The 72,089-nt window shown below is 38.2% G+C and overlaps 2 protein-coding genes across 3 annotated transcripts; one reads left to right on the top strand and one right to left on the bottom strand.

Annotated features, from left to right (window-relative positions):
• Nucleotides 1-31,452: 31,452 nt before the first annotated feature.
• LOC104214578 (uncharacterized) lies at nucleotides 31,453-46,971 on the bottom strand. 2 transcript variants are annotated; one of them, XM_070170730.1, is made up of 4 exons: nucleotides 46,712-46,971; nucleotides 44,104-44,862; nucleotides 33,929-34,287; nucleotides 31,453-33,617 (listed from the first exon to the last, which is right to left on the bottom strand). In XM_070170730.1, the coding sequence occupies exons 3-4, from the start codon at nucleotides 34,277-34,279 to the stop codon at nucleotides 31,584-31,586; spliced, it is 2,385 nt and encodes a 794-aa protein (XP_070026831.1). In that variant the 5' UTR covers nucleotides 34,280-34,287; nucleotides 44,104-44,862; nucleotides 46,712-46,971; the 3' UTR covers nucleotides 31,453-31,583. The 2 variants fall into 2 exon arrangements, with proteins under 2 accessions (XP_070026831.1, XP_070026830.1); XM_070170729.1 differs by lacking the exon at nucleotides 44,104-44,862 and having other exon boundaries at nucleotides 46,712-46,964.
• Nucleotides 46,972-55,621: 8,650 nt separating this feature from the next.
• Nucleotides 55,622-56,876, top strand: LOC138887245 (uncharacterized). The gene is made up of 4 exons (XM_070168969.1): nucleotides 55,622-55,810; nucleotides 55,946-56,407; nucleotides 56,567-56,633; nucleotides 56,716-56,876. Exons 1-4 carry the CDS (start codon nucleotides 55,622-55,624, stop codon nucleotides 56,874-56,876), a joined length of 879 nt encoding a protein of 292 aa, XP_070025070.1.
• The last annotated feature ends 15,213 nt before the right edge of the window (nucleotides 56,877-72,089 follow it).

The raw sequence follows: 72,089 nt of genomic DNA, 5'->3' as shown, positions 1-72,089 counted from the left end.
CCCAAATAATAGGTAAATGAATCTTAACTCTTTTTCTTCAATCTATTTCATCTTTTTACATGATTTCATTTCAAAATCTAGGGGTTTCATGGGAAATTGGGTGTTTTGGGTGACCTCAATTTCTGGTCGGATTTCAACACCAATTGCATATTTGGGTGAATGGGTAATCAGGTTTTGGTTCGAACTTCGAGTTTTGACCAAGCGGGCCCGGGATCGATTTTTGACTTTTTGGGGAAAACATTGGGAAATCTATATTCAAGCATTAGAATTGGTTTATTTAGCATTTATTGATACTATTAAGTAAATTATGACTAGATACAAGTGGATTGGAAGTGGAATCGGGAGGTAAAGCGGTAATTGAGGTTTGATTTTGTCCGTGGAATTGAGGTAAGTGTTTGGTCTAACCTTAGCTTGAAGGAATAGGTGTTGTGGCCTTATTTTCTACGTGTTAGTGTTGAGTAAAACGTACAGGTGTGGTGACGAATATATATACGTTGGTGTCGAGCATGCCTGTGAGTCTTATACCATAATTGTTGTGACTCTATTATGTACTGTCATGCTTAATTTGATGATTATCAATGTTGAACAAGACTTATGATAATTTCTTGGTAATTGACCGTTGTTGAGTATTGGCTCAAGTTGAGATTTATTTTGTGAAATAACTATTGAAACGAGATTGGTTATAGCTGATTCCCTTGTGGGATGTTATTGTTTATATTGTTGATTCCCTTGCCAGGATGTATTGTTTCTATTGTTTGGGTGAGGAAGAGTGTAAAGCACGAAGGGTGATGCCGTGCATGATATTATAAGTGTGTTAATGCACGAAGGGTGATATCGTGTCAATATTGTGAGTGTTAATGCACGAAGGTTGATGTCGGCAACTCGAAGGGTGATATCGTGCCATGATTTTGAGCGGTAATGCACGAAGGGTGATGCCATGCCGATTCTGTTGTTTCTTATGGTAAGGACGAGAGTAAAAATACGAAGGGTGATGTCGTGCACATGTCACTGTTATCATTATTTCTGTTGATACAAATATAGTGCTCTTTATGCTTCTCTACTGAATTACTGATAGAACTTGATATTCCCTGCAGCATGTTCCCTTCCCATCTTTATCTGTTATTCTTGGTTACTATCGTTCTGTTTGTATATGATTTAGTTGCATAGGTTTATATGGTTATCGTGTCCTTGCCTCGTCACTACTTCATCGAGGTTAAGCTCGATACTTACCAGTACATAGGGTCGGTTGTGCTGATACTGCACTTTGCACTTTTTGTGCAGATCTCGATGCCGGACCTTGTGAGTAGCTTGAGGTATCTGCCTTCAGTCCAGGGAGACCAAGGTAGATCTGCTGGCGTCCGTAGAGCTTGAAGTCCCTCTTTCCCCGCTTTAGTTATATGTTTTCTCTTTTCATTTCAAGAACAGTTGTACTTTTCTTTCTAAACCAGTATTTGTAGAAATTTTTAGATGTTCGTGAGATTGTGATACCAGATTCTTTGGGGTAGTTATGTACTTGAGTTGTTGCGCTATTATATTACTTCTGCATTTCTTAATTATTTTGCTTAGCTAATATATGATTCTATTTGATTAATAAAAATGGTGGTAACAACTGTAATTGTCGGCTTGCCTAGCTTTCACAAGTAGGCTCCATCACGATTCTCGAGGGTGGAAAATCTGGTTCGTGACAAAAGTACATGTTATAACATTCTCAACTTGTCGACTTTCGACGAAACATTGTTTTCTTCAATTCCTTAGCTTCTGAACCCTCTTTGTACTTATTCTTCATGATCCTCAATATTTTTAACCTCCAAGGTAACATGATTAAATTACTTTATATCCTTTCAAAGATGATCTCATTTGTGAGCTTACATCAATTGACTTACGACGTACTCTCATGTACGAAACTATGGGGTGTAACACCAAGTGAAGGTAAGTAGTCAAATATGGTACATGGATAGTGGCTACTCAAAGCATATGACAGGAAGTAAGAACCAGTTCCTTTCACTTGAGGACCTCAAAAGAGGTAATGTCTCCTTTGTTAATGGTAAGAAAGGTGAGATCATTGGGGTTGGAAAGATAGGTAAGACAGACTCACACTCTTGAGAATGTCTACTAGATAGATGACTTGAAATATAGCCTAATCAGTGTATCACGACTGTGTGACAGAGGTAACTTGGTAGCATTCATCTCTACCAAATGTTTTGTGATAAATCTTACCACTGACAAGATTGTTTTGCAGTGAAAAAGAGTAAACAATATATATATATTGTAGATCTGTCCACTCTTTCAGAAAATGAACTCACTTGTTTAAGTGTGTTGGACAATGATCCCCTCCTTTGGCACAAGAGAATTGGACATGCAAGTCTGAGTCAACAACTAGCGTAGTTCGAGAGAATATGTCTAGTAAATTTTTGTAGTTGCTCGAGAGAGAATTACAACACCTAAAATACTCACGATCAGTAGAGAATACATTGGCAAAATTGTAAGAACATAGCTGGAAGGATTCCGACAATTGGGGAATTTAGTCTCGAACCCTTTGTCTCGTTAGTTGATAATTTTACCACTTTCTAGTATTTGCTAGTTAACTAGTTAGAAATATAAATCTCAATCTTTATAATTTAAAAAAAAATCAAACTTGTCTTTTTAGTGATATTAAACAGATATAGCTAAGCCTTAGTTCTCTTGGGATTCGACTCCGAACTTTTAGACCGGATTATATTTGCAGTGACCACTTATCCTTTTTGGGACTAGAGTTGGGCGTGACCAAATTTTGGCGCCTTTGCCGGGGAACTAACGGTGTAGTCATAGCTGTATATATTGCTAGGGTTCAAGTTTGAACTTTTATTTTGTTTTGTTTTTTGTTTTTTATAACTGTTGATTTGAGAAATATGACATCTTGGAATTATGGAAATTTAGGTGTAGATAATTCTACTATTGATCTCCATACATATGTGCACCAACTCAATCTTATTTGTGGAATGTGTATGATGTGTGTGGTGGTAAAAATGGTCACTTTTATGGTTGTGTTTATATTTCTTATCGTCCCCCATCCCCTTACTATTATAGTTCTACCTTTTCTTATGAAGTTAACAGGAACAAAGAACCTGGGGATGCAGACCTGAAGGAGATCAAGGATATGTTAAAGTACCTTCTGAAACAAAATTATGAAAAATAATTGCAGATAGAAAGGCAAGAGGCAACTATTTGCAAGTTGGAGGCTCAATTGAGTCAAGTGGTTGGAGCTTTTAATGCTCAACAAGCTAATATTGAGGATAATAGCCAAGAAGAGTATGAATTTGAGGTGTTAATTGGGGAGGTCAGAGTAGAACATCAACAACCTAGCCAACTACAATTTGAGTATGTCAATGTTGAAGAAGTGAGACTAGAGCCAGCCAAGGACTTTGAGGATATAAATTTTGTTGACTCTAGTATCATTGATGTTGAGGATGTTGAAAGTCCCGAAGTTCATGTGTTTGAGCGCATTGGTCCACACTCCAAATAGTTTTCCACATTATGTTTGGATGATGATATAGAAATAGAGTCATCCAAACCAATTGAAGATTCAAGGAATGAGGAACAAGGTGCATATATTCTGGAATTCCTCTTGCTAGAAAGTCAGGATTACTTACCTCATACAAAGGCCAAGGAGTGCAGAATACTACATTATTTTCTTGGGCCAGTTAGATTCGTTCCACCGCCCCACGACCATAATTATAAGCTTGAATCAAAACTTGGGGTTCAATTCATAAGCTCGAGGTGGAGACACAAAGTGATTCACGTCGTGCCGCGACGTTAAATCAAGCGCTTGTTGGGAGGCAATCCTGCTTTATTTTCTTATTTATTTTTAATTTAGTTTTTTTATTGTATTATTCTTGTAGTGTCGATTTTTGATTTTTAGGAGCATGGAGCGCAAAGCCATTGGATGGATACAACCGCAAACCAGATGGTTGGAGGTAGCCGCATGAAGGACCAGGCCTGGGAGAAGTCTGAGTACCCCATGAGATGCTAGTGCTTCTGCCTTTGGCCAACCAGGGAGTTCCTTTTACCCTCTTGTATCTATGGATGTGCATTGGGGACAATGCACAATTTAAAGTGTTGGGTGAGGAGATTGTCTAGGTGACTTTCTATGCTATTTTAGTTGTATTAGTTTAATTGAACAATTTTATTTTTTACAAAATTAGAAAAGATTGGACTTTTCCCGACGATGGATCTATTAGACAATTTTCTTGAGGGATTTAAGTCTAAATAAAAAAAATACAAAAAAATTTCTTTTGTTAGGTAGTGTAGCAATTCCCCCTTGATTTTTCTTTGTGCCGCGATTCTTTTCCAAAGGTTTTGTTTGAACCGGGTGTAGTTAGTTTTATTTTTTAGGAGTAGGAGCTAGTGTGGGATGAATTAAATTGCAGCGATATCCCTTAACTTTGTTATGCCTTGAGAATAGTAAGTACTCTAGTTGTGACGCTTAGGCTCAATTTTTGACTCTTGTATAAGTACCTTAAATTGTATGATCTTAACTTTGCTTAACTGCTTTGACTAGAGTGTCTTGATGAAACCAATCCTGAGTGAATTATGTGCCATATGTGTGTGTAGTTTGGGTGTTATTCTGTGCATTGTATTTAATGCCTAGAACTTGCCCTGTGTATTTGCAAAGTAAAATAGTAGTTTTGTTCAGTCTTGGAAGTGATATAGGCATTTCTTTGTTGAGCCAGAAATGTATATTTTACCCACCTAATTGTTATGTATCGTAGTTAACCCCTTTGAGCCTGTAATCATGTTTCTTTGGCGACCACATTACAAGCCTTACCCATTTGTTTGAATTAACTATCTATTCGAACCTTTTAATCTCTCATGAGCACTTGAATTGTTATGAATTGTGTAAAAGTTAAAGTGTGGGGTGGTTGGTTTGGCTTTTGAGTGGAACTAATGAAATAAGGAGAAAGGTGCACTATTTTGAAAAAGTAAGAGCCACTTAAATAAATAAAAAACGAACGAAAAAAATCCTTGATAAGTGGTAACTCTTGATGTAATTGTGCTTGTGCTTAAAGAAGTATGGGATAATATACATTGATGTGAAGGCGGAGTTTGGTTGACATAAGTATGGAGTTTGAATGTTAAAGTATATGTATTAAAGTGCTTAGGGAGGTGTAGTCACTCTTATATCTGAATATATCCTACATGTCCCACAGCCTACATTACAACCAAGTAAAGTTCTACTTGATCCTAAACTGAATGAGCTCGATTAGTACAGTAATACACTACGGGCAAGCCTATGGTGCATCTTTTGTGGCATATGAATGTTATTTCTGAGAGTGAGTGAATTCTTTGTATCTTGAGTTCCTAAGTGTTCTTAAATTTTATTATGTGGAGCTACTCTCTTTTGTTGTGTGAGGGCACTTAATTCATGAAGGAAAGGTAATTTCATTGACCTCTATGATAGAGTAAGTAGGTGAGTTGTGAATAATGCGTGGTACTTATGAGTCAAATCTTGAGGTGAAGATGTTACGCTTTTGTGCTTAGTCTATTTTAAATACTCTTGGTGTGATGAGTTAGGAGAATTGTTTAAAAAGGTCCTGTCTATATAAAGTGTAGTTTGATTGCTCGAGGACGAGCAATGGTTTAAGTGTGGGGTGTTGATGATAGGCTATAATTACGTATTTAGTTGCTTATTATACTCTAATTTACTGCACTTTAATTGATTTTGAGCTTTAATCGCTAGTGTTTTGCACTAATGGTGTGTTTTATGCCTTGAAGGAGTGATTCCGAGCTATATAGATGTTATGGAATAAATTCTAGTGATTTAGAGTTTTGAACTCTGAGTAAAAGCCCAAGGAATTAAGCCAGGATCGTATTCGAGGGTCAAATTTGATAGTTAAGAACAAACGAAGACTCGAGTAGGCATATTGTGCACTGTCTAGTAAAATAGACATAACTCTTTGTTCCTAACTCCATTTTGGCTATACAATATATGGTTAGAAAGCTAACTCAAAGGAAACAACTTTCATGTTTAAGGTTTTCCAAATTCCAAATGGAACATGGTGAAAACTGCGGTCGAAACCGCGGATCTAGACGCGGACTGAGGCAGTGCACTGGGAAAATACCGCGCCCGGACCGCGACCGAGACCGTCCAGACCTGAAAAATTATCCTTTTTCGCGTAGGAGAAGGCATAATTATTTGGGCCCAACCCTACTTGGTATATATACTTGGAAAAATGGTATTTTGAGGAGGTTGTACATACCTTTGACATAGATTCGACCTAAGGAGGCAGAGACACAATAGGAGCAAGGCGATGAATTCTTCTACGAGTTTTTCCTTCCTCTTCCTATTTTTCATTGTTGGTTATTACATTTAGTACTGTAGTTTTATATACTATTATGAATAGCTAATTTGTTATCTAGGGTTTTGATGGAACCTTTTGTAGGATAAATTCTTGTTATGTTTTTATATAATTGAGTCATTGGATTTCTCTACTTATTCAACTACATGTTTATTGTTTTTGATTGAATGACCATCGATTGATTGTGCCTATTTATTATGTGTTGCTTGAGAAAGATAGATATTTAGGTGGTTGTTGTACAACGTCACTCCTAACGTATGTGAGGAATCAATACAGTGGGTTTAAAGGGAGGTTAAGAAATAACAAAGCCTTGACGTTGTAATAATGAGCGGTTAGATAAATCCAACTAGCATAGTTCGAGAGAATATGTCTAGTAAATTCTTGTAGTTGCTCGAGAGAAAATTACGGCACCTAAAATGCTCACAATCAGTAGAGAATATATTTGCGAAATTGTAGGAACATAGCTGGAAGGATTCCGACAATTGGGAAAATCATAACTCTAGACCTCCTTAATTTAGTCTCCAACCCTTTGTCTTGTTAGTTGATAATTTTACCACTTTCTAGTATTTGCTAGTTAATTAGCTAGAAATATAAATCTCAATCTTTATAATTTAGAAAAAAAATTAAACTTATATTTTTAGTGATATTAAACAGATATAGCTAAGCCTTAGTTCTCTGTGGGATTCGACTCCGGACTTTTAGAACGGATTATATTTGTAGTGACCGCTTATCCTTTTTAGGACTAGAGTTGGGCGTGACCAGTACATCAATAGCATCTTGTCGGGACAAGACCTTGCCATACCCAACTATGTATATACATACAACCACCATACCTACCATCTCACTAAACAGCTCCGGAAGAAGGGAGTACGACAACCTTCAGCTGAGTTGAGTCACCTACTGTGAGGTATCGTCGAAATCTCTATCTGTACCTGGGGGCATGAAACGTAATGCCCCAAGCAAGGGGTTGTTAGTACGATAGATGTATTGGATATGTAAGGAAGGTAACACACATAAATAAAATATGGAATGTGAAGGCAGAGTACAAAAGTCAACCTGAAACTCATAAAAAGCCTCTGATGGCATACATTGTCACAATCACGGGAATATATGCATGTTTGTAAAAGTCAAGCCACTCAACGGGGCCATATAATATAGTATCAAGCCACTCTTTGGGTCAAATTGTCAAGACCCAACTCTACTAACCGGTCGTGATGGTGCCTAACTCCCTTGTTAGGCAAGCCAAGCATAACTAAAGAATGAAATATAAAAATTGATAGGACCAAAAATGATACAAGTCTAATGTCTCAACGTAGCATAATATCGTCAATACATGATAAATTTTCCAAAATTGGTAAATACGGAGTCGTAAGCTCAAAAATGGAAATACAAGTCTGCAAGGCTAAATAATAATGTTGTTCGAAAATAAAGACAACACTACAAATGGAAAGAGACGCCAGGACTGTGATCGGAATGCAACTCTACCTCTCCTCTCGTATAGTTCAGCAAGCAAAACTCCACTATTGGTGACTGGGTCTAACACCTGGATCTGCACAATTAAGTGCAGAGTATAGTATGAGTACAATTGATCCCATGCACCTATCAAGTATTATAACTAACCTCGGCGAGGTATTAGAAGTAAGAATTATAAATGATACTCGGTATAACTTGTACAGTTCATAAATTCAACAAGTACAAAATAGTAATATGATCAAATCCTGAAATCATGCATAAAAACACCTTGGTGAACACATTTACTCAACTACACTACTCAGGCAATGATCCAACAAATAAAGAAGATATCAAGTAATTCAAGTAAACAATCATGGAAATTGCAAGTAAAGATGAAATGCAATAACCAAGCAACACTAGCCAGATTTTCCTCAGAATTTCCAATACATTACCAAACCACTGATAAGTGAATATCAACTCTGTGTGTAAACCATCAAGAAGTCACATGAGAGGTTGACCCTAGGGGTGGATCTATATCCACACACTGTACGGACAACTCACGTGATAATAATGTCAACTGCATGGAAAACTCACGTATTGCATCGGCAACTCATGTGCTAATAATGTCACAGGCTACCAGTCTAGATCATATCACACAGAACACAAATATATAGGAATACATGTACATAATTAACGAATATCAAGTTTCATACTCCTAGGCTGGTATAAATAACCAGCTAAGGTTTATGCATGTGCATAGTGCGCTATCGTAGTTCAAATTGGCAATTCCATCACGGAAATAACAATTATCAAGTATAATACGGACATTAATTTCTATGTAACCAACAATATAGATCTAATATCTCATAACGAGGTTACAAATATTGGAAACATCACAAAATAAAACTTAGCAACCAAATCAAGGCATATCATAGTCTAAGAACTACCCTGAGCATGGATAAATAACCCGGTATACGCACATGGGCTCAATCCTCACACATATGTGCTACCCATAGCACGTAACTATCATAAAAAAACTTATGCAACTAGTGTATCAACCAAGTTTATGTAAGATACTTACCTCAAGCATGTCAAATCATTCCTCTAACAAGCCTTTCCCGCATGTATCAACCTCCAAACAGCTCGAATCTAGACAAAATAACTTAATATCATCAATAAAAGCCTTAGTAAACGATTCCAAAAGATAAAGCTAAGATCTTTAACTCAAATAAAAATTTCAACCGAAAAAGTCAACACCAGGCCTGCACCTTGGAACCCAACCAAACTCACAAATTGCAAACACTCATTTCGATACAAGTTCAACCATACCAATTTCATCCAATTATGTTCTCAAATCAACGTATTTATACTTTAGGAAAGTTTTTGCGAAAATCCTCAATTTCTTCACTTAGATTCATCAATTAAATGCTAAAAACAAATATGGAATTGTGAATAATGAACAAATCTGAGTCAAAAACACTTATCCCAATCCAAATCATAAAAAAATCGCCCAAATCAAGCTCCACAACTCAAAATATGTTAAAAGGCCAAATACCTATACGACCCATTAAACTTGGCTCCAATTTCCATTTAGACACTTTAACTATGACCAGTACCTATTGAACACTCCAATTTAATTTCAAGTGTACCTATTAAACACTTCTCGCTTACCTTGTGTACATTATTAAGTGCGTATTGTTCACTTTTGGGTGGCAATAGATCGAATCAAAAAGTGACATGTGGCCATTTTGATTTTTGATTTTCTTTTTTAAGGCTAAAATTGTCATGTCCCGACCTCGAGAAGCATGACTGGCACTCAACCAAGATACCCCCGGTCAAGCAAGCCTACTTGATGCCTTCTACCCAATCTTACCCATGAACAATGATACCACAACATAAGAATCAGTAAAAAAAAGATAGACATGAGAACAGTAAAGTGTTCCACATTCTTTTTCCGTTACTCAAAGAATATTCCTTTATGATTTCCAAAATATTACAAGTTTATGGATAAGAGGAAAAACATGTTTTCCAAATACCAACACTTTTAGATCATTACCTAACATTAAACATATCCCACAACATGCCTACGGAGCCTCTAAGTACAACAGAAGAGAAGTATGGAAGTGCCAGCGACAAGACCCTGACCATACTCAAAACGCAATGTACAATGTCAAGTGACATAAGGCCCAGAATAGAATAGGGCTCAGCAAAACCTACTGAGTAGAGGGTAACTACTAACTAGGATCAAAGATGACCGCTGATGAACCACCTGCATCTATTAAAGATGCAGTACCCCCAACAAAAGGGACGTTAGTACATATGGAATAGTACTAGTATGTATAGTTAAATAACCTCTCGTGAAATATAATGCCAATATAACAAAGGAATAATCATGAAAGCAGCAAGTAACAACTAACCATATCCAAATGCAAAGTTAAAACATAATAGTTTTCAAAATATGAAATTAACATTTTTTTGGTTGGGAGTTCATTAGCCTCCGATCATTGCACCATACACGAGGCATGGAGTCCGATCACAAACTCGATTGGCTGAGCTATCTCTCCACGATCAGTGTGGATCGGCATGGTGATGTGAAAAAAAGTGATACCAAGAGTAGGAACTACCATGCGCGCGACATGGCATCCGATCTCCACCCGATCGGCTAGGTCGTCTCCCCGCATATGTCGTGTGGGTTGACTTCCAATTCACAGCTAACATCAATCTCATCCCAATTAATGGGAATAATCTTATCACATAAATTTCATCTAAATTAAGGGGAATAATCTCAATTATATCCCTACACCGGCACGTGTAGTTTTAGGTGTAGGTCGTTACAACCCACCCTTCCTCGGCTAGCTAATGATACTCCCAAAAATATTTTGATTAGCACACAAAGGGAATAGAAATACAAATACATTCACCCCATAACCCTTTACACCATATATAGCTTTATTAGTACTTTCAACCATTCACAACATCATTATTTAATTGGCTCTCTTGGCCATGCATATGATTCTTTATTCATGGCACGATGGCAGCATCTCATACTCCACAATTTCATTTCATTATTTTCAAGGATCATCATCATATACATCAACATATAAAATATTCCGGAAATCTTAACTTTAGATTCATTAGTAATGAAGGCTTTTAACACAGTAGTTTTCTTTATAATGTATGGAGCAAAATGACGTGAAATAGCAACACAAGTTAAAAATCATAAATGGGTAATACTGTCATGCCCTTACCTGAGGGAGGGCGACCGATGCTCAATCGAGATACCCTGGTCAAGCAAGCATGCACAATGCCTTCTACCCAACTCACCCACGAATAAAGAGAAGACACATTTCATTAATTAGACAATGAGATGTCACGTGAACAACACAGTTCATTACCATTAGTTACATTACTAATAAGTTGCCAAAATATTACACTACACATTTATAGTTTAGAAGTGGAAGCATGTGATACAATTACAACATCTTTAGTTTAACTTTCCCAAAATAGAATATAACCCACACTATGTCTACGGAGCCTCTAACAGAAACAAAAGAGTATTGCAATACTATCGGCAACAAGGCCCCGACTATACCTCAAAATGCTATATACAAAGGACAAGTAATAAATGACCCCGAAGTGAAGTGGGGCTCACCAAGTTAGTTGAGGAGAGGGTGTACTGCTATCATTGATCAATGTCGCATGTTGTGGAACCACCTGCATCCATTAAAGATGTAGTGCTCCGGTAAAAGGGATGTTAGTACAAATGGAATAGTTCTAGTATGTAAAACTAACCACCCCCTCAATAGAAAGACTAACAGTATAATGAGAAAGAAACATGGAATCAATGAGGGAATCAAACAATATTATAGTACCAAGTTAGGAGAAGGATAAATTTCAAGTAAATTTTAATACTTTTAAGTTGGGAGATCTTTAGTACCGATACAGCATCGAGCTTTTAGCACGAAGTCCAATCTCAGTCCGATCAACTAAGCTATCTCACCTCGAGGCGTTCACTCACAACACCACTATGTGCGCGGCATAGCATCTGATATTAGCTCGATCGGCTAAGCCGTCTCATCATAATGTTGTGTAGGTCGATGTCACCTCACATCCCGCTAGCAATCATCTCATTCCATATAAGGGGAATTATCTCAATACATCAATCTCATCCTATATTTGGGGGAAAATCTCATCACCTCACATGGGGATTTTACCCCTCACTCACTCCTACACTAGCATACTGGCACATGTAGTTTTGGGATTAGGTTTTTTCAACCTACCCTTCCTCGGTGACTAAAAGATACTCCCAAAGCATTTATTATGTAAAGGACTTACAACTCATTTAATAACTTTTCACTCATCTTTCCTTTTCATTGGCACTAGTGGCCATAATTGTAATATCATTCTCGGCACGTCGGTCGTAATTCATATTTCATACTCATCCCTATAACTTTCAAGAATCATCATGGTTCATTAACAATAAGAGAATTTCAAATCAAGACTTTAAGTGTATATATACATGAGCAATAAGAGTCTTAAATCACATTGTGTTTCTCTTCCACAATTAAGCATATAACTCGCAATTGAAACATGATTTTTAAGTCATAACACATGTGATACATTGGTCATACTAGATTCATTCTCGAAGAAAATCACAATATAATGGAAACATTTGACTCACAATTAAGTACAAACATATTTCAACACAACACCTATACTAGAATAATCAAATTTAGTAGGAAAGACTCGGAACATGAGAAATACGAAATTGAGCCAATCATAATCGCAACTTACGAGGACGTCATGGAAATCAATTCTACTAGAGGAGTTTAGCCAACATATTTTGCTTGAGCTTTCTTTAATTTAGTATGGCATTTCAAAACTCCTAGCGACTTCAATCTAATTAAAGACATGACAAAATTTTACTATAATTAGGAAGATTCTTGGGGGGTCAGCTCATTTGAGCATTTTATCAAGAACTAGGTGTGCATTAAGGTTTCAAGGTCCTTTTATGGTGGATTCCTTTACCCCACTTCAATAGGCCACCCACAAATACTCCACCTCTTCCCTACAACCTTTATTAGTACATGCATGCATAAATAACAACTCTTATTCTCAAAACCTTCATCCCCATTACCTATTCCCAACCCAAATTTCGAAATTGAAGGCTAGGGCTAGAATCTTACCTCATGGATGAAGACCTTGTGAGTTATCTTTGTGAATTCTTCAAGGATTGGGAAAAGATTGATGAACAAATGGCTTAGGAATTCCTCTTCTCACTCTAAGGTTAAACCTTCTAAAATGACCCCTAAGATTGTTTTATAAAAATGGGATCGGGTCATAAAACCAGAAAATGGACCCTCCGAATACAGCTCTGTGATCGCAAAGTTAACCGCATAATAGATATGTGATCCGCAAAATGGACTGCAAAGTGATGCTAAAAACTAGGATGTCGTGGTTCAGTCTGTGTTCAGGTATGCGGTCCACACACCAGTTTGCAGCCACAAAATGGATCCCAGAATCACCCTCCGAATTTCTTCATGCCAATTTTGTGACGGAAGTACGGCTCGCAAAACTTGCTGACCACAAAATAACCTCCAAAATTGGCCATTTTTCTGATTCACTGCGGTCCGCGGAGAAGTTCTGAGGACACATAATGGACCGTAAAAATGCTCTGTTCTGCAACAATTTTTCTGCACTCCCTAATGCACTATTTAAACACATAATCCTACCTTGGCATCACGAAACCCTGGGTTCTAGGTAAAATTTTACGGGGCCTTACACCATTTCTTTTTGAAATACTTCTTAAAAAGGCAATGCACAATTTTAACTCATGGGTGAATAAGAACTCAAAATGCATTGGTAACTACTACAAAAGGGATCATGGTGATTTACGATTGAAACACAACTTCAACTCATACACTCTAGTTAAAACGACCATGGCCACATTTTATATCTCACTCTCACTTCTTTCACTTCCAAACTGTCACGACCCAAATCGATGGGTCGTGACGGGCACACGGTACCTTACTCAACCGAGTACTAACATAATGTATCTTTTCATGTCATACTATCATAGATAACTGAGTCGGAAGGTTATCGTGAGATAAGTAGAATACAACATGTGATACCAATTTATACATAAAACACATAGGCCTATAAGGCAAAAATAACAACTCGTACACTGAACATAGGCCGACAAGGCCATACAATCTTTCACGTACATGACAAGTGTCTACAAGCCTCTAAGAATACATAATTTTCATAAAGGTCGGGACAGAGTCCCGCCATACCGAACAATACACATCTAAATCATACTAAACAAACAAGCAACTCCGAAGCAAATGGAGCACACCAACATCTTTCACTGAGCTGATAGCCTACTTGGAGGGCTCTCGACCTATCTATCGAGACCTACGGGCATGAAACACCGCATCCCCAGGCAAAAGGGATGTTAGTACAAATAATGTATTGAGTATGTAAGGAATGAAAATCAGTAATAATAGATATGAGAGAAACATGGAGTAAAGACTCGACATGTATGTTTGCATAGCTTTGTGAATCGTTTAATTTTTTATAATGTCATGCATATGCGTATAAATGTCATATCATGCATGGGTATATGTGTTCATAACATCATCAAGCCTCTGAGGGCATCCTATCATATCATCTTAGTCATTGTGGGCAAATCATCAATATATACCAACTGATTAGGTGGTGGTGCGTATATAATATCATAACCTTTCTCATATCCCATATATATACAAATATACGTGTGTATAACGCTATCTGGTCATGGGTCAATGTACATAAATGCAATGCATGAAAAGTGCATTAATAAAATCTTTCGGAACGTCATAAGACCATTTTGCCTTTGAGTAATATCATAAAATAAACTCTTCTCAACTTTCGTATTTTTCTGAGACCCATGAACAGATGATAGAATATTATGACACATGAAAATTCAAGAACATAGATATCTCTAATACTTCTATGAATAGAGTCATTTATGAAATTTGTGCATTTGCTCGTTCCGTTTGTATTATATAGATCATGCCAAAAGAAAGAAAGAATAGCCTTAACATACCTGAGTCAATTCTCTTGACAATCCCTCTAATACATGTCAATTGCAACAAAGCACGTGACGGGAAGATCAGAGTAGGAAAAAAATCCGTATGATATTCTTGAGAAAGATTGCAACGTACTTCCTTAGAATCGCAAATCTCACGTTATAGCTATGACCATTGTAAATCACGTATGCAATTTCTCCATAATCCTCCAAGTGCCAGCTTGGAAATTCTCCAAATGAAAGACAAACGTCCATGCCATTTTTGGCCAATTCGAATTATAGCTGCTTTGAGTGATTCCTTTGGCGAGATGAAAAATTGTGCACCTGAACTTTCCTTATTGATTTTAGGGATCAAATCATCAACCACTAACTCGCTCTTCATAGAAATCCCCAATGAAGATTCAAAGAACTCACGTTGAAAGAAGTCTTTAATATTGAAATCCCCAATGAAGATTCAAAGAACTCACGTTGAAAGAAGTCTTAAAGAATATTAAAGGCCTTATATTTGTATAATTCATGTTCTTGCCATTCCTATATGTTAAAGTGACACCTTGCCAAGCCTTTCATGAGTCTCCTAATGGCTTTTGTTGTCAAATTCAAGGGCTGCCACGTTTTGTAATGCAAGCCTTATCCAAATTCACCATTAATTAATTACCAATCTCATGATTACTTTGATAATCTCCCACTATCCAATAATTAACCAATTACCCACATAATTAAGAATTATCTCAAATTACTTAAAATACTACTCACTTTTAATACACTTTTCATACCTTTCTATTATGGCCATGTGGTACCTTGTATGACACTAGTCCATAAATACGGGGTATTATAGCTTAGACCGTATTTTACCCAAAAAATCTCAAATTTCGACGAAATTAATTTTCTTCGATTCACTTACCTTCTCACCTTCACGAATTTACTCGTCGTTTGTTTGAAATAGCCTAATACTTATAATCCCAAAATAATTTCATTCTCGAACTTACGTCAATTAACTTATGACGAAATTTTAACGTACGAAAATGCGGAATGTAACATCATTCCCCCCTTTGGAACATTCGTCCTCGAATGTTGACTGATGCACTTATTATTCTCGTAACTCATAGTTCTTTCGAACACTTTAATACTCTTCTAGCCATATAGGTAACTATTCTTTGAATAAATCCAAAGTCTAGGGTATTTCCCCCTTTAGTCCTTTTTCTCATACCACGACTTGTGGTTGAAATTTTTCCAATCTCGTAACTGGTGTTATCGCTTGTCATGCAGCCTGTATGACTCTGACTTTGTAAGTGCGCTTATATGTCTCTTCTCTCCTTTTCCCTCCAGCTTTTAGCCAATCTCTGGGCCTCATTTTGTAAACATATACAGAGCTTGACAAGATGTCCCTCTGGGCATCTATAAGTATACTTGAAGTTCTTTGCTCTGTACCTTTTTTTTGAACTTACGAATATTGCTATATCTTATTTCATAGATCTTCTTATCCATTAGTATGACTTTACTGTATCTAGGTAGGTCATACTATACCAAAATTCTTACTCTGATTTATCGTTACTGAGATCTGTTACCGAACTCCAGGTTACTTTCGTTGCTTATCCCATATGTATAAATCTAAGTCCTTTAATGCTTCCTCATTACTTGTTCATCTTAAGAATGACGGCCTAATATCACCTCATACTTTGTGACTTGTGTTCATTCATTGTTGATTCACCTCAAATTGATCTATCATCTGTCACTACTAATTTGATCTTTTATGTAACGCTGCCACTAGGGCTCACGTCTCATTAGGGACATCTGGAGTAATTAGATTAATCCATCTAGGGGCAATATTACACTTCTATAACCATATTTGATAGTATCCCAATGTGATTCACCTTACATGGGTATTTTAATCCCGTACAATTCATGAAATCCACTTCATGTCATTACTCAATCGAAGGCCCAAACGTCATTCTTTGTCCATCACAATTACACCTCATTCTACTATCAGGGAAGCATTCCATTTCCTCTAAACGCCATTAGTCTTAGACTCATTTGAGTTCATTCAGCCAATATTGAGCTTTGTATAACTTAGAAAAAGCATCAGCTCTTCTTGTTTCATGGGTTTAATCATGTGGACTTATCCATTCTTGTCACCTTCTCACTCGCGCTTTCTTATCCTTATTCCTGACTTCCTAAAACCTTGTCGCTTTACTATACTTTAGTTTACCACTTACACATATCCATTTATACTAGTCGCAACCTCCCTTCAACTTATTTGCACCATAGATTTCCTTACATTATTTCTGGAACATCGAGCAAGACATCGCACTGTCTCAAACTCTTATTTACTCTTGTAATTTAGACCTCTCGATACCTAGAACCTATAGGCTGGAAAATATGCCACGCTGCTATCATTCTTGGATACTAAATCCCAGTACTTCTAGCCTTTTGTCCGAAGTATGGACAATTCACAACCTTCTGTATTTGAGTATCTCATACGTTGTTCACCTTTACCTTACTTACCTTAAAAACCTTACATCACATCTTCTATACCCTTCATTACCTCCCTTCCACATAGGTATGATTCACATCCACAACTTGAAGCTCTATTATAATACTCGCACCTCCTTACACAATCCGGTGAGAGCTTCATACTAACTTATTATGAGGTTGGTACCCTTCTAACTAGCTTTATCATGGAGTCGTTATAGAATATGGTTGTTGTACTCTCTTGTACCTCTAATATTAAGAGTGATTCTGCCTTTTTCTTAATACAATTTCTATAATTGTCTGGGGCCAATAATGAGACTCATGATTCACTTGGTTGATGTAACTCTTTAGTTTCCTCTTCTTTCTGATCAGCCTTTATGTAGGCTTAAGCTATCTTTTGATCTGCGGCTCATGGAATTTAGTTATTACTTTAACCTTTCATGGATGCTATGGAAAACCATGATACAATCTTGTAATGATTCAATACTTTGTCTATGACCTGGACCCAATTCCTTCTTTTAACTCATACCGGAGTCATTTACGACTGATCATTAATCAAATAATTCTTTTCGTTCCATTTCAACTTTCTTCAAATGTAAGCAATTGTTTTTCCTGGTCTTTTTTCCCCCTTGTTGCATGCATACTTAGCTTATTTGAGTTCTCATGCGTGCCGAAATTTTTTTGCAACTCATATGGTCTTGAATATTACTTTTGGTTTTACTCCCCGCTCATTAGCCATGGTAGGTGCCACTTTCTTTTAGAGTGCATACAATTTTGTAGTGAGACTGTTGTTACACATCCATTTCCTCCTTAGGTTACTGAGCTTAGGTTGAAGTTTTCTTCCTTACTTCCTTAACTAGTCTTTCCTTGTAGTATTTAGGGAGGATCTTGTGACTCTTGTAAAGCCGTGAGCTTATTACATTGTATACTCAACGGACCTTTTGATGTCCTTCCTTACCTATAATTATCCGTAGTTACTTACTTCAACCCCCTTGTGCTTGTATGGTTGCTTCTGAACTTGATATTTTGACTGACTTCCTAGTGGCACTCTCTTTTATCTCCATAACACTCATATACCACCTTTAACTACCCCAACTCCTATCTAAATATTTCTCAATGATCACGATGTCATAACTGCGAGGCTGAATTCACTATATTGGGTTTTACTATGTTTATCCTGTACGATCTGCTGACTCATCTTTAACCTCTTGTTTAGCCATAACTAGGCTCTTCCCGAACTAATTACTAACTACTCGTTGGCCCATTATCATATCAATGTTTCTTGTAATCTTTCTTGGGTTATTTCCTTTGTCTTAACTTACGTCTCGCACTGGCTCCTTATCTATCAATAACATCTCGGGCAGGGACCCTTACTTCATTTACTTGATGTTATGTTTGCATAATGTTCTGGAATCGTAGCATATTTGTAGGCTTTGAATAAGTGCAATCTGATTTTTATCGCATTCTTCCTTTACCATTCCATAATTACTAGAATCACTTAATTCTTATTTAATGCCACATCACACCATATTCCCCCAGGCGAGTACTAAGAGTTGGAGCTATGGTGACCTACCTATAGATGTTTTACCTCTTTATCTTCGGCGTCCTTTCGATGACCCTTACTCGCCTTACGGTAATCCTTCTATACCAAGGATAACAAAATTCCTTAGTTGTGATGGTGACACTTAGTGTAACTGGAACATATAGTCCCTTGAGCTTAACTTTGCTCATATTGTTTGTATTAGGGAAGCGTCTTTCTGAATGACCATTCTCTGAATTTCTCATGAATCTTCTTTTGTTATCCATTCTATTATTGACGGAACACAATCTCTAAAATTCCTATGATGTCGACCATTATCAAACTACTTAGTTCCCAATTCATGTTTAGCTTACATTGTTCACCAGCCCATACGGATTTCTATTACTTTAGGGTTTAACTTTTCCTTCTGATAGTCGCGTTGGAGTCACGAACATATTTCTCGAAATGAGGATACAACTTTATGGCATATACTCTTTTGTTGTCTCCAAGCCTGGCACCTCTTATTTTTTTCCTTCCCTCGATTATCGACTATGTAATACTATCATTTCATTTTATTTTTCCACTGTTGTCATCCATGTATCACATCTTACTCATAATTATTCCTTAATTCTCTTCTCATTACTCTGCTAATATTTCTTCCTATCCTCACATTCTTTTGCTTTTAGCTCCCCTTGCTTCATCCATCAGCTCTTCGGGTTTTTCAACATCCTCGCTCTACTAGGAACAAGAGTCATACTAAGGTAATGTTTATCACTTCCAAACTTTTAGTACCTATCTTCTGAATTATTATTTGTTCATGCTAGTATTCACATCTAATTGTAATATTCTAGAGTGCACCATCTGGGGTGTCTCATAAGAAGATCTATTAGCACTTTTGTAATATCCTTCGGAAATGTCAACTAACACAACCAATCCATTCACCATCTTGGGTTACTATAACCTCAGCCGGATCCTGATGTTCTATCTTTTTCTTAAACTACACTTGTTAGCCCCCACAGGGCATAACTAAGATAGGGTGCGGCCAATTGCACATACCTTTGTTATCGATAAAGGTAACTCAAAATGTTTATATCTCCCTTCCTGAATGGTAAATAATGATAACTTTTATTAACTGGGTACCTTGTACCCTTCTTCATCTTGCTTCTTTCACTTCTTAAAACTTGTATTTATCTTCTGAGTCTCTCGTTGTCTTTAACCATAAAGGTGGATAAATATTCTTGCCTTAAGGTTCCTTATCAAGAGGCTTACATGTCTTAGTATACACATGACCTGCTGAATACCTCATATTTTATCCATCAAAAGCATGATGAAAATATTGAGTTCCTCTAACTCAACTCTTCCACAGTTATATCTCTTACCAACCGTCTTTCTGGATGTAGGCATCGTTGTATTACGAATAAGATAGAGTTTAGAAAATGTAGTTCTTACAACTGAGCTCTACCACACAATCTAGAGTAAGAAGAAAGAGTGACAGTCCTAAATACCCCGTAGCCTCCTGCTTATAAGTGTGGTGCACGACACACCCATAAACAAGACTTTACTAGACACGGCTTGTAGACTCCATAGGACAGAACTGCTCTGATACCCCTTTTGTCACGACCCAAACCGATGGGCCGCGACGGGCACCCGGTACCTTACTCAATCGAGTACCAACATAATGTATCTTTTCATGTCATACCATCATAGATAACTGAGCCGGAAGGCTATCGTGAGATAAGTAGAATACAACATGTGATACCAATTTATACATAAGACATACGGGCCTATAAGGCCAAAATAACCACTCATACACTGAACATAGGCCGACAAGGCCATACAATCTTTTACATACATGACATGTGTCTACAAGCCTCTAAGAATACATAATTTTAATAAAGGTCGAGACAGAGTTCCGCCATACCAAACAATACATATCTAAATCATACTAACCACACAAGCAACTCCGAAGCAAATGGAGCGCACCAACATCTTTCGTTGAGCTGATAGCCTACTTGGAGGGCTCTCGACCTATCTATCAAGACCTGCGGGCATGAAACGTCGTGTCCCAAGGAAAAAGGAAAGTTAGTACAAATAATGTACCGAGTATGCAAGGAATGAAAATTAGTAAATAATAGACATGAGAGAAACATAGAGTAAAAGACTCGACATGTGCGTTTGCATAGCTTTGTGAATCGTTTCATTTTTTATAATGTCATGCCTATGCATATAAATGGCATATCATGCATGGGTATATGTGTTCATAACATCATCAAGCCTCTGAGGGCATCCCATCAAATCATCTCAGCCACTGTGGGCAAATCATCAACGTATACCAGTTGGTCAGGTGGTAGTGCGTATATAACGCTATAACCTTTCCCATATCCCATATACATATATATACATACATATATACGTGTATATAGTGTCATCGGGTCATGGGTCAATGTACATGAATACAATGCATGAAAAGTACGTTAATAAAATCATTCGGAACGTCATAAGATCATTTTGCCTTTGAGTAATATCATAAAGTAAAATCTTTTCAACTTTCATATTTTTCTGAGACCCATGAACAGATGATAGAATATTATGATACATGAAAATTCAAGAACATAGATATCTCTAATACTTCTATGAATAGAGTCATTTATGGAATTTGTGCATTTGTTCGTTTCGTTTGTGTCGTATAGATCATGTCAAAAGAAATAAAGAATAGCCTTAACATACCTGAGTCGATTCTCTTAACAATTCCTCTAATACACGTCAATTGCGACAAAGCACGTGATGGCAAGATCGGAGTAGGAAAAAAATTTGTATGATATTCTTGAGAAAGATTGCACCGTACTTCCTTAGAATCACAAAATCTCACGTTATAGCTCCGACCATTGTAAATCACGTATGAAATTTCTCCATAATCCTCCAAGTGCCCACTTGGAAATTCTCCAAATGAAAGACAAACATCCATGCCATTTTTGGCCAATTCGAATTATAGCTGCTTTGAGTGATTCCTTTGGCGAGATGAAAAATCGTGCACGTGAACTTTCCTTATTGATTTTAGGGATCATATCATCAACCACTGACTCACTCTTCATAGAAATCCCCAATGAAGATTCAAAGAACTCACGTTGAAAGAAGGCTTAAAGAATGTTAAAGGCCTTATATTTGTATAATTCATGTTCTTGCCATACCTATATGTTAAAGTGACACCATGCCAAATCTTTCATGAGTCACCTAATGGCTTTTGTTGCCAAATTCAAGGGCTGCCACATTTTTTAGTGCAAGCCTTATCCTAATTCACCATTAATTAATTACCAATCTCATGATTACTTTGATAATCCCCCATTATCCAATAATTAACCAATTACCTACATAATTAAGAATTATCTCAAATTACTTAAAATACTACTCACTTTTAATACACTTTTCACACCTTTCTATTATGGTCATGTGGTACCTTGTATGGCACTAGTCCATAAATACGGGGTACTATAGCTTAGACCTTATTTTACCCTAAAATGTCAAATTTCGACGAAATTAATTTTCTTCGATTCACTTACCTTCTCACCTTCATGAATTTACTCATCGCTTATTTGAAATAGCATAATACTTATAATCCCAAAATAATCTCATTCCTGAACTTACGTCGATTAACTTACGACAAAATTTTAACGTACGAAAATGCGGAATGTAACACAAACATCGTCCTTGTTTATCAACAATAAGGGTATTTGGAAATCGTGATTTGATATGTATATGAGCAATATGAGTCTTAAGCACAATGGATTTTCTTTCCAAGGTAAGCATAATAGACTTTCGTTTGAAACACTAATTGAAGTCATAACATTTAATATATAAACCATACTTGAACACATTCTCAAAGAGGTCGTAATAAGATAGGAGCAATTGGAACACATTTGAGTACGTACATCTTTCAATAGAATGCTTACTTGGGATAACCGAATCTATTGGGAACAACTCGGAACATGGGGATTAGGAACCTGAGCCAACCATACTCGAAGCTTACGAGAACATCATGGAATTCAAGTCTAAGAGACAAGTTTAGCCAACATACCTTGTTTGAGCTTTCCTAAAGTTATTACAACACCCCCAATACTCTTAGCAAATTTAATTTATGGGAAGATAGGGAAAATTCAAATATTAATTGGAAGGATTCTCATGATATAACTCTCTGGGGAATTTCATTGAATACTTACTGTGCAAAATCAAATGCAAAGCTCTACCATGGTAAAACCCTCCTCCCTCAACCAATTTTAACAAAACTACCCGAAATAGTTCAGCAACCCTGCATACTACCATACATACCAAGAATACCAAAATCCGACAACAAATGACCCCCAAATCCCTAGATTAAGATCTCCAATTTCCAAGCCCTAACTCCCAAATTTTAGGCTTTAAATCCCCCAAATTTCGTGTTTAATTAGGTAGAAATCACAATAGGATCGAGTATTAAGTCCATAATTCTTACCTCCAAGAAGTTCTCTTTGATTCTCTCTTCAATCTCCCTCAAGAAGCTCCAAAATCGAGTCAAAAATGGTGAACTTAGGACAAAAATTGCGAAAATGGCATTTTAAACATTCTGCCCAGCTATTAAAATTACTTAATCGTGATCGCGGGAAATCCATCGCGATCGCGAAGCACAAACATTTCTGGCCCACAATTTACCTTACGCGATCGCAAAGCTTAATAGCCCAAACCTACATGATCGTGTCTTGCCTCACGCAGTCGTGTAGAGCAATCGCCTCCATTGCACACCAGCTTGCCACCCTAGCCACGCATTGGCAAAGCACAACTTCTCAAACATCCACGATCGCGACCTCCTATCTACGAATGCATAGAACAACTTCACCCCTTCCCCGAATTAGCCTACACGATCGCGATCCCCTCTACGCGATCGCGAAGAGCAAAATGCCTGCAACAAAATACCAGCAAAAACTGCTACTCCTCAAGTCCAAAAATATCTCGTTGGTCATCCGAAACACACCCGAGGCCCTCAGGACCTTAACCAAAGATGATAACATATCCTATAACATCATTCAAACTTGTTCCAATCTTCGTAACACTCAAAACAATATCAAAACACCAAATTAATGTCGGATTCAAGCCTAAGAATTCCAAAAATCTCCAAATTCCGCTTTCGATCAAAAAGTCTATCAAACCTCGTCCGAATGACCTGAAATTTTGCACACACATCAAAAATAACACAAAGTACCTACTCCAACTTCCGAAATTCCATTCCAACCCCTATGTCAAAATCTCACCTATCAATCGGAAAGCGCCAAAATTTCAATTTTGCCAATTCAAGCCTAAATCTACTCCGGACCTCCAAAACACATTTCGATCATGCTCCTAAGTTCCAAATCACCTCCCGAAGCTATCCGAACCATAAGAATTCACATTCGAACCCTTTTCACATAAGTCAATGTCTGGTTGACTTTTCCAACTCAAGCTTACTCAAAAGAGACTAAGTGTCTCAAACCTCTCCAAAACCACTCTGAACCCAAATCAACTACCCCGATACCACATAATACAATTGAATAAGACATGAAGAAGCAGAAATGGGGGAAACGGGGCTGAAATTCATAAAATGACTGGTGGGGTCATTATAGACGCTGCGTTTCATGCCAGCAGGTCCTGATAGACAGGCCGAGAATCCTCCAAGTAGGCCATCAGTTCAGCGAAAAGTGTTGGTGTGCTCCATTTGCTCCAGAGTTGCTTCTTTGGTCATTATGATTAGTACATGTATTGATTGGTATGGTGGGACCCTATCCAGACCTTTATGATATTATGTATTCTTAGAGGCTTATATACGTATGTCATGTATACGGATACTTGTATGGTCTTGTCGACCTAGATGCGAGTATATAAAGAATTATACTGGCCTTATAGGCCCATACTTCATTTGTATAAGTTTGTATTCCCTCATGCTTTACTCCGGTTCATTTACCCATGAGAGAATAATATGAAAGATACGTTATGTTGGTACTCGGTTGAGTAAGGTACCGGGTGCCTGTCGCAGCCCATCAGTTTGGGTCGTGACAGTATGTTTTACTTGATTCTATATATTATTTATGCTAGAGGAATGTTGAGGCTATTGGTATATTGTGTTGAACATGATGAGCAAATCTTGAGATTTATGGTAAGCTTGCCTTGAAGGTAGATACATGTATGTTATGAGCACACTTTGGTACTTATTCTTGTGTTATTCCTTGATTGGGATGTGTGCACTCTGACACATATTTGGTCCTTTGTATGACTACTTAAACTTGGTTTCTACATTTGAATTTACTGTAGTCATGTTTTATATGTTAAACTCTATCTGCACTTTTATTAACTATGTTCTTGTGCATTTTATTGATGAGTTAAGAGGGTATGTTTCCTGATGATGATTTATTATTTTGCATTGTTGCGATTGTGGAACATGTGGACATGTTGGAAGGATTGTTGGGTATTGGCACGAGGTTTCTGTTGTGGGATTGTGATTGATGTTGTTGTTGTTGTGATGGGAATATTATTAAATTGGAGCGACAAGGAAGGATATTATTATTTTGTCATGCGGGAGCGACAAGGCGGGATATTATTAAACAGGAGAAAAAAGGCACGATATTTCTATTTTGTCAAGCGGAAGAGACAAAGAGGGATATGCAATTTTGTCAAGTGGGACGATAAGGTAGGATAATGTTAAATAGGAACGACAAGGCGGTACATTGTTATTTTGTCAAGCAAGGAGCGACTAGGCGGGATATTATTTTTGTCAAGGCAGAGCAAAAGAAGTGGCTATTATGATTTTTGTCAGGGTGGAGTGATATGGATGATTATCGTAATTTTGTGTGGGCACGAGGTGCCATATTTCTATTTGATGACTTGTTGTCTAAACTGGGTGTTGCTTTAATTTTGCAAGTGAATTCTTTATGAGTTGTTATGCATTTTACATGTTTTTATGTTGCACCTAATATGTTAATCTATGCGTCTATGGTTATTTGATGATTTGATTGCTAAGATGGGATTACTTGAGTTGAGTTGACATCTCATATTTTGGTGAGTTGTTGGTAGAGTAACGGATTGATATAAAAAGAAAAATGTCATCATGCATTAATACATTTGATTCTCGAAAGGTTCTCTTGAACGTGTTATTTGGTAAAGGTACGGAATCAAATCATGTTGGGCACCTTTACTGTTGATACTCTTTATTCCATAACTGTCTATCTAGAATATTTGATCTGTGTTATACATGTTATTACGTTGCACAGGTTTTGAAAAGTGAGTATCTTTTGACTGTGAGTATCTTTTAACTTAAAAACCTTGTCACTACTTCTCTGAGGTTAGTCAAGATACTTACTGAGTACATGAGGTCGGTTGTACTCATATTACACTTCTCCACCTTGTGTGCAGATTCTAAAACTTAGTAGCTGTGAAGACAGAGTTTTGCATTAGAGACGTACCAGCGATCCAGATTCATGCTACCTTTTTGTTCATGGTAGCTTAGGATTTTATTTTTGTTTATGTAACTTTAAAACAGATTTTGTATTTATTCCTTTCACCAGCTTTATAATTCTAAATCATAGTGGCTCATTGTCACGACCCAAAAACCCCAACCGACTGCGATGATGCCTAACTCACTTGATAGGCAATCTAAAGCATAACAAAATGAAATACAAATATTGAATTAATTAATAGAAATAGTACACATCTAAGGACAAATAACATAAAAAACATCGTCGATACAAAATAAATACCCCGAAATTGGTAAAAACAAAGTCATGAGCTCTAAAACAAAAATACACATCGAAAAGCCAAATAACAATACTGTCTGAATAAAAGACAATAGTACAAAAAGAAAAGAGACGCCAAGAGTGCGGTTGAGATGCAGCTTTACCTCGTCTCTCAGATAACAAGCTTAGCAATAAGCCTCAGCTACTGGTGGCTCAGTCTAGCACCTGGATCTGCACAATTAAGTGCAGAGTGTAGTATGAGTACAACCAATCTCATGTACTCATCAGGCATCACAACTAACTTCGGCGATGAAATAGAAGCAAGAATTATCGATAATAGTCGTTAATCACCTATATAATTCATAAATTCTAACAAGTATAGAACAGTAATATGATCAAGTTATGAATCATAGCTAAAACCATCTTGGCGCACACCATAACTTAACATACTCTGCTCATTCAACAAACCAACATATAAATAAGATATGCAACAAATCAAGTAAACAACCAATGAAATTGCAAAATAAAAATGAAATGCAATAACCAAATCAAATATTGGCTAGATTTTACCTAGAATTTTTGTAACCATACCAAACCACTAATCAACTTTCCTCAAATCTGTGTATACACCACAAAAAGAAATATATGAGGGTGACCATAGGGGGATGGATCCATATCCACACGCTGCATGGCATAGTCATGTGCAAATAATCTTAATCTGTTTGGCGTGGTCACGGGCTGAATATCATAATCCATCCGGCGTGGTCACATGCTCAATATCACAATCCATCTCGCGTGGTCACGAGCTCAATACCAAATTCCGCCTCGCGTGGTCACGAGCTCAATACCAAAATCTGCCTCGCATGGTCACAAGCTCAATATCACAATTCGCCCGGTGTAGTCATGTGCTACAAGTCCAACCATATCACATAGAAAACAAATATACAAGAATACATGATCAATGAATATCATTTTCATACTCCTGGACTTGTATAAGTGACATCCTAAGATGTGTTTTGTGCAAAGTGTGCTATTACAGCTCAATCATGCAAATACATCACGAAAGTAATAATTTATCAGGCTCAATAAGAAGATTAACCTCTATGTCACCTCAAACATGGTACAAATAGCTCACAAAAAGGGTCCATCTAGGAGAAACATCACAGGATGAAGCTTAGCAATCAACTCAAGGCATATCATAGTCTAAACACTATCCAAGCATGAATAAATACCACGGTGCACGCACATGGGATCAACCCCACACATGTGCACCACCCATAACACGTACCTATCACAAATAACTTAGGAAACTAGTGCCTCAACCAAGTTTAGGTAAGATATATACCTCAAACAAGCCAAATCAATCCTTTAAAAGGCCCTGCCCACGTGAATCAACCTTCGGACTGCTCAAATCTCGCCAAAATAACTTAATATCATCAACAAAATCCATAGGAAATGATTCCAAATGATGAAGCTAAGATCTTAAATAAATTTTGCAAATTCAACCCAGGGCCCACATCTCAGAACTCAACCAAATTCATAAATTCTGAACTCTCATTCCGATATGAGTCCAAATATATGTGTTTTTATCCAATTCCAACCCCAAATGGACCCTCAAATCATCAAATTCACTCTCCAAAATCATAGTTCATAAGCTCTCAAATCTCACATTAAATTATTCTAAATTAGGTATAATACTACATGGGTAAACAACACCTAACACCAAAATAAAAATAAGGATCACTTACCCCTTCAATTGTGATGAAAATTCCTCAAAATATCGCCCCTAACCGAGCTCCACAACTCCCAATATGAGAAAATGACCAAAACCTCGACACTTGACCGCATCTGTGGCTCCACTTCTATGGACAGAAGCCCGCATATGTGGTCCAAGTCCATTCCCAGACCTTTTGCTTCTGTGGCCAACACATCGCGCCTGCAATCACGCATATGCGGTCCCTCATCGCAGATGCGCCCTCGCACCTGCACCCAGCCTTCCACATTTGCGGTCTCCCACGGTCTCCAGCCTTGTATGCTTTTGCGGTCCTATGCCCACACCTATGGACTCACATTTGTGGCCAATTCTTCGCAAGTGCAAAAACGCCAGGAATCAGAAGCCTTCAACAATGCAACATAGTCTATAATAATCCGAAATCAATTTGATACACACTCGAGGCCCCCGGGACTCTGTCCAAATGCACCAACCAATCCCAAAAAATAACACACACTTACTTGAGGCCTCAAATCATATAAAACAACATTAAAACCATGAATTGTATCTCAATTCAAGCCTAAAAAAACTAATGAACTTTCAACTTCTAAAACTCATGTCGAACCATATTAAATCAACCCAGAATAACCTCAAATTTTGCATGCAAGTCCCAAATGACACAACAGAACTATTCTAACTCCCGGAACCACAATCCAAATCTGATATCAACAAAGTCAACTCTCGGTCAAACTTATCAACCGTCCAAACCTTCAACTTTCCAACTTTCTCCAAAAAGCATCAAACCAATATACAGACCTCTAAATCCAAATTCGGACATATGCCAAAGTCCAAAATTACCATACGAACCTAATGAAACTATCAAAATACCATTCTGGGATCATTTACATAAAAATCAGACTCCAGTCAACTCTTATAACTTAAGCATCCAACCTTAGGACTAAGTGCCCCAATTCACTCCAAAACTTTTCCGACACCAAAGCAACCTTCCCGGCAAGTCCCGTAATCACAAAAATATAAATATAAAGCATCAAATAGGAAAAATGGGCTAAAATACTCAAAACGATCGACCGGGTCATTACACTCATGACTTGTACTACTAGTCATTGGGATAGATGCAATAAATTTTGTTGCAGTTTTATTAATATACTGAAGATTTCTCATTGTAATAGTAACTTAACTATTTATCTTACTTAGCGGGTTGGATTAGGTGTCATCACGACTTGGTGGGATTTTGGGTCGTGACAGTATCGTATTTTGTACTCATATTATACTTTTGCACATTTTGTGCATGTCCTGAGGCAGGTATTTGTGGTACCATCTAGCTGAGTAGGAGTATTTATTAGAGACTTCATGGTGAGCTACTTTACTTGATCCGATCTACAGCACATGGAGTTTCCCTTCCTACTTATCTAATTTTGTCCATGTATTTCTTTTTCAAACAAAAGTATTAGTTCAGTTGATTCTAGTAGCTCTTACTAGATGCTCGTGATGTAGTGACACCAAATTTTGGGCGTTTGTTATGCCGTTGTGGTCACATTTAGACCTTGCCTTTGATTTTGTACTTATGATATTGAATTGACATTTATTTTGAATTGTTATTTATATCATGTAACAATTAATAGCTTAATAATTTGATTCTATTTGTTATTATCGAATGTTGGCTTGCCAAGTGGGTGGGTTTGGCGCCATCACAATCTTTAGTGGGATTTTAGGTCGTGACATTTTAAAAACCGAAAACTTGTGCCTTTTTTTTTACTGGAAAAGATAATTTAGTAAAAACATTACGGAGTACCAACAATTTTATCGTTAACAAAACTACAAGCCTCGAGGACATTCAAATTTCCCATTCGGCCAAACTAAAACACACATTAGTACTAATATTTTTAAGCAAATATACATAACCATTCTTATCCATTGCTAAGTTATTTAAAACGAAAGGCACAGGATACACAAAATAAAACTGAAAATCTACTATTTGCACTCAACTTTATAGAGTTGTAAGCTATTTTATATAAAAGGAGTAAAAAAAATGTAGGATTATCACTAATGATAAAACACTAAGAATTAGGCTAACGTTAAAACATTAAAAAATATATTTATCTCCATTCGAATTCAAACACGAATAATATAATCTCTAATTAAAAAAAATTGTCTACATTATGCTGGAGATAATTTTGAGTTAATTCAATATTAAAAATAATTTTATCACTTCATTTACTCAAACACAATATATAATATTTTTAAACGCCATACAAATTATGTTGAAGATATTATTTGGACAAATTCGATTTACACTTATTTTATCACTTCATTTACTATAACCACACGGTTTTAATTTCTTTTAGAAAAATTGTGTAGATTATTCATGGAAAATTTTGGTGTTTAAATTAAAAATTAAAAAGTAATAACATTTATTTGTAAAACTTTATTTTTCAGAATCGTTATACATTTAACGAAAATATGATATTATTAAAAGTTTATTACGGTAAAAATAAAAATTTAATCACTCTTGATGGCGTTTGTTTCAAGAAATTGAAAAATATTTTTTCAAATTTTACAAAATATTGTTTAAGGAAACTCCAACATTGAAAAGCTTATCATTTTTAAACTTTTCTTTTATTGAGTTTGGCCGAAACACAATTTTACAGTTTTGCTGTCTAATTTTAGAAAGAAATCTCACCAAAAAAAAAAAATAAAAGAAATTCCATGCGGTGGGCGATAGAATAGGCTAGGAATAAATGTTGTTTGTATTCCTTATTTAAAAAACATTATCTTTGAATTTAAATTTAATGTCATTACCTAATCAAGATGACATTGTCCTAAGATTGCCAAGTAGCTTATTTTTAGATTGCCACATGGCTTAACCACATTACAAACTACTCTAAATTTCCATGTGGCAGGCAATAAAATAGGTTAGGAATAAATGTAATTTATTATCTTTTTAAAAAAACTTTATCTTTGAATTTAAACTTAATGCTATTACCCAATCTAAATGACATTGTCCTAAGACTGCCAAGTTACTTATTTTTAGATTGCCGCTTAGCTTAACCATATTTCGGAAAACAATGGGCTATCCCTTGATAGCCTGGTCGGCCCAGACCAGTTGACAGGCATAGGCAGGAATGAGACACAGGAACGGTCAGGAATTGGGGAAACGACTGGATGGAACAAAAGAACAAACGTTTGTTCCTTGATCATATAGAATACCACAACTAATGAGAGAAAAATCAGACACGAACCAGTTCCATTTACGTATACACACTTCTAAAAGTAGGTCTCAGATGAGACTCATAAACACATCCTGGTTTCTGGATATACTTGGTGGATTACCATCCAAATTACTGAATGCATCTGCAGCATGAAATCCAAAATCCACCAGTGGGTTGCTATCGCCTGTAGAAGACTTCAGCGGCTCTTCATCATCCATAAAAGTGGATATACTTCCCTCACAAGTGACAGCATTATCAGCGTTTTCATCAAGAGAAGGAGCTTCAACATAAACATTAGCCATGTCAGCTAAAAGAACTTCTAGTGAGAACTTGGTATCACCATCTTCATTGGCTGCAAACTTCACATCTAAGATAGGGATGTCAAAATCCAGAGCAGAAGGCCTTGAATATTCACAAACATTTTGCATAGCGACCATGTGGTAACCTTTTGAAGCATCATGTTCTTCAGATTCAGCAGCATTTTCTAGATTACAAGAATTCATCTGTGGCTCACTGGTAGAATCTCTTACTTTAGTCTCTGCAACCTCATCGTCTTGATCTGAAGGACAAGCAGTGGGATCCTGCGATCTGCAGACACTTTCTTGTGCATAAAGATGATCTTTTGAACCAATTATTCCAGAAGTTTCTTTAAGGTGCACATTTTCATGGAGAAATTTCTCCTGCTCTGCATATGGCTCAGAAGCAACAGTTGAACTTGCATTACGCATGCTCTTGCTTTTATTAAGATCAAGGAAGCCTCCAGGGTCCTGACTTCCAGTGCTTGGAGAAGCTATTTCAATATTTCCATTTTCTTCACTTGCAAGTTCAGGAGCTGCTGCAGAAGAAGCTATGATGAAATTTGCATTCTCAAATTCGTACTCCTCCTCGGTGAAGTCAGGAGCTGCAACTGCTAGAATTTGAGTATACTTTGAAGGTCTGTCATTGTCATTTCCCTCCAAGGTACAGTCATGAGCGATAACTGAATCACTGTGAGCAGATTGTGAAAACTCATTCTTCTCATTTACTACCTCACTAGCAGATCCAGAAGCAATAACTTCCGAAGTCCCATTATCTGGTAGAAGAACATGGGATGTGGACAGAAATCCAGAAAGTGCTGCAGCTAAAGCATCATCAATAGACAAAACTTGCTTCTGCATCTCTTGAGAAGAAACCTTTGCTGATTCAACACTATCATTTTCTTCTTCATCCTCTCCGCATGAAAACTCAGGGGCAACAATCACAAGATTTGGAAGAATATGCGAAGGATTTGAAGAAACAGGCAGGTCATCAGAAGGGTCGGACAACTTATCGCAAGGGAGATCCTTCTTCTCCAGTTCTGATGCCCCACAAGGCCGATATTCACTTCCACCATTATACGAAGAGCTAGAATTGGAATCACTGCAGGTAAATGAAGGGGCTGTTATTCTTGTGCAGGACGTGACTTCAGAATAACGGGAGTTTTTTGCTAGAGCTTCTACTTGCTGCTCCAGCCGTTGAAGTCTCATTTCCATGCTGTTCATTGGACTAACCATGTTTTCTTCAAATTTCAAGCAAATATTTTCAATTCTGCTCACTCGCTCAAGAAGTTGTTCAATGGCTCTTTCAACACGAGCTTGTGATGCATCATTCTTCATGGTGGAGATATTGTGGTTCTCTCTGCTTAAGTTCTGGTGTGTCAGAGGCTGTGAATTAGGTTGTTCGTCTATAGGCTTGTCCGTGACGTCCAACTGCACTATATGATCAGCACTCATCTTCTTTTTCTGGTCATTTTCTTTCCTGGCATCAGCAAAATCAGATATCCTTGCTGCAATTCTCACTTCATTTTCCTTTCTTTGACTATCAATAACATCTTTGTCCTGCTTATGGCTTGTACCTGATTTAGATAGTTGCAGAAGGGTAGGAACAAGCATGGCCATGAAAGAACTAGCTTGGTTTTCCATAAGAACTGCTGGGGTGTCAACCTCATTAGAGTCAATAGGGTCACCGCATATGTAAATTTCGTCAATGCATACAGAACCTTTATTCTGAAGAGATAAAAAGCGAATTGTCAGTGACATGCAGGGATCTGCATCACTAATTTGTGCTGTGGCCTCGTACAAATCCTGCAACATAAGATCTGCAGTCAGAGAAAATATTACAATCTTGTAATTCAAATTGGCTGTTTTCTCCATAATAAAGCAGTTGAATAAAAGAAACGAGACTCCGTAAATTTTTGCTATTAATATTACAAGAAACGCTATAGGACAGAATCATCTATGTCAGGTGCCTAAAAATTCAATAGAGTTGATGTTATTACACTCAATATCTCCAAAAGAATTCATTTTCCTCTAGTTCTCTTTAACCCTTCAAACCATTTTCTTTATTTTTGTTTATACTAAACAGCAAGTCTGCATAAGTCATCCAATAGTGGTACCTCAATACTTCTCCGTTCATTCCCTGTTGTGTGCTTTTGCATGCTGCTTACCACGTTCCCAATGAAAGGAGAATCAGGGACCTTAACGTCGACCCAGTCATCGTCGTTGGTGCAAAGTTTGGCTTCAGCTAGGACTCTACCTTCTGTAGGTTTTCCTACAAAATCCTTCAAATATTGCTGGGTAACTATGTCAATCCCACTAGCTTGGAGAAATTCTCCATCTCTTTCAGCTATGTTACAGCGGACGGTACATAGATACTCATCGTCGCTCTGCAGAGTAGGTGCATAGTATATCTCATAAACACGAGCAGTACTCCGAACATAGACCTGCCTTATTTCATGCTTTTGCATAAAGCATACTGCAGACACAGAAATCGATAGCATCAGAATATAACAGCCAAGAAAAAAGTTTACTTAATTCTTTGGGCTGCCACCTCTCTCTAAAGACTATGCAAACTAGTACAGGCATAAACTTCAATCATTCCGGTTAAGGAGAGAGGAGAAGACCAAAAAAGAACTCCATTTCCCCAAGTAAACCTCAAAAACATATCAAACTCTGAATACCCATAAGCAAAAATCTTGGATAGCTAGTGCATCACATTAAAATCAGCATCCTTGTTATATAGGTTAAATTAGAATCCAAAACACTTAAATGAAATCACAACAAACACCATATATTCCAAAAATACGAAACGAGTGAACTCATAGCGCTATAGCTACTTAGCCTATGATACATTAAGTGAGCCGACAATCTCTGGGAATGGGCTCAAAACCCAATCAAGATGACTACAAGGGCTGTGTTAGGAAACCTAGAAACTTTCCTAACCTTGATATGTTAATTTCCAAACACAATAAAATATAGCAACACACATCAACTGTTAATTATTTCCACCAACAAATTAAACAAGGTTTACAAATAGACAAACAACAACCGAGAACAATAATTCACCCAACAAGAAGGTATTTCGAGGAACCTTATCTTCCAGATTTAGAGGGTGTTTGGCTAAGCTTATAAGCTGGTCAAACTGTCTTATAAGCACTTTTTGGCTTATCTACGCGTTTGGTAAAATTAAAAGTGCTTATAAGTTAAGTGCTTATAAGCCAAAAGTCATAAGTTGGTCTCCCCCAACTTATCAAATTTCAGCTTATAAGCACTTTAGGTTTGACCAAAATATTTACTATTCCATTCCTAAAATACTTCTTTTTAAAACAAAACTCTTTGTACACTTAGTTCTTCAGCTGCTTATTATTAATTTCAGCACGTTTATCCAAACACGTAACTGCTTATTTTTTAAATCAACTTTTTAAGTGCTTTTTCAGCACCTAATGCTTATCAGCTACTCCACATTAGCTAAGCCAAACGGGCTCTTAATCACACAAAACCCTACAGAATAAACTGCCTCCCTTCCCCTCTTTCTAATAAAAATAATACAAAATAACCATCTTAACTTCTAGGTAACTGCTAGAAATACATACACATAGTATTAAATAAATAAAAGAATTACATTTAAGCCTTATTGTCACCCTTCTTGCTGCGGTTACAGACCTTAGTAAGGTAGATCTAACAATATCCGCCCCAACGAGTTTCACCTTGTCCTCGAGGTGAAAATGAGGAAACTAAGCATCAACAACTTCATAGGATTCCCAAGTGTTCTAAATGTCAGCTAAGTCCTTCCACTTAATCAAAACCTCCTGGGAGCCATTCAAGAGTGTCCGACAATCTACCACACTTTCAAGTTGCACTTGCATTTCAAGTTCTTCAGATAAGAAAGGAAGGAGTTGCTGAAGAGCAGAATCCCTCACAGCACGCTTTAGCCAAGAAACGTGAAATACAAGATGCACCCGTGAATGAGGGGGTAAATCAAGGCGATAAGCAACTTCACCAATTTTACTCGAGACAATATATGGCCCACGGTAACGAGGGCTTAACTTCTCATTAACATTTTTAGCAAGTGAGCGAAGCTTGAAATGTTGCAAGTGAAGATAAACCAAATCACCAGGTTGAAACACAACATCACGACGCTTAGCATCAGCATAAAGTTTCATTTGAACTTAAGCATGGGTTAGATTACCTTTGAGTTCGAACACAAAGTCCTTGGCTAAGAAAAAGCGATGGGACGTCCTTCTTGCATTAGGACAGCTCCAACGCCTAATCCTGAGGCATCTGTCTCAACCACAAACACTTTGTTGAAATTCGAAAGTGTCAAAACCAGCAAAGTGACCATAGCCTCCTTAAGACAATCAAAGCTAACTGAGCTTCTTCATTCCAACGAAAAGAATCTTTCTTGAGCAATTGTGTAAGTGGCCTGGCTTTTTTCCCGTAGTCACGAACAAACTTCTTGTCGTAACCCGTGAGCCCCAAAAATCCCCCCAAACATTTTGTTAGCGGAAACGTAAAAGAAAGAACACAAGATTTAACGTGGTTCGGATCAAAATAATCCTACGTCCACCAGAGAACAATTGCCCTTTTAATATTAACAAAGGAAGGGGAGATTTCCCAATTACACTTAAGAGAATTTCTCTCTTAACTCTCTACTCACTACAATGTATTGTATTATTTTGGGATGATTTCTACAAGTGAAGGAGTGCATCTATTTATAGAGGTAAAGACCTCCTCTTGATGTCATTGGTGACATCAAACTACCTCCTCTTGATGTCATGGGTGACATCAAAGGAGGAAGCTTCCTCCTAGCATCCACACCAACTCTTTCCACCAACTCTTCCAATTGGCATGCCATTGTTGACTAAACATAAACCAACATTTTCAGCATGCCATTGTTAACTAAACATAAACCAACATTTTCAATCTCCACCTTGGTTTGCGTTTCGAGCGTGTGAACAACTCTGGCCAAAACTTCTAAGCTTACTGGGCAACCCCGTTGTAAGAAACAAGAAGAATCAAACCATTGTTGAACATACCACCTCCACCTAGCAACTGTTCTCTTCGGAGTTGCATCAGTTGATGCACACCCCCGCCAAGTCCTTGCAGTGTGCAAACTTAGCGAGCGGGACTATCTTGGTCAACATGTCTGCAGCATTATCGTCTGTGATAACCTTCACGACCTTGATAGTTCCCTCATCAATAACATCTCGAATAAAATGAAATCTGACATCAATGTGTTTAGTGCGCTCATGAAATCTCTGATTTTTCATTAGATGAATAGCACTCTGACTATCACATCTAAGAGTTGATTCCAGCTGAACCAAACTCAATTCCGCTACTAAACTTTTCAACCAGATAGCTTCCTTTACCGCCTCCGCTGCTGCCATGTATTCTGCTTTTGTCGTAGACAAAGCGACAATCGACTGCAAAGTCGACTTCCAACTGACGGCACTGCCAACGAGGGTAAAGATGTATCCAGTTGTGGACCTTCTTCTGTCAAGATCTCCTGCATAGTCAGAATCCACATAACCGAGAATTGAAATACCTGTACCACTTTTTCGAAAGGTAAGACCAACACCAGAAGCTCCTTTGAGATATCTCAATATCCACTTGACAGCTTCCCAATGCCTCTTTCCTGGGTTGGACATGTATCTACTTACCACACTTACAGATTGAGCAATATCTGGACGTGTGCATACCATAGCATACATAATACTACCAACTGCACTGGCATAAGGAATCTTTGACATATGCTCCACCTCATCCTCGGACTGAGGCATTTGTGACTCTGAAAGTTTAAAATGAGGAGCTAATGGTGTACTTACAGGCTTGCACGTTTGCATATTGAATCTCTCGAGAACCCTTTCAATATACCTCTTCTGAGAAAGATGTACAACATCGTCTTCTCTTGAAATCTCCATACCAAGGATTTTCTTTGCAGCTCCTAAATCCTTCATGTCAAATTCCTTACTCAATAGTTTCTTCAAAGCATTTATCTCTGTAATGTTGTTAGCAGCAATAAGCATATCATCAACATACAACAGTAAATAAATCATTGAGTTACCAGACATCTTCTTGTGATACACACAACTATCAAATGCACTCCTTGAGAATTCATGTGTAGTCATGAATGCATCAAACCTCTTGTACCACTGTCTAGGGGATTGCTTCAAACCATACAAAGACTTCTTTAGTTGGCATACGTGATCTTCTTTTCCCTCAGCTAGGAAACCTTCAGGTTGATCCATATAGATTGTCTCTTCTAGATCACCGTGTAAGAAAGCAGTTTTGACATCAAGCTGTTGAAGCTCCAAGTCAAATTGTGCAACCAATGCTAGTAGCACGCGAATTGAGCTATGCTTCACGACCGGAGAGAAAATCTCATTGTAGTCAATTCCCTCCTTTTGGCTGAAACCTTTTGCAACCAATCTCGCCTTGAACCTAGCATCTTCCACTTCAGGAATTCCCTCTTTCTTTCGGTAGACCCACTTGCATCCAACTGTCCTCTTCCCCTTTTGTCTTTTCACTAAGACCCATGTCTGATTCTTGTGAAGAGACTCCATCTCTTCAGTCATGGCTAACCGCCATTGTGCGGCATCCTTGCAAGAAGTTGCTTCAATATACGAGGAGGGCTCCAGATCTTTAATCTCTTCTTGTGCAGCTACGAACGCATATGCAATCAAGTTTGCTTGATTTATAAGGCGTTCCGGTTCTCGTGTCTGCCTCTTCTCCCTCCCCTTCGCAATTGTGTATGGTTCATTGACAGCAAGTTCTTCAACGCCTACATCTTCTGACTCATCTTTAACCTGAGTCTCTTGATCCTTTTCCTTGGCAAGCTCCACCGGAAGCTCCACCTGCTCGTTGTTCTTGTTTCCTGAAAACTCCACGGAAACTTTACGGGGATCAAGTATAGAGGATTCATCGAAGGTGACATCTCTACTAACTATAAATTTGAGTAAAGACAAACACCAAAGTTTGTACCCTTTTACTCCATCCACATACCCTACGAATATGGCCTTCTTAGCCCTTGGTTCAAGCTTTCCTTCATTAACGTGATAATAAGCTGGACACCCAAATACTCGTAAGTATGAATAGTTAGAGGGTTCACCTGACCATACCTCATTCGGAGTCTTAAAGTCAATTGCCGATGCTGGAGATCGATTGACAATATGAGCAGCAGTGTGAACTGCTTCAGCCCAAAATACTTTGGACATTTTGGCTTGTAGGAGCATACAACGAGCCTTTTCAAGAAGAGTTCTGTTCATTCTCTCGGCAACTCCATTCTGCTGTGGGGTATGCCTGACAGTCCTATGTCTTGAGATCCCATGAACCTTGCAGAATTCATTAAACTCTTCATTGCAAAACTCCAAGCCATTGTCTGTGCGAAGATACTTGATTTTCCGCTCCATTTGATTTTCAACCAAAATCTTCCACTCTTTAAATGCTTCAAAAGCATCACTTTTTGCCTTCAAAAAATACACCCAAACCTTTCGTGAGAAATCATCAATAAAAATGAGAAGATACCTCTTTCCGCCCTTCGATGGAAGTTTAGAAGGACCCCATAAATCTGAATGGATGTAGTCTAGCACTCCTCTTGTCTTGTGTTTGCCAGTGCTGAAGCTGACCTTCTTCTGCTTCCCTAGAACGCAGTGCTCACAGAAGTCAAGCGTGCTGATCTTCTCACCTTCCAAAAGTTTACGATTGCTCAACATCTCCAGTCCACGTGCGCTCATATGACCCAGTCTCATGTGCCATAGTCTTGCCTTGTCATCATTAGATAACTGCACTGTAGATGCATTTGCAGAGCCAACAATGGTGCTTCCGGCCAATGTGTAAAGGCCGTTCTCCAGCTTGCCTTTCAGCATGACTAAAGAACCTTTAGTCACCTTCATAGTTCCTGCTTCGCTCATGTACCTGTAGCCTTGTTCATCCAGAGTACCCAAGGAGATCAAATTCTTCTTCAGATCAGGAACATGACGGACTTGTGTAATAGTCCTCACGATTCCATCATGGCAGCGAACCCGAACTGAGCCAATGCCAACTATTGCACAAGTTGCATTATTGCCCATTACTACGGTTCCTCCACTTTTCTCGTAGCTGCTAAACCAGTCTTTTCGGAACGTCATATGCAGAGTACAAGCAGAGTCTAACACCCATTTGTTTTCATAACTACTATTATTATTACACGATGTTGTTAGTACATAATCATTATCAAAATTATGTACCTGTTCAACTGTAGATGCACTCGCCTTTTCCTTGGACTTTGACATTGGGCAATCTCGTTCAAAGTGCCCCTTCTTGCCACAACCCCAACACTCTGTATTCTTCTTGTTCACACGAGACTTTGATCTGTGCTTTGATTTGGTCTTTCCCTGTTGGCTAGTCCGGCCTCTTACAAAGAGGCCACTTGCCTGGTCATCTCTATCTCCTTCAATGTGCCTCCGCACATCACTAGAGTTAAGTGCCTGCCGCACTTGCTCAAGCTTGATAGGCTCCTTGCTATACATCATTGAATTCTCAATATCACGATATCCTGAAGTCAATGAAAATAGCAAAGCACATGCAAGCGTCTCCTCCTCCCTTTTAATTCCTGCAATCTGTAAGTCCATGACAAGTTTATTAAACGCATCTAAATGATCTTGTAACGAAGTACCTGACCCCATCTTAAATGTGTGAAGACGCCGTTGTAACAACATTCTTGTTGTCACTGATCGGTCTTGGTATAGCCCTTCTAGCTTTTCCCACAACTGTTTGGTCGTCTCTTCGGTACCCGTACTCGCTTCACAAAGCACGTTAGGTGCAAGGGATAGTTGGATTGCACTCAATGCATCCCCTTCAATCTTCTCCTTGTCGAGAGCTGATATATCCGTAGGATACTTTCCGTCAATAGCATGGATTGAACCTTCCCTCCGCAGTAACGCCATCATCTGGATCTTCCAGATATTGAAGTTATTGCGTCCATTGAATCTATCAATTTCAAACTTCATGGAACTCATATTTGTTTGTTCTTTCTCCTTGGATCGTTAAAGAATCTTGTCGCTCTGATACCAATTGTTAGCGGAAACGTAAAAGAAAGAACACAAGATTTAACGTGGTTCGGATCAAAATAATCCTACGTCCACCAGAGAACAATTGCCCTTTTAATATTAACAAAGGAAGGGGAGATTTCCCAATTACACTTAAGAGAATTTCTCTCTTAACTCTCTACTCACTACAATGTATTGTATTATTTTGGGATGATTTCTACAAGTGAAGGAGTGCATCTATTTATAGAGGTAAAGACCTCCTCTTGATGTCATTGGTGACATCAAACTACCTCCTCTTGATGTCATGGGTGACATCAAAGGAGGAAGCTTCCTCCTAGCATCCACACCAACTCTTTCCACCAACTCTTCCAATTGGCATGTCATTGTTGACTAAACATAAACCAACATTTTCAGCATGTCATTGTTAACTAAACATAAACCAACATTTTCACATTTAATGTCTTTGAGAATTGGCCAATTAACCACGCTTGTTATTTTGGTTGGATCCACTCAAACTCCACTTGCGGAGATAATATGTCCCAATTACTCCAGTTGTTGTTGTCTAAAATGATTTTTCTTTTAGATTGACAACTATGAGAAATAATACACCGAAAAATTATATTATTGATGTGTTTAAACTATAATACATATTGTTGTTGGTGGTAAGGATCCATTGTCTCTGTTCTCCTTTTGAGCTGAGTATCTCCCGGAAACAGCCTCTCTACTCCGACCTCTCTACTCCTTCGGAGTAGGGATAATGTATGCATTACACTCTACCCTCCCCAGAGCCTACTTGGTGGGATTTTACTGGGTTATTGTTGTTGTTTTATTACACAATACATACATTACACATATTCCATGTGGGACTATGACTATTTACATGAACTAACTCTAACATTCCCTCTCAAGCTGGTGCGTATAAATTAAATGTACCGAGCGTGTTACATAACTAATACGAGGACCACTGAGGAATTTGATGAAAACATCTGCAAGTTGATCATTTGACTTCAAAAATCTTGTAAAATTAATCCTGAGAGAATCTTCTCTATGATAAAGTGACAATCAATCTCAATGTGTTTAGTCCTCTCATGGAACACTGGATTTGATGCAATATGAAGAGCAGCTTGATTATCACACATAAGTTTCATCTAACTAATTTCTCCAAATTTTAACTCTTTGAGCAACTGTTTGATCCAAACTAGCTCACATGTTGTCATAGCCTAAGTTGCGCGGACTTTTTGATTTTGGTGCCGTCCCCGTCTGGATACGAGATGGGGACGGGAGCGGGATATGTCCCGAAGTCGGTCAACTGACTACGGACACTTTGATCAGAGTCCATCGACAAATTTGGGAGAAAAATTGAGATTTTGACTTCTCAAAATCTAAAATAAAACATATTTAAGAGAATGAAAGAATAATGTCCATCTAGGAGAATGAAAGATTGAATTCTACAATATTCATATAAGTTTTTCACAGAATATCTCTCAAAATTTATAATATTTTTATAGCTCTATTTTTTATTAACCGAATCTCTGCACCAGTATCCATATCCGGATATGCACCCCCGAATCTTAAAGTTTAGATTTTGCCGAATCCGATACTCTAATCCGTCCTTGTATCGGATATCTACACCCGAGTCCGAGCAACTTAGGCCATAGCCATGGCTCGATATTCTGCTTCTATGGTAGATTGAGCAACTACACTCTGTTTCTTACTTTTCCAAGAGACCAAATTACGTCCTACTAAAACACAAAATCCAGATGTGAAGCGTCTATTAGAAGGTGACCCCGCCAAATCAACATTTGCGTATCCAACAATATGCTCATGGCCCCGATATGCTGAACTTCTCGTTGTCCACCAACTCTCTGATTGCCACTGATCTCTGCCATCACATCTACGTGTTTAATTGGATCTTCCTCCATCGATTTTCCTTTCATAATGTCGAAGGATTTTAGCATCATGTTCGCCTTTTTTCTGCATCCAGTCACAAAACTGCCACAAGCAGTCCCGTACAGAGTAATCTCCTCTTGTACTTCCTCTATTATCTTCTCCAACCCATCAATCCTCCCCTCCATTCTGGTTGAGACCACGAAGACTCTAATATCAAATCTGTTAGGATTCTAGAAACTCTGGTAACCCAGATCTGTTAATTTCAAACACAACACAATATACCAACACACGTCAACTGTTATTTATTTCCACCAACAAATTAAACAAGGTTTACAAATAGACAAACAACACTGAGAACAATAATTCAGCCGATAAGCCAAAAGAGAGATTTTCCGACAAGAAAAAAGTTGGTTGAGACACGGGATGATAGGGCGGGCGGCCGACTTTCGGTACTTTCTGCCAACTCGATTTCAATACTAAGTACGCTCTTCATCGCATACCAAAGTATTTCGAGGAACCTTATCCTCCAAATTCAACCACGAAAACCCCTACAGAATAAATTGTGATGTACTTTCAAGGTTTTGCACCTCTCGAGCACCAAGAACAGAGAAAAACAACAGCACCCCGCTAAAGTTTTTCACAAAATTAGCGAAAGCGTTCTTCAAACTCACGTTAGAAGAATATAAAATGAAAAGAAACCTCACCCACGCGTTCTTCAATCCCGCAAGATTGCAAGAAGCGTTGAATAAAGAAAGAACAATGAAATAAAAAGTTAATCATGTTTTTGAAGCAAGAGCTTAGAAAAACTAATCACTCCCCTTTATTTTCAGCATATTGAACCCTTTAAATAAGCCTTACAATGAGTAAAATTAATAAAGGTAAAGGAAAAGGAATCCTAATTAAACTAGAATAAGCATAAGGCTAAGAAAACCTATCCTAACTAAAATAGAAAAAATAATTCTAGAAGGAATGAACAACCAATTAACAATCCTAGTTTGACTAGAATTATAAATATAATCCTACTAAAACAACAATAAACAACAAACTAAGTGAAATCCCACACGTAGGGTCTGGGGAGGGTAATATATACGCAGACCTTGCCCCTACCTTATGAAGAAAGAGAGGTTGTTTCCAATAGACCCTTGGCTCAAGAACAATGAAAATGGCACAATAAACAAGCAACAATAATGGCAAGAAAATAAAATAATGGAAACAAATAGCACAACATGTAATAACAAAATCTACGAATATGAAGTTATAAAAGAAGTGGGAAAACTACCGGCAATAATGCCACATTAACAACAAGAAATTTGAAATAGGAGAATACAAGACTAGTACTAATACAACCAGTACGACTAGAAGAGACTCTCGATTACCTGTCAACCCACAACCTAATTCTCGACCTCCATACCTTTTTATCGAGGGCCATGACCTCGGTAAGCTGAAGTAGTGTCATGTCCTGCCTAATCACCTATCCCCAGTACTTCCTAGACCTCCATCAACCTCTCCTCTGACCCGTTATGGTCAACCTCTCACATCTCCTCATTGGGGCATCGATGTCTCTCCTCTTCACATGCCCCAACCATCTCGCCTCGATTCCCGCAACTTGTCTTCTACGGGAGTCACACTCACATTGTCCCTAATAACTTCATTCCTAATCCGATCTTTCCTGGTATAGCCAAACATTCATCTCAACATACTCATCTCTACTATCATCTTCTAGACATGAGATCTCTTGACTAGCCAATACTCCGCTCTATGCAACATAATTGACCTTACTAAAACTTTGTAGAATTTGCCCATAAGTCTTGGTGGCACATTCATATCACACAAAACACGGGACGCAAGCCTCCATTTCATCCACCCCGCTCCAACACAATGTGTAACATCCTCATCAATCTCCTTGTTCCCCTAAATAACAGACCCAAGATATTTGAAACTATCTCTCTTGGGGATGACTTGTGTATCAAGCTTCACCTCCGCTTCTGTTTCCTGCGTCCCCACACTGAATTTGCACTCCATGTATTCAGTTTTTGTCCTACTCAACTTGAAACTTTTAGACTCCAAGGTCTGCCTCTACAGCTCCAGCCGATCATTAACCCCGTAGCGCGTCTCATCGATTAGCACTATGTCATCTGCAAATAAAAATGGGCTAAGAGCCGAACCCTGATGTAACCCCATCATCACAGGAAAATAATCCTACTAAAACAAGAATCAAATTACTAGGAAACAAGAAATATGAAATCCTAATTTTTATGGAAAAGAAATTCTAATCTTGAATGGATTCTTAAATTTCTTGGATTCTTAACCTTCTTGATTTTGCATCAAATTGCCTTCCTTCCCCTCTTTCTAATACAAAATAACCATCCTAACTTCTAGGTAACTCCTAGAAATACATACACATAGTATTAAATAAATAAAATAGTTACATTTAAGCCTTATTATCATCCTTCTTCCTGCAGTTATAAACCTTAGTAACAACAGGTCTAACAAGCAGTAAATATCAGTATTGATCATTAAGCAAAAATTCGATAAAAAGGATTATTGAGAAAATATAATTCAAGATGGAACCAATTAAGATGATCTTAAACTCTCTAGAGAACACGTCAAACGATACCAACAAAATCTATCGCAATAGATATTAAGTCCATAGCGAAGATAAACCATTAAACTGATCTTTGAAAATCAAAAACAAGATCAACAAAACTTATAGTCAGCTCCTCCTTAAGAATTTCCAATATACAACCCAAAATTTTGCACCCAAAGTAGATTGCTATATGTAACCAATGTCTTCAAGATAGCATCTTCAGATTCACCTTTGAGACGACATGCATTCATATTTTCTCCAGTAGAGAATTAATAATAATAAGGGAGCATTGGAGCAACAGTAAAGTTGTCTCCATGTGACCTATAGGTCACGGGTTCGAGTCATAGAATTAACGGTCATTTCCCTGACACTGTGTGAACCGGTATACCCTTTTTTGAGAGGATTAATAATAAGGTACAATGATATTGCACCGATAAGCTTGAAGGCCTCTTTTAACATTCCAGATTAACAAAAGCATCCTTTTCATACACACATTTGTAACAAAGAAACAAAGGGTATCGACGGAACCAACTGATTTCATGACAACCTATGTCTAGACTCCAGACACGATATGCAGTAGCAACTTAATTATTAAAAATCTAATTAAGAGATATGCTTGTTCTTAAAGCAAGCCGGAAGATTTTAGCCATGCATAGCATCTTCAAATATTAGAGGGTTTTTTAAGTAGTAGGATTTTATGATCCTTCAATCAGCAAGTTACTATACAGTCCTACACTTTGGCAGCATCATGGCTTCTTTAAATCCGAAATGCTTTGAAAATCAAACATCCAATACAGTAGAGCCCAATGCCCCAACTAGTTTAGATTGAGGGCATACTTGATTTGATTGATTGATTTATTGAAGAATACTTAAAAAGCATAAATTCCCCTCTCTAAGTTGTTCTTGTTTACGCACAACCAGGAGAGCAACAGTGGTTCCGCACATAAGGTAAACCTAACCATTGGTGGAGGAGAGGTACTTTGCCACTAGAGCAAGCCTAACTCCTCGATGTAATTGTTTTCCTTCCCTAATTCTCTCTAACAGCTAAAGTTGAAGAGCTCTACCAAACCTTAGTATTACTAAGGAAAGAGTTTACACCAATTCCACTTTCATGAAAATTGCCACAAAATTTGCAATCTCTTTTTTCTCATAAATAAGAAAACAAACAATCACTCGATCGACTAGGTCTCTGGTTCGAATCGCTGATATGAATACTTGTACTTCATTCTAATAGTATGTCAAATTAGGAGATTTCTATCCCGACACTACCGTACAAGTAAGTCTCTAGCTCTAGAGAAACAGCGGACCTAAATTGCATAATTAGTAATTGCAACATATACAATTGATTTAATCAATAAACAGCACGATATGTTGATTTTTGATTTTTAGTCACTTACACTTGATTTCGCAGGGGGAAAAATCGGGTGAAGGTCCGTCGAGTATAAGAGGAGATATATGAGTTGATTCAGAGTAAATGGAGGATTCGAAGGTGATGCAAGTTTGGAGAGAGCCAAGAGAGATGGTCCAGTTGGTTGAGGAGCTCCACGACGTACTCGTGTGATCACCGCCCATGTCCTCAGTCGGAGTTGCCACCATTGCGGTGTGCGTCTTTTTGGCTTCTTCTTTTACCGAGCACCAATCTGATTTTTATACCCTGCTATCGCAGAAGAACGAAAATTTTATTTTGTGTCGCAATTTTTTTGTTTTACAATTTCGTGGACACAAATTTCTGTGTGGACTCAGAAGTGTAAGATTGAGGTACACAAATTTGTAAGACAAAAAAGAGTCTCGTACAATTAGTGTAAGTTGCATGAGACACAAAATAAAACTTTTGGTAGAAGAATGTCACTGATCTTCAACTTAGCGTTTTGCGTACGGTTCCTTTTTTTTCTTTCTCATATTATAATATTTTTTTGCTGAAGTTTCGCTTCTATTTTCCCAATTTTTGTTTCTTTTTTGTCTTTAACAACCTCCATTTTCAACCAAGAGTTTGTGAGTTCGAATTACTCCAAGAGTAAGATGGGAAGTTCTTAGAAGGAAGAATGTCGAGGTGTATCGGAAATAGCCTCTCTAACCCAAAGTAGGGGTAAGGTGTGCATATACACTATCCTTCCGACCCCACTAATGAGATTACACTAGGTTGTTGTTTGTTTTTGCCTTTAACCTTAGTGAAGGTCATCTTCAAACCCTGCCTCCATTTTTCTTCCAAAATTGAGTAAAATTGCTTCAACCATTACTCCATTTTTTACACCAAAAAAGAATATTTCATTTCATATTCTTCTCTCTCTTCAATATTATCTTCAATGTTTTAAAAGGCGTGAGCATAAGGCGAGGCGGTTTACATATACCTCAGCAAGGCGTAAGCCCCGAGGCGCGCAGCGTAAGCCCCATAGGTATTTGATTTTTAATATTTTATAAAGTTATATAATTACAGTAATATTTATAAACATGTAAAATTGCATAAAAATTGAAGAAAACTATAAATATTTGAAATATATATATATATACAGAGAGAGAGAGATCCCAAATGATAAAGTTATTGGCAAGAGAAGCTTTGGCGATCACATTGGCAATTTTCAAGCGATTTTTCGTTTGAGCGCTGCCATGGTCGTTCCAGCCGACGCCCAACCATCTTTTCTGGCAGGTCAGCCTCTATTGATACCCAATTTTTTCTCCTATATACTTTTAATAAGCAAAATAACTTTAAAATGGCATATATATGCATATGTAAGCATATCCAAGTGTTTTATTATTTTTTTCATTATTTTTAAAAGGTTTTTAAATCAATTTATTTCCCTCTTTTATTCATAAAAATCCAATAATTATTTCCAAAATTATTATTTTGATAATTCATTTGTTGGAATTTTATATTTATGCTAAAATATAGCTAAGGTAATTTTTTCATATTTTTACAAATTTATTTAGTATTTTTAAGCTAAGTTGCACGTAATTGCAATATTAGCATCTTTTAAGATTTAATTGCGTTTATATTCATAAAATCAAGTCCTATATTTTTAAATTGTTAATCATATGTTATAAACCATTTTAGTGCTTTTAATTTGTTTTTAGAAATTAATTTACTATTTTTTATAAAATGAATAGGGAAAAATGGCTATTTAAAATCTAGCCAGATTGGCTTTCAATTTCAACCTAAATTGTTCCCATCCCAATTGCAACTCAAACCCGACCCCTAACCCAATATAAGCGACCCAACCCAGATTCCCCACCTAACTCCTTTAATCCAAGCCGTTGATCATTTAGATCAACGGCCACCGTCCTCCCTTCCATAATTAAACCCAAAAGGCACCTTACCCTACTTCATTTTTCACCAACCGCTGCCTCTGAATCCCTTACCTCTTAACTCTCTCTGCAATCCCTCATGACCCCTAGCTACCGCCATCTAATTTCACCCTAATCCGTCTTAACCCCTGCCTAATCCATGGCCTCTCATGGCCATTGGAGATGTGTATCAGCCTCCTATGGCTCCTGGGTGTTTGTTTCTGTGGTTTTATGGCCAGATCTCGAGGGAATATGGTCCAGGCCTTGCTTGACTTCAGTTCATGGCCTTTTTCCAGCCATCCATGACCTTTCTCCAGCCATTCATGGCCTTTCAAGGCAGATCCTTGACTTTCATGGTTAGATCGAAAGCTTTCAAGATCTTTCTCACCTTTTCTAGGTTTTCCGAAACCCTAATCTTTAAGACCTTTTAACTTTCTTTAGATTTGTACTTGCTATGAATGTCTTAAGTGTTTTCTCGAAAGTTCTTCAACTTTTCTTTCAAAACGACTCTTCATTAGGGTTTTCCTTTAAGTTTTTCAAAAGATCTCTTCTCCGATTTTAATGTTGTTTGTGATTTTGCTATGTTTTGCTCATGTTGTTCTTCTATCTGAGTCAGCATGTTGAAAACCCTAATTCATTTTTGGTCTCATCCGAGTTTTGAACTATTTGTTTAAGTGTGTACTGGTTCGATTAAGTTCTTCGTTCTTGTTGACTTATTTGATTATAAGTTTTACCATCTTTTAAACTCGTTTATTGTGGAAAACCCTAGGTCTTTTGGTCTGAAACTGCTTGTTTGAATGTATACTTGACTCGATTAAAAGTTCCTTGTTTTAGACTCTCTTTTCTTTATGTAACTTATCTGATTCTGAGTTTTACTATCTTTTTAACTCGACTATTGTAGAAACCCTAATTTCTCAAAAGGTTTCCTCACTTGTTACTGTGAGACCTTTACTTGTTTTTGACTCTCTTCTTCACTTTAGCTATACGTGTGAGCCTTGACTATCTAACTTTGTTCACTACTGAATCCTATGCTTATTTCTACTACTATTGTATGTTGTTTCTTTTGCCAATGTGTTTGGCCTCGCATGTCTGATGCTTCTGTTCACTTTATTTATATACTGAAGTGCAGAATCATGTTCCTTCCTTGATTGATCTTGGTCTTGTGACTGATTGCAAAAGCTTTTCTTTTATGACCCCTAATTTCACTCGCCTGTTTAAAATTAATTGATTCCTTTCCCTTTACTGTGATGTTTTACCTTGCTGAATCCTTTCCCAAAATAACCATATTTTGTACTTAAACTTGATTGTTTACTGCATGATTTTACTACCCCTTATATGGCAATAATCAATTTGTCCCCAAACTGATTTCTTTCCTTAATTAAACCTGCTAATGCCCGTTAAACAGTGATTCCCTAATTAAAGGGAATCACTTGTGTTAATTGATTCTGACTTGTGATTATTTCCATGTTTGTATTAAGACTTTACTTATTACCTCTCCTTTACTCATTTTCAAAACTACAACTACACACCCTCTTTTCTTTCAAAGACACGAACAATTTGAGTTCAAGAACACACACTTACACTCAAAACTTTCTCTCTTTTCTCTACTACTACTTGTGTTACTGCTTTGTCTAGCCGGCTGAAAGCCAAGGCTAGGCTGTGGAGATTTGCTTACTTTTCCTTTCTGCACTTTGCTTCTTTAATGGTATGTCTTAGTTAATTTTCAAGCATCAATAATAACATGTTTCTTTAATTGTTCCAACTTCTCTCACTCTTGTCTACTTTTGCTTATGTTTCTGCGATCAAGTTACATTACTAGCATGTAAAATATGTTCCCTGCCCCCTTTTAAATTAATGCTCTCCTATGTGTATGAAACCTAAACCCCACATCCCCTCTATGTGTTTGTATTCTCTGGCTGGTTTGTGGGCATGCCAGCATTATCTATTGCTGTGCATGACCAAACCTGACCCTTTTCGGGGGTCATATGCTTTATGCAATGTATTCCCAAACCCCTGACCCCTTTGTGTAACTGCTGATTCTGTGTAGTTTGAGTTTTATTACTACTGTTTTCAAATCACCCTTACCCCTCATTATTTCCCAGTCCAATTTTAAATAGATCTCTTTCAACTGTGTTCTGCACTTCCTCTGTATTCTTAGAACTTAGGTTCTGCCCCTCTTGTGTGAGCCTTGCCTTGGAACCCTTGAGCTCCCTCTGAACTTGGACACATAAGGGCTGGCCCTTCCACACTGCATTCATCTCTGTCTGGTTATGCAACCTGGGTGTAAGCACTGCCCCGGGGTCCCTTGAGACCCTTAGGGAACTTTGACACACCTAGGTCTGAGAAAGGCTTTGAAACAAGTGGCATTTGAGGTGGTTTATTCCATAACTCAGAGAGGAAGTCAGAATCAGGCTTCCTATGGTTGTAACTTCTTATTTTACACTTTTCTGTTGTAATTCAGTATTTGGTCTGTGATAATTTGTAACAACTATTGGGGTTGGCTAGTGAAAAAGGGATGGGTAATTATGCATGTTTTATCTATTAGAAGGGTAGAGAACATGCCTATAGGATCTGTTCTGTTTTAATTCAAGTTCTGCATGCTTTACTTTCACGCAAATAGAGAACATGTCTATAAGATCTATTCTGTTTTAATTCAAGTTCTGCATGCTTTACTTTCACACAAATAGAGATCATGCCCATAGGATTAAAATCAGTATTTTAATAGAAATCATAACTATAGGAATTTCGCTTTAATTAAATAAATCCTGCTTACTTCACTGCATGATCAATTAGATACTATGTCTATAAGATTAAAATTAGTATTTTTTATAGAAGTCATGCCTATAGGAATTTCACTATAAATTCTACCTGCTTCATTTCACATTCAACTAGATACCATGCCTATAGGACCAGAATCAGCCTTTAATATTTAGATACCATGCTTGTAGGATTAAAATCAACGATAATAGAGATCATGTCTATAGGATCTTAAACCAGTTTAGTTAAAAATCCGTTTAACTCGTACTGTTCTGAATCAGTTTAAACAACCTATTCCTTTTATTAATACGGTTTAGAAAGCATACCTATAGGATCCAAATCGCCTATTTAAATTAACCACTGCTCCACTGCCTCCTAATCAGTAATAGACATCATGCTCATAGGGCCTCACCAATACACACTTTGGCAAGCCCTACGTGATAATGATAAAACTAAATCCTCCTTTGTTTAATTAGCAACTGCTACAACCAGCAGGCATGCCTGATTCGGACTTCTTATCTGATTTATGTAATAAATTGGTCTGCTTCAACAATTAAAACTCTCTGCCTTAGTACCTTTAAATTCTGACCTTAAATGTGCTTAAGTCATGCTATTTATGTGCTTTATTTGAGGAGGTATATATGAGCCTCTTAATTGTTTATATGTTTCCCCTAATATGCAGTCCTACGTGTTTTGTATGTCACCTTAGCCTTTTTACCTTTAAAACCCAAGAGTCAACCTAAAATCCTTCCCTCTTATAGAAATAGTAGTCCTAAATTCCTCTGGGATTGATAGGAATAAGACAGGTAATAACATGCAATAGGGGTCGAGACCAATCCGCGCTTTAATACCTTAATAGAGAGGGAAGGGTAGATATAGATATGATGACCGGTGCGCTAATACCACGTGTATCCCATCTTCTGAGGAGTGTCATATCGGGTATCGCATGGATGTGATCCATATTATGAATAAACCTAGGACCCCATCCCTTTTATATTCTCAAGTATTTGTAGAATTGTAACTCCTTTTCAAAATTTGCCTTTTAACAATTGTTTTCAAGTGCTTATGTGTTCAAACTCAAATCCTCTACTATTTGAGCCTATACTTGTCTATGTGCTAATTGCACAAATTCACAAAACTATCTGGCCGAGAACCTCACTAGTGGATCCTAAGGGGTGCCTAACACCTTCCCCCTAGGATAATTTCAAGCCCTTACCCCATCTCTGGTTATCAAACAAACTTACAAATGAACCCTATAGGTGTCCTAATGCACCTTAAATCATTAGGTAACGACTCTTCAAATACAAACCCAGTTCCCAAAAGGAATGAGTTGTCCTATACCCAAAATGTCATGAACCCGATCTCCCGACGCGAAGAGGGAAAAAGGGGGCGCGACAGCCTCCTCCCTCCCTCCCCCATCGACTGCTACCACAAACAACCCTACCCAGCCATTAGATTATAGTAATATACTGAAACCTACTGTACAAAACAGTACCATGCACGCGAACCCTTAAAAAAACTTTTGTTAAGCGTATCTGATAGTAGGCTATATAGTTGATATTTACACCTTAATATGACCATACTTTGTTGTTGTTTTATAAATAAATTGCCAACAAAATGCTCTAAATAGTGTTCTTTTGTTTAGCAGGGAATATTATATGAGAGGAAGCAATATGGAGTGTTTTAGAGGCGATAATGTGAAGAAAAATGCCCACTCGAGAAGTACCCGAACACAAAGAAGCATAAATGGCCTGGGCAAGAAGGCCACCGCGACCGCAGTGGCACCGTGGTGAACCGAGGTAGATTAACATCGTAAGGCAGAAAGGTCAGCATTTACCGCGGTCGACCGCGGTGCACTGTTCACGCTGCTAGAAAGCTTGAGGACCAAAGTGTAAAATCGGGGAAACTTTTGTAAAACCCTTATACGCTTTATAAACTCGCCCAAGATTGGGCTAAGCTGATTTTAGACTACTTTTGGAGGCAAGAACAAGAGTGAGAAGATCAACCAAACATTAGAGTTTTTCTATCTCCTTTTAATTCTTGCAATTTTACATTATGAACAATTTAGTAGTTTTCTCTTATTTTGTTATGAGTAGCTAAATACTTATCTAGGGTTGATGGAACCAATTGTTGGTTGAAGTTTTGACTCAAGTTGTTATAATCGAGCCGGATTTATGATATGATTGTTCGACTACGTTTTGTATGGTGATTAATTGAATGGGCCCTTGATTAATCGTGTCTAATTACCTTATATTGCTTGAGAAAGAATATTAGGTTAGATAGCTGTTGAACAACACCACTTTTGGATAATTGAAGAGATTCATTACTTGAACTTAAAAGTGGGTTTAGAGATAACAAAACTTTGGTGGGATAATTTAGAGTTGCATAACTATTTTCAACTAGAGTAGTTCGAGAGAATGCTCTAGTAAATTATTGTAGTTGATCGAGAGATAATTATGATAACCCATAACTCTTAATCCTCATAGAGTATTACGACAAAATTATAGCGGAAGAGTCAAGACCTAAACTAGCAACTGGGGAAATCACTGCCCTAGAACTTTTTACCATTGAATTATTTTTTAGCTTACTGTTGTTTTTAATAGTAGTTGAAGTAGTTAAACAAAAACCCAATCTTTATTGATCAAAAATCTTGCATCTAGAGATTGATTGAGTTGATAATAACATTGCCGTAGAGTGTAATAGATAGGTTAGTTCCCTGAGGATTTGATTCCGGACTTAAAACCGGATTATATTTGCAGCGACCGCTTTGTCCTTTAAAAGGCATAGTTGGGCATTATCAAATTTTGGCGTCGTTGCCGGGGATCTAACGGTGTTATTTATTACAACTTAGAAGTAGTGTTAAAATTATTAGTTCAAGTCAATTTCCAAAGGTGTTAAACAATTTTCATTGAAATTCTAACGTTTGAACTCTTGTGGAATTCATGTGTATGCCTAGAAATTCTTCGAGGACTGGAGAACTGCTTGAAGGACTTTCAGACCCCGAGAAAACATTCAGGGCATTGAACTGTGCCAACAAGATGATCCAACAATCACAACAACCACACCAGCTTGAAATTGACATGGGTGACGTAGATAACGTCAACGGAAACATCAAGGATGAGCCAGCTGACCCAAACGTCAGAGTGGTGGCACCTCTTGTGCTAGAAGCTGCACTTTATGCTTGGGCTCAACCCACAACTGACAACTTGGCAACTGCCATAGCTGTGCTCGCAATTCAAGCGAAGATATTCCAGATCACCAACAACATGACGCATCTGCTACAGAATAAAGGATTGTTCTCCGGGTCACACATTGAAGACCCTCAGCAACACTTGAAAAACTTTCTATCAATTTGTGTGACTCAAAGGCAGCCAAATGTGACCCCAGAAGCTATCAAGCTATTATTGTTCCCGTTCTCTGTGACTGGGGAAGCTCAGACTTTGCTGAATTCGCTCTCAATCAATTCCATTGTCACCTGGGAGGAATTAGTAAGGCAGTTCCTGAATAAGTTCTACCCGCCCAACAAAACTGCAAGGAAAATTGATGAAATATTGCAGTACAAGCAGCAGCTGACTGAGACCTTGCAAGAAACTTGGGAAAGATTTAAAGGGTTGCTGGTGAAGTGTCCTCACTATGGCATTCCAGACCAGATTCTTGGCCAGAGATTCTACATGGGGTTAGCTGACAATCTAAAGGCCAATGTGGATGCTTCAGCTGGAAGTGCATTTTTTAGTAAGACATTCACCGAGTGCAAAGTCCTTCTTGACAAGATGTCCCAGAATTCGGGGTGGATGACTAGAGATACAACACTGGCACCCATAGTGCATTCAGTTCCTCTTGACCCAAATAATTCGCATGTAGAGAACATGGCCACACTTATGACTCAGATGAGTATTTTGACAAAGAAAATAGATGAGATGGGTACCAAACAGGTGCATATTGTTGACACGACAAATGGAGGACTGTGTACACCCTATGTTAATCAGTCTTATGTGTGTTCATGGAGCGACGAAGGTGAAAATCAAGGGGAAAGGGAAGATATGAATTATGTTAACAACTTTGGGGGTCAGAGACAAGGAGGACAGCAGTGGATACCGGCACCAAATCAGCAATACAGACTTAACATGCCTCAACCTAGGGGCATGCAAGTTCAAGGCCAAATGGTGCCATACCACCAGAGACAACAGGGCTACCCACAGCAGAACCAGCAACAATTGACATATCAGCCACCTCCTCAGTAGCAAGATAACAACATGGTATAGATCAGAGGGATGCTCCAGCAACTCATTGGGACAAATGGTAAGATGCAAGAAAAGTTGGTTGTACATAATTCAGCTATAAAGAACATTGAAACTCAGTTGGGGCAGTTGTCTATGGCTTTAAATAACCGCCCCCAGGGAACATTGCCAGCGGAGACAAATATTAACCCCAAGGAGCAAAACCCGAATCAGCTGATGGCAGTAAGTCTCCGGAATAGGAAAGATTTAGACAAAGAGTAGGAGGCTGCACAAGCCAGCAAAAAGACTATGCCAGCCACTCCAATTCCACTAGAGGTAGATGAACTATCCAATCTGACTGAAGTGGTGGTTGAACAGGGTCAAGATGAAAAAGGTAAGGCTAAGGTAAATGAACAAGCTGCAGAACAGCTAGTGCCTCTTGTGCCACAGAACCCCAACAGAGAGAAGCCAACAAACAGTGCACAAAAGGTGATACCTACACCATTCCCTCAGAGACTGGTAAAACAAAAGAAGGAAGATCAATACAAGAAATTCATGGAGATACTACGTCAAATTCAGTTGAATATTCCTTTGATGGATGCCTTGAGGGAGATGCCAGGTTATGCGAAGATGATGAAAGACCTAATGTCACGGAAGTTTGATTTTCAGGACCTATCCACAGTGACTCTGATGCAGACCTGCAGTGCAGTAGTGACCAAACTGATGGCTCAAAAGATGTCAGACCCAAGTAGCTTCACTATTCCATGCACGATTGGGAGTTATGCCTTTGCAAAGGCATTATGTGATTTGGGAGCCAACATAAATTTGATGCCTCTGGCTGTATACACCAAACTAGGCATTGGCAGAGCTAGACCGACTTCGATGCTGTTGTAGCTAGCTGACTGCACGGTAAAAAGGCCTACTGGGATTCTTGATGATGTGTTGGTGAAAGTGGGGAAGTTCGTGTTCCCTATAGACTTTGCTATCTTGAACTGTCAGGTAGATGATGAGATACCTATCATTTTAGGTAGGCCATTTTTGGCCACTAGGAGAGCACTGATCGATTGTGAGACTGAACGATGAAGAAGTCATATTTAATGTTCAACAATCTGTGAGGAGACCCAGTGAATATGCTAATTGCTCTCTAGTGGAGGCAGTGGATGTGATCCTGCAAGAAGATGATGTGACCCTGACTGCTAAAGATCCATTGGAGGTATGTCTGACAAATTTAGAAGAGATGGATGGTGAAGGGTTAGCTGAGTGGGTCATGGCACTTGAAGGCCAAGGATTCTGGAAAAGGGAACCTTAGTTCGAGTCCCTTGAGTTAGAAAAAGGTCTACACCTCCAGCAAAGCCATCAGTAGAGGAACCACCCAAGCTGGAGCTGAAGCCGCTCCCAGCTCACCTCAGGTATGTTTTCTTAGGCCCTGATTCTACTTTGCCTGTTATTATATCATCCTTGACTTGAACTTAGTCTAAATTGTAGGTTTTCTCGCTGTAACTGTTATTTTCCGTTGTTTGAGTTGCATATTTACTTTGGGACTACATAATGGTATTCCGGGAGATCCCCCTGTACATTTACGTTTGGGACTACGAGATGGTATCTTAGGAGATCACCTATTGTTATCTCTGTGTACTAAGTTGTTACCTTTCTATGATTTCATTCTTGTTAAATTTTTGTCTTTATTTTACTGTGATATTTCACTCTTTCTTGTTCATATTATATATATACCAATAGGACCCTGACCTGACCTCGTCACTACTCAATCGAGGTTAGGCTTAGCACTTACTAGGTACAGTTGTGGTACACTCATGCCCTTTCCTGCACATATTTTTTGTGTGCAGATCCAGGTACCTCCTACCAACCCCATATTTAGTTGCGCAGTTACTGCATTCCGGAGACTTCAAGGTATATTTGCTGCGTAGCAGACCTCAGAGTCCCCTTCTATCCCTTTTGATATTGCTTCCCTTTTATTTATTCAAGTACAGATGTATAGGACAGTTGACACAGATCTTAGAAGATTGTGACTTACGGTGTTCCGGGTCTTGGGAGAGTTGTGTACATTTCGACAGTGATTATTCTATATGCTGAGCGACATCTCTATTGCTTATTTAAATTATCTGTTACTGTTAGTTGTTAACTTTTAAGTTTTTCAATTCATTTCCGCAAATGTTTGGCTTACCTAGTCGTACAGACTAGGTGCTGTCACGATAATTCACGGAGGGAGAATTTGGGTTGTGACACCCAGGTGCGTGGCCGCGCACGTAGGAGCCTTATAAATACCCCCAAGGCCGGGGGGAGAGAGTGGATAACTCATTTCTTTGAGCTAGGGCTTGCTCTATCAAGGGGAATTCGTCTTGCACTTTCCTCTCATAAACCAAGGTAATATTTTTGAGTATTTGCGTTGATTACTACTCCTAAACACTTATATTAACAAATATTAATCTTGAAGGTCCAAAGATTTCCATTAAAATCCCCAAATTTGTGAAGAAAACTAGAAGTTAAGATTTTCAAGGGTCTCACTACAAGAGGTATGTCTACCATCTCTAACTAATTCGTTGTTTTTATTTATGTACAAAATAGGTGTAGACATGTGATTTTTGACCATCCCCAAGATTTTACATATTTTAGCATTTAAATATTTAGTTTAGGTTTAATATAGTTATTTCAACTAGTTTTGACTCTTTTACTTTATATTATCACAAAAAATGAAAATTACGAAAAATAGTTTCGTTAATGTTTTGTAGTCGTACTATTTTACTAGGATTTTTATTTTTTTATATAATCTTGAAAAAAATACCAAAATAGTCTCACAATATAATACTGTCTATTTTAATAAATTAAGATTAGTCTTATATTTTCATGTAATAAATTGTATATAATTTTTAGAAGGAAGAATTAGTTTTGGGTTGGTTTATCCCATTTTTATGAATTTTGTAGTCCATTTTTAGTCTTTGGCCCAATTTTTAAGGCCCAATAAGATCAAACCCATACTTCCCTAACCTAAAAACACCTTATACATAGACACACTCTAGAACCTAGACCGATAGACAATAGGAATCTGCCGTTTTTCTGGAGATATTTGGACTAACCTATACAAAAAATCAAAATCTGGAGAGGAGCTGCTGAACAAAAAACAACCCCCCCCCAAACGGATTTCATCTTTTTCTTCATGGAACCTAGCGAAAACCCTAGCAAGAAATAAGGAGGAGCTATTTTCGGAAAAAAGATTAGGCATCAGGTTTTGGACCTTGAGATCCCACACCCCCCGGCCGGTCTTCTTCTTTGTCCTCTCATCCACCAAATGACCCTTCCCCATCTCTTCACGCCGGCGACATTCCATACCCTCACGCCAGCCACACAAACAACTAGCCGCAGAACCCTAGACGAAAAATCATAGAGCCGTTTCAGATCGAGCCTAGGACCTAAGGAGAAGAAACCCAACAACCTCCCATCTCAGTAAAATAAAACCAAAAATAGACTCTCTTTGACACAATTCCTATACACTTCCTCTCATCTATATTCACTCATTTTTATTTTCTCATTTACACACGCACCTTCAGGCATACACACACATAGAATGAAAAGGGTGAGGGATTGATTCTTTGCACAAAGGAACAAATCTGAAAATTAACCAAAAACAAAAAAACGGAAGAGTAAAGAAGGGAAAAGCTGGGTAGTAGCTCGAAAAAGCAAGAGAAATGAAGAACAGAATTGCAAAATTATTGAGGGGAAAGAGACGGTCAAATCTTGATTTTGGGTTTAAAACCTTTTGATTTTAGTTTCAAATTTTGGCTTTTACTTCTGATTTTTTATTTAGAGTCCGATGGAGTTTGATTGAGGTCATTATTTGAGCTCCGACCAGTTATTTTGTTTGGAACGTGTCGTTGTCCATTTTCAAGTTGAAGTTTTCCTTAAAAGATTAGAACTCTTTCAACAGAAAGGTCCACTCATGGCTTCTTATTTTAAATTAATGCATAACTTTGCAGCCTTATGTATCTGGATGAATTTTCCTTGGTTTCATATTTATCTCTTTTGTTGTTGCTTATAATAATACTTATCATGGATTAACATGCCTAAAAAATATTTTTTTTAATTTTTGAGGTTTAAAACAGTAAAAGGGCACATGTGTTTGAGCAGGATTTATATTGTACTCGTAAGTTGCTATTTCTTGTTGAATTTGTATGATATTGAAATTTAGCGTTGAAATTGTTTCCCTTCGCTTAATGTTTATTTTTAGTGTTTTAATTTCTTTTCTTTATAGTGTCCTTCTCCAGATGTTACTCTTATTAAATTTTTAGGTTAATTGAACAATTAAAATTTAGTCTCTGACATTTACAGACTAAATGAGGCCGTGAGATTTGATAATTAAAATTTGGAAGTTAGATAAAAGACAAATTCGGCTAGAGCCACTGCCCAATCCAACAGAATGAAGCATTACTGGCCCCCTTTTTTTTAAATTCATTTAGCTGGTCCCTTTACATAAGAAATGACCAACTCTGAATCTCGTAGCTTGCTTTAGACACGTAAATAAATCATTACAACTATGGGTATGGGTCCCGTGGCGTGGTTGCGATACTTAATCTCAAATTAGTTTTAAATATGAATATTCATAGTTCATTTAGTTGAATACCTTTTCCTTAATAAAATTGAGTCGTGCCATCTAATCACCTAGTCTATGGCCCTCACATCGATATCTTAAAGAGTGTAGAGAAATTCCTTGAATTCTCATAGTTTGCTTTAGGCGTGTTAATTAAGTAAAGTGTCATAGCTATGGGTACAGTTCCTGTGACGTAGTTGTGATACATAATTTTAAAATCCGGTGGTACATTTATGTGACCCGGCCACAATTTAATCTTGTTAATAAAATAAATATTTTGTGGATCGTGGGCACGATTTCCATGACATGATTCGCAACGTGTAATCAAATAATTAGTTGTGTAATAATCGGATTATTAAAAGCGATTTATAAGGAATAAAAATGCACATAGGTTTCAAAGATGTTTTAAAATCAAATAAATAGGCCAATAATAACAGTTGAGCGATCGTGCTAAAACCACGGATCCCGGGAATGCCTAACACCTTCTCTCGGGTTAACAGAATTCCTTACCCGAATTACTGTGTTCGCGGAGTGTAAAATAGGGTGTGACAGCTCTGGCGACCCTGTTGGGGACAAGAACCCAGAACTTCTGGTTCAGGGTTCAAGAATTCGAGCTTAGAATAATTGTTATATTTGGCTTCTATTTATTATCTAATTTTATTTACATGTTTGGGCCTAATGTGTTAAATGTTGCTCTTTACCGCTTTGATATTATCTGAACTGTATATAAACTACTACGAAGCCCCTCTCTTCTAATCTTCTGGGAAGTGCACGCTGGCGTGACTTCTCTTTTGTTAATGTCATATCCCAATTTTAGAACGAGGTTCGGACAAGTTGCAAATCCAGATGATCTTTTGGTTACCGGTACGCTGCCCCCCTCGGCTCGAGTTGTCCGCTCGGGTAGCATGGTCTAGAACAATACACCTAGGTTTTAAACCTAGAATAACATAGCCTCATGCCGGATCCCTAGTAGGAACGCTTGTTTGCATCATGTGCATCTGACTTTGGGGACTCAACACAGGGGTTGGGTCCGTCTAGGATAAGTGTGCCCAAAAAAGAAAAGACTATCCTATTGCATCTTATGTGCTACATGTTGCAATCTTCAAGGGTAAAAAGGGTCATTTGACAGACCAATGATGGTTGATGGTAAATGAGAAAAAAAAGGGTGAAGAGTAAAAATAAAGCAAGTAGGGCCCAATTATATTTTTCTTTCACATTTTTTTTAAAAAAAAAAGAAAAAAAATGAAAAATCCAAAAAGATTTTACACTTTCCCATCATTTTCAAAAAAAAAAGAAGAAAAAAATATATTTTCTCTAAATTAGTTATTTTTTATTTTCTCGCCTGTATCCAACCTGCCCGAATTACGCATACCTGATTCTTGTCTTTTGGGGCGTGATACGTAGGCAACCCACACAGGGTCCGGTCTTCCTAGTGAGTTTAGGTTCTTGGCTTCGCAGGGTCTTAGCCAAATCTTGCATTTTACGCCGCTTTTAGCTACATAGGTTAATTTTAGAAAATAGTCAAATCATGTCTTGCATGTGTCCAACAAGGGGGTTATTGTCTCACATAGCGTTCTAGGTCTTTAACTTATTTGGTCTTAATTTTCTCATACAGGTGTGGATCTACTTACCGGAGTTTGGGCATGACAGACGCCCTAGGACCATCCAATCAGAGTCGCTCATTCAGGAGTTTGCTTAAGGAGATTTTTTTTAGTTATTATGTTTTGAGTTTTTTGTTCTTTTTATGTCATCTTTTACTTTCTAGTTTTGTACAGTAATGTCGAGTCTTTTAGGTGATGTTAGAGTCTATCATAGTCGTCGAGCCTTTTGTTATTGTATTAAATTAAAATCATTTGGGGTGGTTTTCCTTTATTAAATTAATATCTAGAACTCAAAATAAAAATTGCTTTTATATTTTCTTTCGTATATTAAGACTAAAAATTCAAAAAAAAAAAAGAATTTTTTTAGTACCTCTTTAAAGGTTTTCTTTAAGATATTAATTCCAAAAATCCAAAAAGATTTTCTTTTGAGGTTCTTCTTTAGGAAATTAATGAAAAATGAATAAAACAAAAATTCTTTTTATTTTTACTAGAACTTTAGAATATTGTACATAGAAAAAAAAGACATACTTTATCTTTTGTTTATCTTTAAAGTTTCTTCCTTAGGTAATCAAAAACTGAAATCCAAAAATATTTTTTATCTTGTTCATTTCTCGTTTCGAAATCTTTCTTCAAGAATATCAAATGAAAATTCAAAATATTTTCTTTGGTTTATTCTTTAGACTTACTTCCTAAAAAAAAGAAAAGAATCAAAAAATATTTTTCTCTTCTAGTGCTTTTTCCTTAATAATTTTCCATAGAGTATTTATTTCAAAAAGAAAAAAAGGAGAAAAAAATATATGCTCGTTAAGCTTGAGTTTAGAATAGGTTATAGAACATTAAGTCTAGAAAATTCAAAAAAAAAAAGATTTGCTTCTTTTATTTCTCTTTTCTCATCAAAGTAGTCATTAAGGTAAAAAAGAAAAGAAAAGAAAAAGAAAAAGAAAAAGAAAAAGAGAACGTTAGTTTGTTTACTTTATTTCCGATCTTCCCGAACTACGCAAAGATCTGATTCATGCGACGTCATGATACGTAGGCAACCTACATAGGGTTCGATCGAATCATTTTTTTTATTAAAAGAAAAGAAAAAGGATAAAAGAAAAAAAAATAAAAAAAGAGAAAAAGAAGAAAAAGAGAGGTGAAATTAGGGGATGTGAGAAATGAGACGAAAGAAAAGAATGATAATTAAAAAAAAAGAGGAAAGAAAATGAGCAAGCCAAGAAGTGTCAGAACAGAAAAGAAAAGAGAAGATTAAAATGAACAAAATTGGGATGATGCCAAGTGACCTTGTGACCCTCGAAGTCATTCTAGAACCGTTAATTGTTGCTAGGTGTATTGCACACAATGTGATATTTTTAGCTGTTAAATGCCTTAATGCTAACAGGATGACCCCATTTTGTTCCTTTTGTTATCTCCATTGAGTAGAAGGGTGGTTGGTTTGTGGTTCTTAAGGTAACTCATCCATACAACACAAGGTCAAAGAGCGAGGTAGTCATGACTGGCAAAGAGTTGGACACAAGGGTTATTGATCCGTCTAAGGGAATTGTTGAATCAGAATCTGAGTTGAAAGAAGAGGTCTTAAGGGTGAAAGGACAGATGACTAAAATATACCAAGCATGGATTAGTGGGTGTCCTCCACCATCAGTTCCCATTAACTACACTGAAAGCCTTGTCACCATTCCGCCACTATCACAAATCCAGCTTCCTACTGCTGCTGATGTCTACCTGCAACCTTTTCACACTCCACCCGCCAAAACCACCTCATATCCCGCTCCTTTGGCCACTCATGCTTTTGTAGCTTCTCCATCAGCTACTTTTCCTCGATCCTCTAACGAGACTGTGCTCAAAGTCCTAGATGCCCAACACTATGCTCCAGAACCAACTTTCAAGGTCTCGGATTCATACTCTCATGCTCCTCATGTTGAGCCTCCCGGTGGAACTAAAAAACCTTCTAAGACAGTGGAGCAAGACGAGATATCCAGAAGGTGAAAATCTTAGAGCAGTCTTTAAGAAATATGCAAGGGATTGGGAGCCAGATGAGCGTGTCTTACAAAGACCTTTGCTTGTTTCCTGACATACAACTGCCTGCTGGGTTTAAGATGCCAAAGTTTAATTTGTATGACGGACATGGAGATTCCATGGCCCATTTTAGAGGTTACTGCAGTAAGATGAGAGGCGCCGGTGGGAAAGACAAATTATTGATGGCGTATTTCAATTAGAGTCTGAGTGGGGCAGCTCTGGTACACCCGCCAAAATGCTAACAGGTGGTACACGTGGGATGATATGGCTCAGGTCTTTGCCAGGCACTTTCAGTACAATATAGAAATTGTCCCGGATCGCATGTCCCTCGCCAAGATGGAAAAGAAGCCTAATGAAAGCTTTAGGGAATACGGGCTCAGATGGAGAGAGCAAGCTGCTAGAGTCAATCCCCCAATGGGAGAAAACGAGATGGTCGAGTACTTTCTTCAAGCTCAAGAGCCAACTTACTTTGGGAATTTGATCTCAGCTGTGGGTAAGCCTTTTAATGATGTGGTAAAAATGGGAGAAATGGTAGAAGATGGGCTGAAGTCGAGTAAGATCATGAGCTATTCTACTTTAAAAGCCACAATACAAGCAATTCATAACGACATAGGAAGCTTGCTGGGTCAGAAGGAACATGATGATGTTGCCATGGTTACCTCAGGATCAGGACATGGTTCAACGGGTCCGCCTCACCAATATACTCAGCCTCAATCCCAACCCCAAACCTATCCCCGAGCTCCACATAATCCACCTCAGCATTATCCTCCGAACAATGTCCGGTCATCTATCCAACCACGGGGTCACTCCTTATGGTGGGCGCCAACACCGCATAATGCACTCTTGCCTTCACAACATTTTCGAGCACCCAACAACCCTAGAAAACAGGGGCAGGGAGGGGAACAAAGGCAAATAAATAGTTTCCCGCCAATCGGGGAGTCCTACACAAGCTTGTTCGAAAAGTTAAAGCATTCTGACCTGATTGAGCCGCTCCTCAGCTATACTCCAGACCCATATGCAAAAAGTTTTGATCCTACTGTACGATGCATGTACCACTCTAACGTCCAAGGGCATAGCATTGAAGATTGTCGTGCTTTGAAAATGGAAATAGAAAGAATGATTCAAGAATGGGTAATTGTGATCAAGGATAGTGACAGGGAGCATGCGAATCCTCTTGGAAACTTGCTGACTGAAGTTAATGATATTGAAGTTATTAATGGTCTTGGCAAAATTGATGTGGAATCCAGTGGCTAAGATGTCGTGCTTGCTAATTGGAAAAAAGCTCCATCTCTTGGCAAGCCGGGGAAGAGTCTTGGTGGGTTATTTTGTTGTCAATACTAGGGTTGTAATCCAGATATTGTCTTGTGACTCAAACCCTTCTATTCTTTTTATTTTGCCTAGTTTGTTTAGTCGTAGTAGCTCGTTTAGTATTGTCTGGTTTTGTTCCAGGGTTGTAACCCCAGCTTATTTTACTTGTTTTGTTGTTCAAACCCTTTTACCATCTGTCTAATGCAATTTCCTATTTTTTGTTATTTTTAGTCAGTGTTTGTTTAGTTCTCTTTTCCTTTTATAGTTCTTTTCGTGATAACTCTAGTGACATGACATGCACACGTAATTCTCAACCTAATTTTAAAAGATAGTTTAGTCATGAAGCAGTGAAACAATTTTGAAGATGATAGGGACATTTGAGGGAAATAAGTAAAGGCATTAAGATCACTTAAAGCCTGAGTTTTGTGAAACTGGGGTAGATAGAATATAAAGAAGATACTTCAAAAGATGATACAAGTTTCTAGGCAATGGCATGAAAAGTTACCTTTTGCTTTGCTGGGTTACCGCACTACTATTCGCACTTAAGTAGGTGCAACTCCTTATTTGTTGGTATATGGTACTGAAGCAGTGATACCCACAGAAGTTGAAATTCCATCCCTTTCGGATTGAAGCTGAAGCTGAAATTGATGATGATGAATGGGTCAAAACCCATTTGGAGCAATTAAGTCTGATTGACGATAAAAGACTGGAAGCATTGTGTCATGGTCAATTGTATCATAAGAGAATGGAAAGAGCATACAACAAGAAGATGCGTCCCCAAAAATTTGAAGTGGGTCAGCAAGTATTGAAACGCATCCTGCCGCATCAGGCTGAATCTAAAGGAAAGTTTGCCCCAAATTGGCAGGGGCCGTTCGTGGTAACGAGAGTGTTGTCCAATGGTGCTTTGTATTTAACAGATGTAGACGGGAAATGTGTGGATATGGCTATCAATTTTGATGCAGTCAAAAGATATTATGTATGATTTCTTTGGTTTGCTTAATTGTGTTGTTTGTATTTGTCATGCTTTGAAGATTGGAATGATGAAGGCATTTTATTCTGCTATCTAAACACTTTATCTTTTGTTACCCCTTTGAACCTTATTTATTTTCTTTCATATACCTCTTTTGGAATCAGAAGCAGAGTTTAGAAATACAGATACAGAAAAAAAAGGAAAAGAAAAGAGAAAAAGAGAAAGAAAAAATGGGAAACGAGTAAAGAAAAGAAAAGAAAAGAAAGGAAAAGAAAAAAAAATAGAAAAAAGAAGAAGAGAAAAGCGCAAAAAACAAAGCAATTCTTATGTCATGAACTACGTTTGACTTGATTCCTTTTAAGGATACGTAGGCAGCCTCACAGTTCGGTCCCATCAAAATAAAAATTCAAAAGTCTCCAAGCAAAGAAACCGGGGCAGAAGTTGTAGTTGTTGTAAGAGATCTGATTCCAAAAGTTGTAATTTTGAGCCCTTTTAAGTTGTTTTGAGCCTTTATGATACACTTTCTTTCTAATACTATCCAAAAGCCTACATTACGGTCCAAAAAAGACCTTCCGATCAATGTTTGAGTAGTGCCAAGTCAAGCGAGTTAGAGGTATGATTCACATCAGGGGCAGCACTCCGTTCTACCCAAGGAAAACAAAAATGTGAGAGTCTTATCGGTGAAAACCTTCACAGGCACTATAAGGGAACGATAAGTTGAGAAAAAGAACAAAATGAGAGAGGCTTGATGGTGAAAACCCTTCGGGCACTACAAGTCGAATAAGGACCGTGAATTGGATGGGATAATCGGAGCATTGAAGCCCAGTTTCACGACTCAGAGGTACGACAAGAGTTGAACATTAGATTTGCTCGACAAATTAGGCCACTTAATCAAAAGGTGTGTGTCCTGGTCATTAGAATTGTTGTCCACATCTGATAAGTTTCTACTTTGTAATTTTCTTGTTAGGTATGATCTCTTTCCATTGTCCCTTACTCTGTCCCTTTTGTCTTGTTTACTTCCTCTTCTTGAGTCTGTTTGGTCAAAACAAGTGAGAAATGACTTCAAAATTTGCTACCAGCTTTCCAATTGCACAAAACGGAATCTGTCTTGCATATCAAAGTGGCATAAGTCAGGAAGGAAGAATAGGCGCACTGAGTTAGCAACAATTAACGTGCTTTGGGATTCATGTGAAATGCAAAGGTCCAGTATATGGCAATTCATGAGCACAATGCAACATATAAAGAGTAATGGGTTTGAATGGATCCGAGGTGTTTTCTGTGATAAGGGTGACAGAGAAAGTGTTTAGTCAATGAACAAGCAATGTCTTTCAAGTTGAAATCAAAGTTATCATGGCAAGTGAAGGATCAATCGCCACAAAGTCAAGGCTACAAACCAACCACCATGTTTAAACTCACAAGTTTTCTTTGTCTGAGACAGGGGTGAAGGCTATGTTCATATCAAATCTTGGAAGCTTGAATTTTTTAGGGGTAATGCCCCAGTTTTGCTTACGCAAAGGCTATGTAGAAGATCACACATCACCCCTAGGAGAAACACTTCCTAGTCTGGGTTTTCAAGTTATATTTTGTTGTAGGAGACGCACTTCCTAAATTGAGATTTTACCCTTAGGAGACGCACTTCCTAATTTGGATCATATGAGTTTGAGTTACTGATGGTTTTATCCCTAGGAGACACACTTCCTCGTCTAAGTCTTTCAAGTTATATTTTGCTCTAGGAGATGCACTTCCTAAATCGAGATTCCACCCTTAGGAGACGCACGTCCTAGTTGGAGTCATTAAAGTTTCATCCCCTAGGAGACGCACTTCCTAGTCTGGGTCTTTCAAGTTATATTTTCTTTTAGGAGACGCACTTCCTAAATTGAGATTTTACCACTAGGAGATGCACTTCCTAGTTTGGTTCATTTAAGTTCATTCCTAGGAGATGCACTTCCTAGTTTGAGTCATTGATGTTTCACCCCTAGGAGATGCACTTCCTAGTATAGGTCTTTCGAGTTATATTTTGTTTTAGGAGACGCACTTCCTAAATTGAGATTTCACCCGTAGGAGACGCACTTTCTAGTTTGAGTCATTTAAGTTCGGCCCTAGGAGATGCACTTCCTAGTATGGTTCATTGAAGTTTTACCTGTAGGAGACGCACTTCCTAGTCTGGGTTTTCAAGTTATATTTTGTTGTAGGAGACACACTTCCTAGTCTAGATTTTTTAGGATATACTTTTAGGAGACACACTTCATAAATTGAGATTGCACCCCTAGGAGACGCACTTCCTAGTTTGGTTCATTCAAGTTTTGCCCATAGGAGATGCACTACCTAATCTGGGTCATTCGGGTTTAATTTTAGCAGACGCATTTGCTGGAAAGTTTCTCGGTTTTACTCACAGGAGATGCACATCCTAGTTGAGTCTCTAGTTTACTTTTATCATTGCATCAATAGCATAAGTGGTTTATAATTTTGCTAAAAACTCACAAATATTTCGAGTGCAAACTGGGGCAGAGAATTTTGTTTGTTTTGTTGTTTTGATTGCAGGCACCCACCTGGAGAACAAGGGAATACAGTTCAAGTTTGGCAATCAGGCGCCCACCTGGAGAACAAGGGAATACAATTCAAGTTTTAGCAATCAGGTGTCCACCTGGAGAACAAGGGAATATAGTTCAAGTTTCGGCAATCAGGCCCCCACCTAGAGAATAAGGGAATATAGTTCAAGTTTTGGAAATCAGGCACCTACTTGGAGAACAAGGGAATACAGTTCAAGTTTTTGGCAATCAGGTGCCCACCTTGAGAACAAGGGAATATAGTTCAAGTTTTGACAATCAGGCGCCCACCTGGAGAACAAGGTAATACAGTTCAAGTTTTGGCAATCAGGCACCCACCTGGAGAGCAAGGGAATACAGTTCAAGTTTTGGCAATCAGGCGCCCACCTGGAGATCAAGGGAATACAATTCAAGTTTCGGCAATCAGGCGCCCACTTGAAGAACAAGGGAATACAGTTCAAGTTTTGGCAATCAGGCGCCCACCTGGAGAAGAAGGGAATATAGTTCAAATTTTGGCAATCAGGTGCCCACCTAGAGAACAAGGGAATATAGTTCAAGTTTTGGCATCAGGCGCCCACCTGGAGAACAAGGGAATACAGTTCAAGTTTTGGCAATCAGGCGCCCACCTGGAGAACAAGGGAATACAGTTCAAGTTTTGGCAATCAGGCACCCACCTGGAGAATAAGGGAACTCATTTCAGAATTCAATTCAAGTTAGAAGTAGTAGAAGCTCGTGGCAAGAATGCGAGTCAACAGTTTGAGATGACCAAAGAAGAAGGCTCAATCCAGAATGAAAGAAAAGAAAAAAAAGAGTGAATACAAAATACAGAAGTAGAGAAAGAGGTGAACTGCTCAATACATGGCTGAAGTCACGAGCATTACATGTCTGGTCTTAATCCGAAGAAGCTGTGGAAGAATGAACTAGCACCTGCAGCTAGCAAGCATCGAGGTTCAAATCTAAAGTCTGCATAAAGAACCATTCAAGACTCAAGATCAAGCTTCAGAAGACTTATAAATAGGAATCTTGTAACTCGTAGTTGACAGGCTTAGTTAGTCTTTTTCCCGTTGGACAGACCCCGACATAGCAGCCATGGCTATGACGAAATTAGAGAACGAAAGCGGGAATATGTGCAAGTGCGTTAGTGCTGAATAACGAAAGGCTAGCGCAGAAAAAGAAGGGCAACTGCTTAAAATGGTGGGATCCCAAAAAAAAAGCAAAAACGTCCTTGTATATATATGGAAAAAATGACGATGATCTGCCTACCTCAAAGCTGATTAAAAGCACCGTCGCCAGTTCCGAGGTCGTACCCGACCTCGAGGACCTCCATCAAAAAGAAGTTAGGCCCTGAAAGGCCAACACCATCTTCGCCAGTTCCGATGTGGTACCCAACCTCGATGACCTCCATCAAAGGGAAGGTTAGGCTCCAAGAAGCCAATGACATCATTACGAGACCCGAGGTGGTACCCGACTTCGAGTGTTTTTTGTCAAAAGGGAAGGTTAGGCTCCAGGAAGCCAATGACATCATTACGAGACCCGAGGTGGTACCCAACCTCGGGTGTTTTTGGTCAAAAGGGAATCAAGCTTCAAGGAAATAAGCATTTAAACTCCACCCGTATGGGCTTGGCCCCGGATCTGAGATCGGACAGACCCTCTTTCAAGATCTATCTACAACGCCTTAAGGGTATTTGCACTAAGCTCATAGCAAGTTTCCAGGTGGTCCAGATTTAAACGAACCTTCGCTCGTGGACTGCCCTCGATAGATCAAATGAAGGCCTCATCCATGAGCCTCTGAGCAAATTTCTTCTCAAAGGTTACCACAGAGCTGAAGTAATAAATCATGGTTTCAAGGCCCAAAGCGTTACTTTCATTCCACTTGAAGTCAAGGTCCCGACGACACAAGTTCATCGGCCCGATCCAGGCTCGATCTAAGGGATCGCAAAAGGTTTCACGCGAGGCAGTATTAAACAATCAGAGGACAGAAAAACACTCGCATCTGGGTTCGACATTGGAACTAGCCGATAAAATCACGCATTCAGAGTCTCTATAAGTGCAGTTGAAAGGAAGTATAGCAAGCATCGAAGACAAAATTGAAAAAATATCTTGTATTCATGAACACTCAATTACAAAAGCCTCCAAGGGGTCCTTACATATGGTTACAAAATCCCACGAGGGGTCCTTACACAGAAACAAAGAAGCAAGAAGGTGTACATATAGTAAAAGCCTGAGAGCCTAGCCTATCCCCTAAGGTGCATCCTCGACAGCAACATTTTCAGGCATCTTCTCCTCGGGCATGCATCCTTAAAGATAATATCTTCCAAGCACAATCCCCTCGGGAGTCTTATCTCAATCCTCTAGAATGGTATCTTCAAAAGGGGAGAGGACGAATAGGAAAGCAATGGAGAAGAGCAAAGTGACACGAAAGAGGCAGGAAGGAACGAAGAAGTGGTTGGGTGAAAAATCTGGCTAGTACGGATTTCACCAGGCTATTATTGTAAAGCCACTTCTTGAGACGTTGCCTCGATGTGGGATGCAACAGTTAGTAGATAGTACCACCTCACTCCATGGAAAGCATAGGGAGTGAGGCACCGCACCAGGTAATCGGGGGAGGTGAGCAGCGGTGTATAGTTCGAGCTCCCTCTTGAGCATTAGTGTATAGTCCAAATATTTCATCGGGTCAGAAGAAATCGGCCCTCTGCTTCATTATCCCGAGCCAACAATGACAACAACAACAACAACAAAACAACGTAATCTCGCTCGACCAAAGAACGTCTAGGAGATAGGTCAAAGCATGGTTGATAAAAGTATCGCTGTACGATCTTGAGGCCATGGGCCTCAAACATGGTGAACGACAAAGAACAAAGATAGTAAAGAGGGAAGAATGGTTAGATACGGGAGGATACTTGGATGAAAGGCTAATCCCAGGAGGCTCCCATTTATAAAAAGGGAGGCAACATAACTAACGATGCCATTATCTCCCTTGGAAGACGTAACGGCAGGCGCATTTAATGCATCCTTGGGAGCTGAATCAACAACGACATTATGGCTTTGAAGAATGAGGAACTGTAATGTTTTGAATGATCCTGGAGAAGCAAAACGATGGAATGTTTCAGTAATCACGGAGGCTTGCATCATCAGTATGACATCATCATGGGAATTTTGAGAAGTCGGGTGTTGAGATCATTTCTTATTGCTCCTCTCCAAGAAACGCGAGGACTATCTATATATGGCAAAATTGGAGGGTCCCATTTCTCGTCATTAAGGTGTTGTAGAGCATCATTTCGAAGCCTCGAGGCTGTAAGGCTGTGGCCGAGTTTCCTCCCTCGAGGTTCGTCGATGCCCGACCTAGGGATAACGTTGGCCGCGACCACGACAGATATGGGGAGTTCCCAAGGAGTGCAGTCAGGGCCGATAAAATCTGTCAGGCTAGTCTGAACCTGCACCATGACATTAGCTAGCTGTCCCATCCCTACTTCTTTGTCAT

This window comes from Nicotiana sylvestris, chromosome 3 (genome assembly GCF_000393655.2).
Source record: "Nicotiana sylvestris chromosome 3, ASM39365v2, whole genome shotgun sequence".
NCBI lineage: Eukaryota > Viridiplantae > Streptophyta > Magnoliopsida > Solanales > Solanaceae > Nicotiana > Nicotiana sylvestris.
This window is presented reverse-complemented; position numbering and strand designations above follow the sequence as displayed.

Excerpts from the sequence above, each read along its gene's own strand:
- LOC104214578 (XM_070170729.1), bottom strand. The coding sequence starts at position 46,910 with ATGGTGGCAACTCCGACTGAGGACATGGGCGGTGATCACACGAGTACG. Across the intron at positions 34,288-46,711 it reads TTCCCCCTGCGAAATCAAGT|TATGCTTTATGCAAAAGCAT; the intron begins GTAAGTGACTAA and ends CTGTGTCTGCAG. Across the intron at positions 33,618-33,928 it reads ATGAACGGAGAAGTATTGAG|GATTTGTACGAGGCCACAGC; the intron begins GTACCACTATTG and ends CTTATGTTGCAG.
- LOC138887245 (XM_070168969.1), top strand. The coding sequence starts at position 55,622 with ATGCTCCAGCAACTCATTGGGACAAATGGTAAGATGCAAGAAAAGTTG. Across the intron at positions 56,408-56,566 it reads TAAATTTGATGCCTCTGGCT|GTAGATGATGAGATACCTAT; the intron begins GTATACACCAAA and ends TTGAACTGTCAG. Across the intron at positions 56,634-56,715 it reads TAGGAGAGCACTGATCGATT|TGGAGGCAGTGGATGTGATC; the intron begins GTGAGACTGAAC and ends ATTGCTCTCTAG.